Source organism: Helianthus annuus, chromosome 11 (genome assembly GCF_002127325.2).
Source record: "Helianthus annuus cultivar XRQ/B chromosome 11, HanXRQr2.0-SUNRISE, whole genome shotgun sequence".
NCBI lineage: Eukaryota > Viridiplantae > Streptophyta > Magnoliopsida > Asterales > Asteraceae > Helianthus > Helianthus annuus.
The window spans coordinates 179,757,283-179,829,371 of NC_035443.2; the positions used below are offsets into that span (position 1 = coordinate 179,757,283).

The 72,089-nt window shown below is 35.7% G+C and overlaps 2 protein-coding genes and 2 long non-coding RNA genes across 6 annotated transcripts; 1 reads left to right on the forward strand and 3 right to left on the reverse strand.

The window, feature by feature from the left end:
* Positions 1–17,107: 17,107 nt before the first annotated feature.
* LOC110891298 (alpha carbonic anhydrase 7) lies at positions 17,108–21,640 on the forward strand. The gene is made up of 7 exons (XM_022138992.2): positions 17,108–17,266; positions 17,362–17,579; positions 19,673–19,779; positions 20,354–20,468; positions 20,540–20,707; positions 20,781–20,834; positions 21,421–21,640. Exons 1-7 carry the CDS (start codon positions 17,185–17,187, stop codon positions 21,487–21,489), a joined length of 813 nt encoding a protein of 270 aa, XP_021994684.1. The 5' UTR covers positions 17,108–17,184; the 3' UTR covers positions 21,490–21,640.
* A 371-nt stretch (positions 21,641–22,011) lies between these two features.
* On the reverse strand, positions 22,012–24,636 carry LOC110891299 (aquaporin TIP1-1). Its single transcript, XM_022138993.2, has 2 exons — positions 24,198–24,636; positions 22,012–22,589 (listed from the first exon to the last, which is right to left on the reverse strand). The coding sequence occupies exons 1-2, from the start codon at positions 24,579–24,581 to the stop codon at positions 22,221–22,223; spliced, it is 753 nt and encodes a 250-aa protein (XP_021994685.2). The 5' UTR covers positions 24,582–24,636; the 3' UTR covers positions 22,012–22,220.
* A 31,428-nt stretch (positions 24,637–56,064) lies between these two features.
* On the reverse strand, positions 56,065–58,529 carry LOC110891300. The gene is made up of 2 exons (XR_002565216.2): positions 58,147–58,529; positions 56,065–56,680 (listed from the first exon to the last, which is right to left on the reverse strand). It is a non-coding gene; the product is annotated as an uncharacterized LOC110891300 (long non-coding RNA).
* Positions 58,530–59,703: 1,174 nt separating this feature from the next.
* On the reverse strand, positions 59,704–61,681 carry LOC110891301. 3 transcript variants are annotated; one of them, XR_002565218.2, is made up of 4 exons: positions 61,382–61,681; positions 60,615–60,854; positions 60,223–60,516; positions 59,704–59,960 (listed from the first exon to the last, which is right to left on the reverse strand). It is a non-coding gene; the product is annotated as an uncharacterized LOC110891301 (long non-coding RNA). The 3 variants fall into 3 exon arrangements; XR_002565217.2 differs by having other exon boundaries at positions 59,704–59,963; XR_002565219.2 differs by having other exon boundaries at positions 59,704–59,963; positions 60,736–60,854; positions 61,382–61,678.
* Between the last annotated feature and the right edge of the window lie 10,408 nt (positions 61,682–72,089).

Consider the following 72,089-nt stretch of genomic DNA (forward strand, 5'->3'; position numbering starts at 1 on the left):
CCAAATACGGTTACAGATTCTATTCATCATGTCCATAAATGCTGCGGGAGCATTTGTTAATCCGAAGGGCATGACTGTAAACTCGTAATGTCCATACCTAGTTCTGAAAGCAGTTTTAGATATGTCTTCTTCATGTACCTTTAATTGATGATATCCGGAACGCAAATCTATCTTAGAAAAATATCTAGCTCCTTGCAATTGATCAAAAAGATCATCAATCCTAGGTAATGGGTATCGATTCTTAATTGTAACCTTGTTTAATTCCCTATAGTCGATACACATTCTCATCGATCCATCTTTCTTCTTTACAAACAACACTGGGGCTCCCCATGGAGAGACACTTGGTCGTATAAATCCTTTACTTAGTAATTCATCTAACTGTGTCTTTAATTCTAACATTTCAGTTGGCGCTAACCGATAGGGTGTCTTGGCTATCGGTATCGTTCCTGGAATTAGATGAATTCTAAATTCTACCTCCCTATCAGGTGGTAATCCTGGTAAGTCTTCTGGAAAGACATCTGGGTATTCGGATACTATTGGAATATCCTCCAGTTTCTTACTTTTGGTATTAACAACTACTGAAACCATATATGCTATTCCTTGTTTTCTTGAATAACTGGCCAACTTCATTACTGAAATAAATTTCAGTGGCTTTTGTGGTTTGTCTCCGGTAATTGTTACTAATTCTCCTGTGGGTGTATGAATTTCTATCGAATTTTTATCACAGAGAATTCGAGCATGGTTGGCTACTAACCAATCCATTCCTAATATGACATCGAATTCGGCTAAGTTCATTGGTAACAAGTTTGCAGAAAATTTATGGCCTAATAGTTCTATATTTCCTTCTTGCAAAATCTTGTCTATTTTAACAGAATTTCCATCTGCCGTTTCAACTGTAAAAATTTGCCTAAGGTTGGCTAAAGGTAAGTTAAGGGCTTGGCAGAATGAAGTATTTATAAAACTTTGGTTTGCACCAGAGTCAAATAATACTTTTGCATAAACGTTGTGGACTAAAAGCGTACCAGCTATGACATCAGGAATTAGTTCGGCTTCCTGAAGAATTACCTGGGCTACCGCCTCATCGCCAGGTCGAATTCCAGATCGAGCTAGCTCCTGGAGCAGCACCCATAGCTCGAGCACCTTATCGTTTAGCTCCATCATAACTGGAAGAACTGTCCAAGCAACTACAAGAACTCTTGGAAAAGGGTTTCATTCGTCCCAGCTCTTCGCCCTGGGGAGCTCCAGTATTATTTGTGAAGAAGAAAAACGGTACCTTCAGGATGTGCATAGACTATCGTGAACTCAACAAGGTGACCGTGAAGAATCGCTATCCTCTTCCACGCATCAACGACCTGTTCGACCAATTACAAGGGTCGAGCTATTATTCGAAGATAGATATGAGGTCAGCCTACCATCAGCTGAGAGTCCGGGATGAGGACGTCTCCAAAACAGCATTCAGAACTCGCTACGGCCACTACGAGTTTCTAGTTATGCCATTCGGGTTAACAAACGCGCCTGCGGTCTTCATGGATCTTATAAACAGGGTGTGCAAACCTTACTTGGACAAGTTTGTGATTGTCTTCATCGACGACATCCTATTCTACTCTAAGAGTCAGGAGGAACACGAGCAGCATTTACGACTCATTTTGAAACTCCTTCGAACAGAACAATTATACGCCAAGTTTTTGAAATGCGACTTCTGGCTTCGTGAAGTCCACTTTCTAGGCCACGTGGTAAACAGGGACGGGATTCATGTGGATCCATCCAAGGTAGACTCGATTAAGAACTGGCCTACACCGCGTACACCAACGGAAATTCGCCAATTCTTGGGTTTGGCAGGGTACTACAGAAGGTTTGTCAAAGACTTCTCGAAGATTGCGCAGCCGCTTACACTACTGACACAGAAGGGTGTCACCTACCGTTGGGGTAGTACTCAGGAAACAGCTTTTCAGCACTTAAAGGATAGGCTCTGCAGCGCACCTATTCTTTCATTGCCAGAGGGCGCAGACGATTTCGTGGTTTATTGTGACGCATCAATACAGGGTCTTGGTTGCGTACTGATGCAACGGGATAAGGTCATTGCCTACGTTTCGCGCCAACTTAAGATCCACGAACGAAACTATACTACACACGACTTGGAGCTGGGAGCTGTTGTTTTCGCGCTTAAGATATGGCGACATTACCTGTACGGTACCAAGTGCACCATCTACACCGATCACAGGAGTCTCGAGCATATCTTCAAGCAGAAGGAATTGAACATGCGTCAACGACGATGGGTCGAACTTTTGAACGATTACGAATGTGCCATCAAGTATCATCCGGGCAAAGCCAATGTTGTGGCTGACGCCCTCAGTCGAAAAGACACTGCACCTAGACGCGTACGAGCATTACAACTTACCATCCAGTTTAGTCTTCCGGCACAGATACGAGATGCTCAGGTAGAAGCATTGAAACCAGAAAACGTCAGGGCTGAAGCCTCGCGGCTCAAGGCAACGATTAGAACAAAAGGAAGACGACGCCTACTATGTAACAGGACACATCTGGGTCCCACTTTATGGAAACTTACGCGAGCTGGTAATGGATGAAGCACATAAGTCTCGCTACTCGGTACATCCTGGTTCGGATAAAATGTACCACGACATCAGAACTACGTATTGGTGGCCTAGCATGAAAGCCCACATAGCAACTTACGTTAGCAAGTGTTTGACTTGTGCGAGAGTCAAGACGGAATACCAGAAACCATCAGGCCTACTCTAGCAACAAAAGATACCACAATGGAAATGGGAGGAAATTTCCATGGATTTTGTTACTGGCCTGCCTAGATCCCAACGTGGGAATGATACTATTTGGGTGATCGTGGATCGACTCACTAAGTCTGCACACTTCTTGGCTATCAAGGAAACAGACAAGTTCTCTACCCTAGCCGACATCTACTTAAAAGAAGTGGTTTCAAGGCACGGGGTGCCAACGTCTATTATTTCCGATCGTAATGCACGATTTACATCAGAACTGTGGCAAGCGATGCACAAATCTTTTGGCTCTCGATTAGACATGAGCACAGCTTATCACCCTTAGATGGATGGGCAGTCTGAGCGCACGATTCAAACTCTAGAAGACATGCTTAGGGCATGTGTGATTGACTTTGGCAACAGCTGGGAAAAGCATATGCCATTAGTAGAATTTTCGTATAATAACAACTACCACACCAACATTCAAGCCGCTCCATTTGAGGCATTGTACGGGCGTAAATGCCGATTACCTCTTTGTTGGGCAGAGGTGGGTGATAGTCAGATCACGGGTCCAGAAATGGTAGTAGACGCAACGGAAAGAATTGCTCAGATACGGCAACGAATGGCAGCAGCTCGCGACCGTCAGAAAAGCTACGCTGATAAGCGCAGGAAACCACTCGAGTTCCAGGTTAGGGACCGAGTGCTACTCAAAGTTTCACCTTGGAAAGGTGTAGTTCGTTTTGGCAAACGAGGCAAGCTCAATCCGCGATATGTCGGACCGTTCGAAGTCATAGAAAGAATAGGCAAAGTGGCCTACAAACTGAACCTACCAGCAGAACTCGGTGGGGTTCACAACGTCTTTTACGTGTCGAATCTAAAGAAGTGTCTGTCAGATGAGACCCTCATAGTTCCTTTGAAGGAGCTCACTATCGACGAACAGTTGCGATTCGTCGAGGAACCAGTCGAAATCACGGACCGGGATGTTAAGGTCCTCAAGCACACCAGAATACCTCTTGTTCGAGTTCGTTGGAACTCCCGTCGTGGCCCAGAGTTCACCTGGGAACGCGAAGATCAAATGAAACTAAAGTATCCCCAATTGTTCGCAAACAGTACAACCACTACTGAGGCTGAAGCTACTACCGAATTTCAGGACGAAATTCCAAACCAACGGGGGAAGGATGTGACACCCCAGGAAAACCATACAACTTAACTAGCTTCCTCAGTGAGTACGTACCAAATTTCGGGATGAAATTTCTTTCAACTTGGGGATAATGTGACAACTCTTATTTCAAACCTATCTTTGTGTTTAATGTAACGTATGTGGACCTTATGTGACTATATGAACTTGGTTGATCAATTAAATGTTATGTGATTGCATTGTAAGTTAATGGGTATAAAACTCCAATCGCACAACACCCTTGGGCTGTACACAATTAATCCGACCGCACAACATCCTCTCGGCTCATTTTGCTTGAACTCGAAACCAATGGGCAGCCCAATTAAGGGTTCGGCCCACTCACTTTTATATGCGTACAAACACCCATGTGTGGGGTTGCTTCTCATTTGTTACAAAACAAGAACACACAAAACCCTACTCGTTCTCTTTCTCTCCTCTCGAAGCCGACGGCACACATCTCCACCTCTTGAAGCTTTTGGTGTTCGGATCATCCTCATTCTATCTCTAATCGGTTAGTGTTTGGGTTTATCGATTACATGTTTGATGATGTTTTGATGTGTGTGCTATAATAATCTTGCATGATGATCTAGGGTTCCTGTTAACATGATTGATTATGATGATGAATGATAGTGTTCTTGATAATCGGCTCACATGTATGTTGACTATGATCAATATAAGATTTGATGATTTTATGATATTACCGCTAATTTAGAACCGAATAGATGATTAATCGGCTGAAATGTGTTCATGTGCGGATGATTTCGTGGTATTGTTATGATTAGATTTCATGCTAGTAATCAAGAACACGAATCGTCTAGTCGATATTGTGTTTGATCACGTCTAGGGTTCATAAGAAATTGATATTAAAAACCTTGTTTGATCGATTACTGTTTGGTTTGGAAGTTGTTAGCATTTATTGATAAATTGTAAATTTGGAAACTAATTGAATAGATGTAACTGATTGCATGAATTACTAGAAAATAGTTAATCTATCGCACAAGCCTCTCGGTCGTACCAGATCAGGTCACACGAGTCCAGATCTGATCGCACAAGACCAGTTGCACAACACAATCGCACAACAAGGGTACTAGTAGTTAAGCATCATGTACAATTAGTATATGCATGATCGCACAAGACCTTGTGGATCGCACAAGACAGTGCCGATTGCACAAGGCTTGGGCCACACACGAACATTAGACTGTTGGGCCTTAAAACCCACTATCCACTCGCACAACCCAACTGGATCGCACAAGTCATCTGGATCGCACAAGTCATCCGGATCGCACAAGTTGTCCGGATTCGCACAATTCAACTGTTGTCTATTTGTTGGGCCGTATACGTGTTGGGCTTGGACTGTTTATGTTATTTGGGCCGGGTATGATTGAATCGCATAACCCATTATGGACCGCACAAGTTATGCTGATCGCACAATAGGTTGGGCCGCCTGTTCTTTGGGCTTATCATTCGGTTCGCACAGGTATGAAAATGCTATGTTAGGACTGTTAACGTGTCGATACGTGTTTGCCATGATCATTGCGTGTATATAACCTGTTAGGCTATGTGTAAACCTATGTGCACTACTTGAACCAAAACCTGACTTGTATGGTAACCATGTTAGGACGTGGTTGACCCCTCTTTGCTCAAGTAACCTTTACGTGTCCTGCCGAGCAAACCAAGGTGAGTTCACACCCTTTCTAAGGCATGGGATTCCCAGGGGTTGGGAATGGGATTGAATAACTAGTTGAACTATCATTACTATTGAACTACTTACTACTGTCCTCGGATTGAAGGGCACGTACGTAAAACCTACGTACACGATCATAAGACCATCACTCTATCACTTTAAGTCCCTCATTTATCGACTGAATCGCCGAGGCCTATGGCGAGCGGGTCATTAGTTAATAGCGCTATTAGGTCTAACAAACCTCACACCGTGCCAGTCGGACGGGCGTGTACTAATGGACTATGGGCAAAGGGTCAATGCTGATAGACATTGACTTAGGGCACCTCTTACATTTTCGTAGCAGTCGATACGCGTGGTCTAGTAATACATGGGAAACCCCCACCAACCTTCGCAAACATGTCTGGGAGACCGCGATACTAATTAACACAATACATGGGTTACAAACGAATATACCATTTACAAAACGAATGCTATAACTAAACAACCCACTGTGAACTCGCTCAACTTTGTTGTTGATTCGTTGCTACATGCCTTGCAGGTCGTTAGGTACTCATGGAGCTTGTACAGGGAGGCGCGGTCGTTGTGGGACATGGCAGTGTGTGCCATGCTAAATACATTACTTTATTTCGTACTTAATACTTACATTGGGTTTTACAAATTATGCTTCCACTAAACACTTACTATGCTTTGTTTTGAACACCTTTCATATTCTTTGGTTGAATTACATTTATTACTTATTATGTTCAATATGATTGGTGGTTTGATCCTGGTCATGTCATGCCTCCAAGCGGTGATACTCCGCGTGTGGATTTTGGGGGTGTGACAACTGTCATCGGGATGACATTCAAAAACTGGAAATTGAATATTATAATCTCAAGATGATTGACTGAGAGATCGAGGCCTATATGAAACAATCCAATGATCTAGCAGCCATGTGCCCTAACATGTCCACCCCACCATATAAGCGTATCAAAATGTACATGAGTGGGTTGGTTCCTCAAATTCAGAGCATGGTAACTTCTGCCAACTTGCCTACTATTCAACAGATTATCAGTCTTGCGTACAAGCTTACAGATCAGGCCGTCGAGCAAAACAAACTATTGAAGCGCGGTGCTTCTGTCCCTGAAACAACACCTGATAACAAGCGTAAATGGGACGAGAACCAAGGCAAAGGTTATAGTTTCAACCAACCTCCACAGCAGCAGAGGAAGTAGGACAATAACAGGACCCTCAATCAGCAATCAACAACTAATAGAAGTCTAGGTTCATTCCAGGGAGATCGTCTAAAGTGTAATAAGTGCAACCTTCATCATTACGGGTAATGTGACCAGAACTGCTGCCAACAGTGTGGGAAAATAGGGCATGCTGCCAAGGATTGTAGAAGTCAGTTCCTAATTAGGCAACCACAACAACCATAACCAGCACAACAAAGTCAGAAACAACAGCAGCAACAACAGGGCAATGGAAAAGGGATGTTTCAAATGCGGTGCGGAAGGGCATTTCAGGAAGGACTACCCACAACTGAATCAGAATAATAACCACACTAGCAGCAACAACAACGGTAACAACGATAGTAATGGTGGTAAAGGCCAAACAATTGTGAATGGCTCAGGAGAGACTAGGAATGACCCCAACGTCGTGACGAGTAAGTTCGTTCTAAATGATTGTTTCGTTTCTATCCTTTTCAATTATGGAGCTGACCATAGTTATGTGTCCTTGAGTTTTACTAAACTGCTTAAGTCCGCCCCAGTTCTCCTTAACCCTAAGCATACTGTAGAAAAAGCCAATGGTAAACTTATCGAGCCGACTCATATTTTTAACGGTTGTAGGCTCGAATTGTCTGACCAAAACTTTGACATAGACCTTATTCCCGTTATCCTTGGTACTTTCGATGTTATCGTCATTATGGATTGGTTGTCCTGTAATCGCCCTGATATTCTCTATGAAGAGAAAATCGTCCGTATCCCCCTTTTTGATGGAGAACCCCTAATTGTTCGGGGAGAGAGGTGGTGCTATCATAGGCATCATCTCATATATGAAGGCCAGAACTGTCTACGGAAGGGTTATACAGCCATTTTGGCCCTTGTCTCTGATAAACAAACCAAGGAAATGAAGATCGAAGATATTCCTATCGTTCTTGACTTTCCTGAAGTATTTCACGAAGACTTGCTTGGCCTCCCACCGCACAAGCAAGTCGAATTCGAAATCGATCTAATCCCTGGAGCAGCACCCATAGCTCGAGCACCATATATACTGGCACCGAACGAACTGCAAGTGTTGTCCTCCCAACTATAAGAACTATTGGATAACAACTTTATCCGTCTTAGCTCATCACCTTTGGGGAGCCCCGGTTCTATTCGTCAAGAAGAAAGACGATACTTTCCGCATGTGCATTGACTACCGTGAGTTGAATAAGGTGACTGTTAAGAATCGTTATCCACTTCCCCGAATTGATGACTTGTTCGACCAACTGCAAGGATCTAGTTATTATTCAAAAATCGATCTGAGATCAGACTATCATTTGGCAAGAGTTTGAGACAAAGACGTCTCCAAGACTGCCTTCCGAACTGGGTACGGCCATTACGAGTTCCAAATTGTCTTCATGGACCTAATGAACCGAGTTTGCAAACCCTACCTCGACAAATTCGTTATCGTTTTCATTGACGACATTCTAATTTACTCTAAGAGCAAGGATGAACATTTATGTCTCATCTTAGAGCTTCTAAAAAGGGAGAAACTTTATGCTAAATTCTTGAAATGTGACTTTTGGATTCGAGAAGTCCATTTCCTTGGACATGTAGTCAACGAAGCCGGAATACACGTCGATCCAACCAAGATTGACTCCATTAAGAATTGTTCTGCATCGAAAACAGGCACCGAAATACGCCCATTCCTAGCTACTAAAGTAGAAACTCTGTAGCGTGCCTATCTTATCCTTGCCGGAGGGTATAGACGATCTCGTTGGCTTAAAGTTCACGAGAAAAACTACACTTCCCACGATATGGAATTGGGAGCTGTGGTTTTTGCTCTCAAAATCTGGAGAAATTACATGTACGGTACCAAATGTACATTTTACACCGCTCACAAGAGTCTCTAACACATCTTTGAACAAAGGAGCTAAACATGTAACAAGGTCGTTTGGTTGAATTTCTAAATGATTGTGACTGTGCTATCAGATACCATCTGGGTAAAGCTAACGTAGTAGTTGATGCCCTCAGCCGAAAAAAAACCAAACCCAAACGAGTTCGAGCATTACAACTTGCCATTGGTTATAGTGAACTTGGTTTAAATTTTTGAAAACCAGACTCGCCTTTTCTTTTTGAGAAACTACAATGACACTACCCTCTAAATTGAATGGTGCATCATTCTCATTGCATACATTACACACAGGTTCAGTTAACACTCACACATGCAATGCATTGCATTACAGATATGTCTAGTTCACAACATGCTAACGGTAAGGAGTTAGTTGTCACGGGTTCACCCCCGTTGTCCCCAAAACCCTACCCTGGGTCGAGGAAGCGTCGACTTGAGAAGCGCCAACTTGAGATTGCTATTCGTGATGAGCCTGATTTAGGTCCTAACAAGACCTGGCGTGAGCAAGGCATAACTGGAGAGACTTTGGAATGTTCAGGAACCAGAGGCTCGCATGGGACATCGTCTTCAGGGTCTTTCTTGGAGGCTGGGTACTGGGGACGAGATTCACAAAACCTGGTAGCCTACACGAAACAACTAATGACACATGTGATCAGGATAGGTATTGATCTTGCAGATGCTCATGCAAGGATCGCTGCAACTGATGGAAGGATTCTGGTCCCAATCAGCCCCCACCACAGCAGCGGAAGTTCGGCAACAATAAGACCTCTAATTAGCAACCAACAGTTAATTAAAGTCAGAGTTCTTATCAGGGAAATCACCTAAAGTGCAAAAAGTGCAACTTCTATCATCATGGGTAATATGACAAAACCGCTGTCAGATTGTAGAAGTCAACTGCCGGCTAGGCAATCACAGTAGCAACAACCACAGTAGCAGAAGGAGAATGGCAAGGGATGTTTCCAATGTGGTACAGAAGGGCATTTCAAGAAGGACTGCCCATGTTTATCAACCACAATGGAAACGATACTAACAACACTAGGAACGACAACAAGACAAATGGCAACAACAACGATGGTAATGATGCTAGAGGACGAGCGTTTGTGATTGGCTCGGGAGAGGCTAGGAATGATCCTAATGTTGTGTCTGGTAAGTTTCTATTTAGACATTTTCAATCCATTTTTCCCCGTTTTGACTTTGTCACTTAATTTTTTTTTATTTCCTTATCGTTTTTTTTGTTTTCTTCCTATTGTTTAAAGTTCTTTTTAATATAAAACTGAAATCTTTTATTATTTACTTTTTTTTAGTTTTTTAAATTAAATATATAACTAAACAGTTTTTGAAATGGTTTTATCTTTTTATTATTTATAAAACTAGTAAAGTGAACAATTGAACATGTTTTGGACATATTACGACAATATTATTTTGGATTTTCTCTTTCGTTTGCTATAGCAAGCGTATCAAAACAGACAAAGTTTTCACCCGATGCAACGTGTAGGTTTGATACCGCTATATATTTAAAAAAATATATGTTTTTATTAAACTTTATATTTTACGGCTCATTTTTTCATTTATATGTATGTTTTGTAGTACATAAATATGTACTAATTCAAATGTCTTTATCTTTTCTTTTTAAAATTGAGTTATCGACTTTGTATTATAAGGGTCCGTTTTTGTTTTGCTAGCCAAGGGCCTAAATTTTTTAGAATTTTTGGAGACGGCCCTGGCACATTGTATACATATTACCACTTTACTTTTCATTGTTTTTAGGTTAAGAGTATTTTCTATCAAAACCTTTTCGTATAACAACATACGGTTAATTCCCTTGTAACATATCGTAATATATATTCAGATTCAAATACGTAATAAAAAATGATGGAATTGCTTGTGATTTATGCATATACCTTCTCATCATGATTTATGGACAAGTTCAATACATATATAATAAAATTAAATTTAGGGGCTGTTTGGCAACTTCTGAATGATTAAGTGTTGAACCAGTAAGAAGTAAGAAGTCTGAAACATTAAGTGCTAAATCAGTAAGAGGTCTGAACCATTAAGAGGTAGTATAATGTTTAACTGTTCAGAGGCAAATTTCTGACAAATTCAGATTATAGGTCTTAACTATTCAGACTCAGTACAATGCTTAATCATTCAGAGATAAATGTCTGAGCCATTCAAAAATCTGCTTACAAAATAAACAGTATGAATCATTAATTATTAAACTAAGAGCTCTATTAAGAACTAACCAAACAACCCTTTAGATCTTATGCATCTAGATACCTTGGTTCATAAACCAAGATTAAAAAGATAATAATAAATAAGAGAACATCCACGCATCTTGTAATTCATTGTTTTGATTAGACGAAAGGTACATAATCTTTAAGTACTGCTGTCCTGAGGCGTCACATGCCAATTATTCTGATAAATTGCTTTAAAAAAACTAAATTTGAAGGATAGCTAATATTTCATAGAACGATTATATATTTTTGAAAGATTTCATAGAAGGATTATAAATTTTTGAAAGATTTTGAAAAATGTAACTTGAGCTTGACCTATAAATTAAGGAAGCCAATTATTATATCTTTCTTATTAGGATAAAGGGTGTGGGGATCATAGTTGGGAAATGATTCGCCACGTAGGAACATAAATAGAAGGCTATACCATCCCCTTCAATAATCCACCATGGTTTGGATGGATTAAACTAGGGGTGCAAATGAGCCGAGCCAATCCCGAGCTTGACCATGCTCGAGCTCGAGCTCGATTAACTTATGAGAGCTCGGGCTCGAGCTCGGCTCGATTCGAGCTTTGTTTTCAAAGCTCGAGCTCGGCTCGTTTGTTTTTTTTCAAGCTCGAGCTCGGCTCGTTTATTATCTATTAATAAATATATTAAATAAAAATAATACAAATAATAGACTTTTTAGGCTCGCGAGCTCGATAAGTGAAGCTCGGACTCGTTTATTAAATAAGCTTATTTTTAGGTTCGAGGTCGGCTTGTAAACAAGTTTGGATAAGCTCGGCTCGACTCGGCTCGTTTACACTAAGGCTCGATAAGGCTCGACGAGCCTAACGAGCTTCACATGCGAGGCTCGAGCTCGGGCTCGATAAACAAACGAGCTTTATTTCAAGCTCAAGCTCGGCTCGAGCTCGATAAGGCTCGGCTCGTTTCGAGCTTTTTCTCGAGCCGATCTCGAGTAGCTCGCGAGCCGCTCGGCTCGTTTGCACCCCTAGATTAAACCATGGTAACCATGACCCTCCTTTCCATTTTTCAAGTAATCATTTCATTTTTCTTTAGAAAAATATAAATTAAAATAAATAAGGAGATAGTGGTTTAGGTCATGACCACAATCTTAGGGTAGTGGTTTTGAATTGTGGGTGACATGACACTGACGTGGAGGGTCATTGTGGTCATAACCCTCATGGTCACCATGACCATCCACGTCAGTGCCATGTCACCCAGTTTTTATCGATCATCCAAAACCGCTACCCTAAGGGTGTGGTCATGACCTAAACCACTATTCTCTTATTTTAATTTAGTTTTATGAAAGGTAAAAGAAAATATTGAAAAAGGAAAGGAGGCCCATGGTTGCCATGATTTAATCCTTACCAACCATGTTGGATGAGACAAGAGAGTGGTATAGCAATCCATTAATGGTCCTATGTGGCACTGATAATCCAACCCATGCCCCCACACCTTTCAGCCTTATAAACATATATTAAAACAATGACTAACTAATTAATATTTATATAATAACAAATATTGAAGGTGCTTGTGAATAGTACCGGTTTCTAAGTTTCCCTAACCTACAAGTGTAGGTTATTCATATAATTATTTCATTGAATTGGTGTTATATGATTTTGTTTTTTATTATGATTTGGATTTGTTTTTCTTTTTTGCTTTAGCCTATTTAACTCATTTTTAAGTAGTATATTTTTTTTTACTAAACACAGATTTGACAAAACTATCAATATATTAAAATGTTTATAGTAAGTTAAAGTTAATTATTAATATAGTATATAGGGCGAGGTTCATTTGAGAAGAAAATTAAATTGAGAAGAAAAGAACAAAGGGTACAATTGTAAAACATTAAATAGTTTTTCTTTCATCTCATTTATTGTTATTTTTGACTAATTAATTAGTCATAAATAGTATCATCCTCCACACTAAAATTTTTGCCTAGACACATCAAAATTTATCCTACACGTTTTTGAAATTTATCCTACACATACTGAAATTTATCCTACACAACTCGTAATTCATCCAACACACCTCATAATTTATCCTACACTTTAAATTAAATTTTTTCTTCTTTGAAAAAAATATATATATATTTTTTTAAAATAAGTACAAATTTAATTTAGTTAGCTATTAAAAAGGAAGACTAACAATTAATGATCTATCTAATTTTACCAATATACCCTTACACCCATATTAAATACAAAAATTAAATGAAGTAAAATGAACCATTTTTATTGGTTGAAGTTTGTTCTTTTTTATTCTTACAAAAAATTTCTTCTCATTTGAACCCTCCACTAAGGTCTATAACCATATAATATTAAAACTAATGGATTGATGTTTGTTATTTTTATTTTTGTCAAAAGCTCAATACGAGCATATGTTTAAATTATTCAAATGTGCGGTATAAATTTTGTTGACAACGAAGTTGCATTCAAGATAGAGTATTTTTTTATCGATACACGAGTATCGGTACGTTAATGAATCGAACCGGTATTTGTTTTCAATGTTTTCGATTGATGTAAAATACGTGATGATATCCATTTGAGTGCCGGTACCGTAATGAACATAACCGTTATAGACCGAAATTCTGTCGCATAGCGCGGGAGAATCCCAGTAGTTATAGATATAGCATGCATCCATTCTTTTTATGTTTTAATGATAAATGTTACTTCTACCCTACTTTATATTAATAATTCTAAATTATACCATTTTCTAGTGGGTTAGCCTGAATTTATTCATTCTTTAAGAACTTAGGTGCTGTTTGTTTTTCTGCGGGAAAAGGTCTGCAGTCTGCGGACCACATCTGCAGGCATCTGCAAGAGAAGAGGTGGACCAAAGGTCTGCAGTCTGCAAGGAAAAGAGGGTTTGTTTTTGTTTATTTTATAAAAACATCTTCTCACTTAGAAGACACACACAAACACACTTTCACACACAAACCTCCCTCGATCTCTCTCCTCTCTGCCTTCATCACCACCACCAAGCACCACCGCTAACCCACCGCCACCACCGTCACCACCGTCACCACAAACCTCCCCCGTCGCAACCACCCACCCCAGTCACACTCTCCTCCCTCGATCTCTCTCTCTGCCTTCATCACCACCACCAAGCACCACCGCAAACCCACCGATCACCGATCTCCGATGATGATGATGGTCTCCTGCCGCTCCCTCTATCTCTCTCTTTCTCTCTAGTCTCTACGGTATCTCTCTCTCATCGATTTGGGGGTTTTGTTCGATTTAGGGTTTCGGTTCATGCACCACCACCGATCTCCGATCTGGTAGCACCACCACCACCGATCTCTCTATCTCTCTCTCTACGGTATCTCTCTCACTCTCTCTCTCTCTCTCTACGGTATCTCTCTAACCGATATTGATTTGGGGGTTTTGGTTCGATTTGGGGTTTTTGGGCAGGGATGTGGTGGTGGAGGTTTGGGTAGGGATGTGGTGGCGGAGGTGGTGGCAGGGATGTGGTGGTGGAGGTGGTGGCAGGGATGTGGTGGTGGAGGTGGTGGCAGGGATGTGGTGGTGGAGGTGGTGGAAGAAGAGGTCTGCCAAGAAGAGGTTCCAAGAAGACATGGAATCATGTCTGTGTGGTGAAGAGGTCTCGCAGACCTTTTTTAATGAAAGGTCTGCGAGAAAACAAACAAGCTGCGGACTCCAAACCTCTGCGCGCGTCTGCGCGACGCAGACATAAGTGGCCAGAAGTGCTTCTGGCCAAAAACAAACACCACCTTAGTTTGTTTTCTCTTTATTCAACACCCCAATTTATAATGCCTTGATGAAATAATTTATGATGGATAGACTTGGTGAATTAATGGTAGTATGGACTAAATAGGGAAGGGTTAGAACATCTTCCATTCATTCTTCATCGTTTTACATTACTCTAAAAGAGAGACTAGAGAGAGAAAGTGAGGAACATGCAGTTTAGGAGCTAGATCTCGACAAAGGTTAAAGGGAAGCGACGTGGAAATGATTCCACAGTGTTATTGATCGAGCTTGAGGATCAAAGGGACAAATTTGAAGATGGTATTGAATGTTTGAAGCTCGGATCTCGTTCTTCTCGGCTTTAAGGTGACATTCACTTAAAATGTTGAATGTTGATGATTTATGCATGCAATGAGGTTATACAAAGGTTTTAATGCATTTTGATGTAAAAAGTTTAGAAGTAAGCTCAAATCCGAGGAGCCACTATTGTTAGGGCTTCAACAAATATGCTCTCATAAATCCTGAATTTGCGAGTACTTGAGGTATGCGGTTATAGTTCTCGCTACCCATAATCAACGAGTATTGGAAGTACTTGTAGATGGTCTAGTAATCGGTATGCGAAGTATGCACAGATGTTACATTGCGTGAACTTATAGAATGCACAAATAGTATAATACTCATAAATAGTTGAGTGTCTGCAATTGAAATTATTGATTAGTTTAATATGCACAACCGAGCTCTCACAAACACTCCATGATGCGAGTACTGGAAGCATTCTCTAATGATTGTAAATACTTGTAGTATTCACATAATTTTAAAATACTCTTAGTTGCGTGGTTGATTCTTTTCAAATGAAAACCTTACAGAGATTTGACTTGATCGACGGAGGGTAAAAAGAAGGCCAACATTGAACGTTATAATAAACATAGTTATACTTTCCGGTTAGATGGGCTTTTTGGATGTTTGAACCCAGCTGTGATTATGATGACATTATTATTTGGATTAAGAACTATGTTTGGATGTTTGAACTCAACTATGAGGTCTCCTAGGTTTTATAGCCTTACACGTTACTAGGGATGAGATTTGTACAATACATGTACCGTACTCGTACCGTTACCGAAAATACCGGTATTAAATCTGAACAAAACTGGATATCGAATACTATACAGAATATCATGGTATGATATAGGTACAGGTATTGGTATCGATATTTCGGCAGGCTTTACCTTTTTTTTAAAAGTTTGTATGTACGTAGTTCAAGTTTTCGCCTGATTCACCAAGGGATATTTTGGTTGCTTATTTCGGTAGAATACCCATTTGTGGTGTGCACATATAATGTATATATGTGTGGGCGCTCGAGGGCAAAAGTGAAATTGCACTAATTTTAATGTTATTTTACTAATTTCTTGAAAATAACGTTAAAAGCGGCAGGCGGTTAATCATGCATCAAGTGGTGGCATTGATAGCTGAAAGACAAGGGGGTACATGCACCAATCAGTCTTTGTCCCGATTGCTAAGTGTTATGTGCCTTAGGTTCAAGGCTTGGCTTGATGCAAAAATACTATCGAGCTGTGGGTCTCATCGGAAGCAGCATCTTTATTGCTACGGGGTAGAGGTAAGGCTGTCTACATCTTATTCTCTTCAGTCCCTACGTCCCTACCTTAGTTTTGCTATTAGTGGGATTTACTGAGTATGATGATAATGATTTTGGTACAGTACCCGATTCAGTACCATTATGTTTTTTCAATTTTTAAGCACTCATACGAGTGCTAAGTTGGTAAAGTCGGTACGAGTACCAATAAAGTACGGGTACCAATAAGGTAAAATCAGTACGAGTAGTAATACAACATGAGTATCAAATAGGTAAAATCGATATGAGTACCATAATATGAAAATAAAACATAATATCAAATTCTTTAGTAATCAAATTCTGTACCAGTACCATTTTTACCCGTACCAATACCAAAATCACCTAATACCAAAATCAACAAAACTAAGTACCAATACATGTATCGAATACACAAAATCGGTATGCGTACGAGTACAGTAAGGATACGATACCAGTACGACCGTATGGGTACGGGTATTTGGGAAATCTCATCCCTACACGTTACCAATGCACACCATGAAACCCTCCATTACCACTTCTTGACTAGGGTCCAATGGGTCATCCACAACAATTGTTCAATCCCAGGGGCAAGGGTTTGTCTTTAAAAGGTTAGGGTTTGCAATTTAGAAAGAGGTTGTGACGCAGTTTGTTGCCCATCTGCTTTCTGTTTTAATGTAACTTGACAAGTCTTTTTTGGTGAAATCTAGATAGTAAGAAATGGACAAAAAAAAAAAAAAAGAAATATTGTTAAAAAAATATCACAACTTGCAGGAAAAAGAAACGGTACTAGACTACTAGTGATTTATTCTTTCCTTGTTTGTATCAACTACTAAACCACCATACCTTTTAACCTTTATAAATATAAATATACTACTCAACTCTTGATTAAATCACCACCGGCGGCACCACCACACCGACCATTGTTTCTCTTCCTCCATAACCATACACAATGTGCATTAGTTCAAGAATCAGATCTCTACTAGTTCTACTTATTGTTTTGTTTCCCATTTCGATCTATGCCCAAGAAGTTCGTAAGTTCATTTTTTCCCACTTCCATTTTATCATGACATGCATTATTTGAGTCGCTAAGATTAATTTATGATCAACACATTTTGTTTGTTTTTAGAGGATGAGAGGGAGTTTGATTACGATAAAGCGAGCGGAAAAGGACCCGAGAAATGGGGGAAAATACACAAAGAATGGTCTGCTTGTAACAATGGCAAAATGCAATCTCCAATTGACTTGTCAAATAAGAGAGTTGATGTTGTTCACAAATCAAAGAAGCTGTTGAGGAACTACAAGCCAAGCACTGCAGTAATAATTAACCGTGGCCATGATATAGAGGTGAGACATATATTCCATCACATACGACCTTCGCACAATACACATACACATGCAATTCAATATATCATATGAAATTAATGTTACCGTTTAGGATTATTATTATTCGATATATACAAATTAAGAGTGCCCGGGATTGAGTTTGTTGGCCGTTCAAAAAAAGAAGTAGAGTTAATTGCGATTTTAGTATTTGTGGTTTGGGTCATTTTTACAGTTTAGTCCAAAAGTTTTATTTTTCGTCTGTGGGTCCAAAAAGGTTTCACCGTTGCCATTTTAGTCTACTAGGTTAACTTCATCCATTATTTCTGTTAACGAGAAGGGCAATTCGGTCATTTTATATGGCTGAATTGCCCTTCTAGTTAACAGAACCGAATTGTCCTTCTCGTTAACAGAAATCATGTATGAAGTTAACCCAGTGTACCAAAATGGCGACGGTGAAACCTTTTTGAACACATGGGCGAAAAATGAAACATTTCGACTAAATTAGAAAAATGACTCAAACCACATGAACTAAAATTACATTTAGCTCAAAGAAGTATATACAAAAGGTTACCCTTTTAATTGTAGGTACTTAATTATTAGTTAATGACATAATAGTGGTCTGTGTGTATAAAAAGGGGGGCAACCCATCATGATTATTAGTTAATAATTAATCATTATCATACACCTGAACATATATAAAAACTAGCCGTTGCACATGAGAACGTGCGCAAAATTATTTTTAAACCAGCTGTTAAACAAGAGACTCCACGAAGATAGTTTTTTTTTTTTAAAAATAGAATACTATGTATTTGTCTGTGTCCTAAAGACACATGTTTTGATGCATAAGCATTCATAATCTTCTATAGTTATAGTTTGATACTAATAGATTTCCTTATATTTATACGTTGCAGATTTACCAATATGTACGTATTTCTAACATGCCCTGATTGCTTTCTGAATATTACTGTGATTAAAATATTTCCTATGTGTAAAAAAATTAATACTTCCTCCGTCCCATTAAAAGTGTCATATTTTGAATTTTCAAAGTCTTTATTTGTAAACTTTGACCTTAAATAATTTTGTTTGTATTAGATAATACTTGATGAAAGTTATATGATTTGAGTGTGTTTTACAAGTGTTTTTATCGGGTTAATTTTCATCAAGTTTTATATAACACAACAAATATATAATTAAAGTCAAAGTTTACAAATAAAGACTTTGAAAATTTAAAATAAGACACTTTTAATGGGACGGAGGTAGTAATTATATAAGACATAAAGTATCTACAAAGAGTAAGAAATCAATAATCAGATAAGACAGACACAGTATCTACAAAGAAGGCATAACACGGATCTCTGTGAAATTAAAGTGGTAAATTTGTGTCTTAAACATACCAAATAAATTTATTAATATAGGGGTTGAGCAATCACAAAGATTATGTTGAAACGTTACAACTCTACATGAAAGAGTATGATGATTATAACAACCCAGTTATAAAACTACTCATAGATAGTATTCAGCTTTATTAGTACTAAGTATCAACTGCTGAAGTAAGTTAATATAACGTACCACTAAGAATTAAGTCGCCTTTGCTTAGAATCTTAGTACTAAGCTCACTTGTCACTAATCCTCTAGGGAGTTGCCTCTTGGACCCTACTAGTGTCGAAGGCCCTTTAGAAACCTTTGAGGTTCCTTAGTGTTTGAAATTGTAACTGTGTTAGACAACAATTGTATTAATATTTATGATGATTTCTTATATTGTCTTAAGTACATCCAATTATACTAAAATGTCAATTATAACAATATAATCACCCATATGCATGATACGTAATTATGTATCTACTTATAGCTCATAGTAAGTGTAATTTTTGGTATAACATAAGAGCTCATCGGTATCGATCACTATTGTAATTACAAAAAGAAAACTACAACAATAATCGTACCTAGTAAAATCCCAGCAATAGCAAAGATATTAATAGGGTCTGGGAAAGGTGAGATGATACCTATACACTAGATGATAGAGTTGTTGCTTCTAGGGAGACCTCGAGCTCAATACAAAAAGAAAACTTTATCTACTTGAGATGTTATTTAAATTCACTGGTTGGGGATCGCAGGTTCATTGGGAGGGCCATGCAGGTTCGATCAAAATAAATGGAACGATTTACGCTCTTAAACAAGCCCATTGGCACTCGCCTTCCGAGCATACAATCAATAAAAAAAGGTAAATTTTTTCCTTGTTATGTTTCTACTATTCACTTTAATATATAGCTTTTAGAAAAGATCACAAGAATAGCTTTTAGAAAAGATCACAAGAATAGTCATTTGATCAAATCACATTAGAGCATCATCTCAAACGCCGAGATCCGGACCAAGTCCGAAAGTAAACCAGACCGCTGTGGCGTTGGAGGAGTAGGTTAAGGGTGGTCTGGTCCCTTCCAGCGGACTCATCCAGACTTTGTATGTAGGGACCACATACACACAGATTATTTTTTTATATGAAAGTGGAGCGTGAGGTGGAGGTCTGTATTGGTTTAGTGTTGGAGGAAAAAATGTAAGTTTTCAGCATTGGAGGTGTTCTTAACATAATGGTCGTTCACTTCTGTCGGTTTTTAAACTTCCTCCGCTAGAAAACCAACGCGTGTCCATCTTGCGCCACACCAATGCAGAACCTTAGAATTCATGTGCCAGAACAAAATAAAAATGATATATCATATATAAGTCACCATCTTTATCTCAATGTTGTTGACATTGGAAATTGTAGAGCAAGTTCATTGAAAAATTGCCTTAATTTGCAGGTACTCACTCGAGCTACACATGGTTCATAAGAGCGTCGATCCAACCTCCAAACACCAAATTGCAGTCATTGCTATTCTTTACAAAATTGGAAAACCAAACCGCTTCCTCTCTAAGGTAAAATCCTAAAAGTTGGTTTTACATCCACATTTGGTCAGATGGGCATTTATCACCGATCCAAATTTCAGTTGGCTCGAAACATAACATCATTGGTGAACCAAGAAAATGAACATAGACACCCGGGTGTGATCGACCCGAGAGAGATTCATATGAGTTGCCGAAGGTACTATAACTATATTGGCTCACTCACTGTGCCTCCATGTACGGAAGGGGTCATTTGGACCATTAGCAAGAAGGTACATACTAAATATACTTAATTATGTTAAGTGTTTAAATTTTTTTATAGAAGTTATGGAATGTGCTGTGCAGGTGAGGACGGTCTCGCTTGATCAAGTTAAATTACTTCGCGAGGCAGTTCATGATGTAAGTAAATATAATTTTTTTTCTCAGGACATATATTTCAGACTAGAGGTGACAAATTAGGCGTGTCAGTAACAAGTCAAATTAGACAAATACGGGTTGGGTCATGTTAGATTTTTTTAAAAGAAAAACTCACACACACACACCTACAACTACTCCTAAATTTCACCATTTGCTACAATGAGACTTGTAGCAACACCAATTTGGGAGAGGCATCATTTCAGCATTTTGATACCATTGGACTACATGACCTTTGGTGTCTTAGATTTAACAATAATTGATGTTTTAGATGAATTACAAAATTCGCAATTTAACATAGTGTTGGAATACAACTTGGCCGAGTTTTGCGGGTTTCATTTCCCTTCAATGTTTTTAAATTTTACCTGCTTAACATGGCTGAGAAGAAATTACTCAAAACAACTCAATTTTTAAACAAGTACACATATGTCGAAATAAATGAAATTTAGGATTAATGGTTGAGATATTGTGTTATAGCAAAATATATATACTAATATTCCTAATTGAAAAGGAATTTGTTCTCTAGTGGTTTGTTGAGTTTTACATGACGAAACTGGTGAAATTATTGCAGCATGCAGCGAAAAATGCAAGACCACTGCAACCTGACCATAAGAGGGGCATCCAGCTTATTGGTCCATAGCAACACAACTCAAGTGTCATTCAATCATGATGCCTACATATGGAAAGTAATAAATACTTTTAATCAACAAGAAAATGAAGAAATTAATAATCTTTGTAATTAGCTAGCAAAAACGTGTTAACATAATAAATTTATTGTCTATTTTTATGCACTGTTGTTCACTAGTTTTTTTTTTTTTTTATTTAGAAAATATGATGGTTAACCAATGAGGGAGTTGGTTGTTTGCAAAGACAAAGTCTTTAAATACCTGGATTTGAGAGTGGAAGGTCTTGCGTTCAGTCTCACAGACGATAGGGATTAAAAGAAAATTCGTGTTCAAACAAAAAAAGAAAATATGATGGCTACGCACACATATATATGGAACGTATTGGATGAAAACTCTCTTAACTTGAGTAAATTCATGAAAACCTTTGTAATAATCATATTTGAACTCACAAGATACCGAGAACTCACAATTTAAAATTATTATAAACAAATTTGAACTAACTTTATATGTACTTGGTAAACAAAAAAGAATAACACTTGCCAAACATTATTTTCACTCATTTTCTCTTGAAAAATATTAAATGCATAAACAAAAGAAACCAGAAAGACACATCAAATATTCAAACCAAACCAGGAAATTTTACAATACATCAAATGATATGGAGAATTCACAAACCAATATCGACAAATGACAATCAATCAAGACCAAGCTGACGAAATTCAAAAAACTAGAAAAACCAACAAATTTAGGCAGATGTGGGCAAATGGTCATGAGTTTGGTTAATGAAGAGGAGCTCATAGATAAGCCCAGCAAGACCACCACCAACCAAAGGCCCAACCCAGTAAATCCAGTGATTGGCCCAGGTCCAGCTCACCAAAGCGGGTCCAAAAGACACAGCTGGGTTCATTGATGCACCGGTGAATGCTCCACCAGCCAAAATGTTTGCTCCAACAATGAAACCAATTGCAATTGGTGCAATTGTTCCCAAAGTACCCTTCTTGGGGTCAACTGCGGTTGCATAGACGGTGTAGACAAGCCCGAATGTCATCACGATCTCAAAGACCAAAGCGTTTGAAACCCCAACACCCGCGGATAAGGAGAAAGCGCCAACAGCCTGTCCACACATTAACCATACCATGAGTAAAATACTTTTAACCTTCAATTTATATTTTAGAAGCTTTTGAAACATACATTTGATACAACCTTTTAGCCTGCATTTTTTGGCCTACATGTAACTAAGATCTAAGGTATCAAAATAATCAATATCTTGTTTAACTTCCTTTCCAGTTTTATAAATAAGTAATAATATACAAAATATGCTTATATGAAAGAAATAGAGTTAAATGTCATTTTAGTCCCTGTGGTTTAGGTCATTTTGCTAGTTTAGCTCAAAGCTTTCATTTTTCACCTGTGGGTCCAAAAAGGTTTTACCGTTGCCATTTTAGTCCACTGGTTACCTTCATCCATTAGTTCCGTTAATGAGAAGGGCAATTCGGTCATTTTAAATGGCTGAATTGCCTTTCTACTTAACAGAGTTACATATAAAATAACTGAATTGCCCTTCTCGTTACAGAAAAAATGGATGAAGTTAACCCAGTGGACTAAATGGCAATGGTGAAACTTTTTTTGACCCACGGACGAAAAATAAAACCTTTGGACTAAACTGGTAAAATTGTCCAAACTACATGGACTAAAATGACACTTAAGTCTAAAAAATATTATAGAAAAATGAGCATATAAAAACATTACAAGATGTGTCTAGCTAGTTGACCCGTCACTATCTTGTTTAACATTTGTTTTCAGTATCATATCATAAAGTATTAGTATACGGATATGATTGAAAAAACTATTATTAAACTTTGGTATACTTTAATGGACCCCTTTAATTCCTTTTAACAAAAAGTTAAAAATTTTACACCTGTCTAGAGTACATAATATGAATCCACCTTGGTTCAGATAAAGGATGTGATGCCTTTATCTTACAATCATGCTCAATAATAAATTTCAATGTGCCACTACAACTACACCACCCCAATCTACATACTTACTGTATAAACAGTGAAAAAAGTTATATGAGCCGTATAGCCTTCTTCAGTTACCAGTGGCGGATTCAGGAATTTTTTGCGTAGTGTTCCTTTTAGCAGATTTTCACTAATTCTTAGTAATTTTTTCCAAATCATACAAAGTTTCCACTATTTTTTCTAAACCGAGAGGGTTCCTGGGAACCCACAAAACACCCCTGGATCCGCGCCTGTCAGTGATGCACTATTTCATATTCAATCATTTGGTGTAATTCTAATAGATCATATGACACATATGATTTGTAATAACACCCCCCCCCCTATAGTTAGCCGCTATAACACTCACACACAGGGGCGGAGATATTGTAGAAGCAAGAGAAGCACGGGCTACCCTTCAACTCCTTCTCAAGAGTGTAAAAATACCCCTCAACTCTGTCACGTAGTATAAAATTTTTATTTATTTTTTTCTGTATATACAAATGATACCCCTGATTTAAAAAAAAAAAAGAAAAAAAAACTAGGAAACCCCTGAATTTTTGGCTTGATCCGCCAGTGATCATGCGAGTGGTATAACCCGTCATACCACATGTATAACTCATACAACCCGTATGATATTTCTGTGGTGGTTAGTATGTTAGTGGTGTACGTATAATCCAACCTATTTTTCCAAAAAAAATCAAAAAATAATTTCGAATTCTCACCATGTCATTAGTGACAAACTTAAGTAGCAAGCAAGCGACAGTAGATCCAAGCAACTGAGCAATAACATAAACAACACCACGAATAAAACTGATGTTCCCACCAACAAAGGCGCCAAAGGTGACAGCAGGGTTAACATGTCCACCAGAGATATTGGCACCAACCGAAACCGCAACGAACAGGGCAAGTGCGTGAGCGATCGCAGCCGCCAAGAGGCCAGTTGGGGTTGCCGCACCATCGTTAGTAAGCTTGGCGAATGCCATGCCAGAACCTGAACCGGCAAACACGAAAATGAGGGTGGAGATGAACTCAGCTAACCCGGCCTTAATAGTATCCGGGTGACTGAACTCATGGTGTTGTCCGATGGCGATTGAACGGATCGGCATGGTGGAGGTTGATCGGACGGTGGAGATAGGGAGGAGAGGGGTTGTGGTTCCACTTTGCATGTAGTGAGGTCGTTATATAGTGGTTTAGGGTTTGTATTTTACCTGCTACAGCCGGTTTACCGGTCACAAACGCTCTCCCTCGTTAGTTTTTTAAATTTAAAAACCCTTGTTTACATATAAATAAAAATAGAATAAACAAAAATTAGCTAGAGGGTTGTGTTTAGTTAGCAGTTTTAAAATGTGTACTAAAAATGTTTTTTTTTTTAAATGGTAGAGGGTTACGGTCTTATGGTGGACGTTAACGTAAATTTAGAAATTGGTTTAGAAAGTATGTGAGTTTGCGGTTAAAAAAGTTACTAATAGTGTTTTTAGATTAAATTTGTAATACAAACTGTATAAAAAAGTTGATATAAAATATAAGAAAACTATTATGGAAAACTAAACATTATATTTCATATTTATGGAAAACTAAACATTATATCTCATCTAATTAGTTTTAATAGTGTAATTTTAACTAATATAGGAAACTAAAAAAATCCATTTAATGTCAACAACTTCAGGTTTTTATTAATGTTCATTGTCATCACTGCCTTTTTTTCTTTCAAAATTATTTGTAAAATTCAGATTAGTTTTTACTATCCTAAAAAAGAAACTTGCATAAAAAGTCACTAATCTTTCAACAAAAATATCCTTTTTGTAACAAAGTTATATGTGTTTTTATAAACCGTTCTACCGTTATTTTTTTGTTTTTATATATATTAAAATAATAATTTTTATTATTTTTATTATTATAAAATGCTATTAATATTCAAAATATTGTTTATGATTCTAATAGGGGTGGAGTGGTTGAGAGTTGAAGCAGCTAGAAATAAGACGAGGCGGGTTGGGGTTGCTACATACCTAATCACTAGAAAATTTTCTTTTTCAACTCATATTTTTTTTTTGATGAAACTAAACTTCCAACCATGAATTAATCCAAAACGTAACCGAAGAACCGATTCAAACTATGAATACTTTTACAATACAAAACCTTTCGTAAGAAACTTAACTTTATGTCCCTCTATAAAAGAACCATGAAGTTATTAAAAAGTCTGGTCCGAACCTAATTATAACCTTTCTTGTTTGACCCGGTTCATTGGAATTCTCCTGTGTTAGCAGAAGTTGATTTCGGTCGTCCATTTATAGATCCCATAACCAAAACTGAAATTAATGGATCGAAAGCTTTGCATATTATATTATTTTTGTTGTTTATTGTAAAATATACATTAGATAGTTACTAAGTTTCAATATGGTTTCACTAAAGTAATCCGAAAAATAGATTTTCTTTCACATCACTGAAGTTTTCATGTTGTTTAAAAATTTTACATAGATGTTAAATGGAATAAATATAAAATTTAGTTCACATGTATTGAACTTTTCTTTGGTAAAGATTTATTACTTTTGTTAAACTTTAAAAATAAATTACTTATAAGCAGTAATCATGTTTTATAGCTATGTTATTTAAGTCACTCAATTTGATTAATTATACTACTGTTTAAAACTAAATAATATTAAAGTTTAATTAAAATTTTAAGGTATTAGAAAAGGTTAGAACAAAAGAGATGAAAAGTCAACAAAAAGTAGTTAACAATAAACAGAAATTACACGTTTCATTATTGAACCCTCTCGTGAAGTAAGGATGTGCATGCATGGTTCAGTTTGATTCGGGTTTTATCCTTAACCATAACTATGACCGCTAGCTTCGGTTATGAAGTATGGTGGTTATGGTTTGGTTTTGGTTAATTTCGGTTATTTAACCAAACAATGTTTGAAATAAATAAGGGGGTGCATTAGGAGCGTGCACGGTTTGGACTTTGCTTGAGCCTTCTTTTATAAGATAACCAAAATTGCACTTTTTATTACTAACTTACTTTTATCTTAGTAAAAAACATCTATATGGTTAGCATAAAGCATAAATCCATTATATAGAGTTAAAATGACAAGTTCGGTTTCGGTTATTTCGGTTAACCAAAACTTTATAATAACCATAATTGATTGGTCAGTTAATCAAAGTTTCATAACCATAACTATCAGTTATATCGGTTAATAGTGGTTTGGTTATATCAATTATAGCTCGGTTATCCGTTATGACGGTTAATTTACTCACCCCTATTGTAAAGTACATACCCCAAAATTTGTATTGTTTCATGATGAAATGGAATATACTGTATTTAGAATCAATTAAATGTTTTGATTTACACTCTTATAACAATTATCATTGATTATTTTAGCTTTATTTGGGTGGTACATACTTTTATCTTTTGTCTTTTAAGATGAAATTAAACGTTCAACTTTGGCATGTGTTATAATTAGAGAGATATTGATGTAGTTTAGGAGCAAAATAAGATTTATTGTTCAAAAATCCGATTATAAGTAAAATGGTTATATATTAAAAATAAAAGAATAAGTTCAATGAACAAAACTAATGTGTAACAATATTTCATAGTAGAAAAAAATAATAAATATGTGTCATGATCTTAAATAAAGTTTTAAAATTTGTTATTATACAAACTGTATAACCTTTGATTTTGTCTACAACTTGCTTTACTCTAATTAAGAAATCTTTCTATACTTATAAATGAAAATCTTTTTTTAAACACGTATCATTTTCTGATATTTTGTCACCTTATTTTTCTATTTATCTCTCAAAATAAATAATAATAATAATTTTAAACAAAATATAAGATAAGAATAAATGTTTAGATAAGGATAAATATTTGTTTTTATTATGATCATATTAAATAATAATAATAATAATTTTAAACAAAAAATTAGATAAGAATATACACGTTTATTTTTATTATACTCATATTAAATAATAATAATAATAATAATAATAATAGTTTAAACAAAAAATTAGGTAAGAATACATATTTAACATAGTAAAATGTTATAATAAATAAATATTACAATAAAGTTCATTCATAAAGATAAATTTTGACGACTGTACGTGTTAACATATGATATTATAATTTACTAAACATATGCAATATACGAGTTTTTTTAAAGTTATATTTTTTATTATTTGTTATATAAAATTATATTTATGCAAAATTAAAAAAACAAAGTAAAATGTTATAATAAGTAAATAGTACATCAATGTTTATTTTTCAAAGATAATCTTGATGACTGTTTGTATTAACATATGACATTATATTTTATTTAACACGTGCAATATACGAGTTTTTTTATAAATATATATTTTTATTATTTATTATATAAAATTATATTTATGCAACACGTATAATAAACGGGGTTTTAACATAGTATTTAATATCCAAGTATAAGTCAAGAGTTTAATATATTTTTGTTTTGGATTAACTTTGCCTTTTGAATTATTAAGCAAGTCCACTCTGTCAGTCCAGCGAATCAATGGATAAACTAAAAGAGACACATCCACGTTGTGGATATATTCAATCACTCTTACACCCACGAAAAGGCTACCTTTCTTTAAATAAACTGTTAAATATATATTTTCCAAATAAATTTTATATAGATCAAAAATCTTTCTATATCACGACTCTATCATAGATGATCTGAACTTATGGGTGTAAACTTAAACTTAACACGATTTGTGAGACTGGCCGGATTTAGTCTACCTATTCAATCAAATTTAACTGGCACGTTTAGCTAATGAAGCAACGGATCATACTTAGGTTAATGTGGTAGGTTCGTGGGTTAACCCTCCTACCCAAATATTTTTATAAGTTTTTTTAATAACTATACTTTTTATAATTACCTAGTAATGATGTTTTATGCTTAAATTTAAAAGATCAAAGAAAGATTGGAAAAGGGTTTTATAGTTTAAGCAGATTAATTTATATGCATCTGTATTTAATCTTACTTTATTTGTGAATTGAAAAGTTGGATTATTAATATACAAAATAAAATTTCCGGTTAAATGGGTTGTATTCTTAGAAATACACGAACACTCATGTTGTATTTAGGTTCATATATCTAACATGATTTTTTATGTTTATGTCGTGTTCGGGTTAGTATAAGTTTTTCAAGTTAGTGTCGAGTACTTCAACTCGTCAACCCACCAACATATTCTATGTTTACATCCCTATGAAACGATCTCTCAAATTTTAAATTAAAACTAACATTATTAATATACAAAATAAAATTTCAGGTCAAAGGGTTGTGTTCTTTAAAAGCCACAAACACTCATGTCGTGTTTGAGTTTATATATCTAAGATGATTTTATGTCTATATCGTGTTTGGGTTGTATAAAATTTTCTAAGTTGGTGTTGCTACTTCAATTCATCAACCCACAAACATAGTCTGTGTTAACATCTCTATGAAGCAAACTCTCAAAATGTAAGTTACTTTAATAAAAAAAATTAAATAACTTTTTGACAGCTTTAGTTTAGAAATAAATAAATTTAAGAATTATTAGAAAGATCTAGAAAGGAACAAAATGAAAACTTATATTAAAGCTCCATATCCAAAAATGACAACCCTTTAATTCTAAAGATGTGGAAAAAAGTATGATAGATCATATTATGAGGTCTCAATTCTGTATAATGACATTTCAATGATTCTCAAATTATAACCTAGTCTTTACTTATTTTGAGGTTCAAAATTTATCAACTAAGAAATAAGAAATCATGGATGATTCAAGAAGACCTATCCAAATACAATGCATATAAATTGACAATGAAAAAGTACACACGTGAAAGTTAGGAGGAGAGCAGAGAATTTATAAAAAAGAAGTATACTGGCCAGTGGCCATGGGATAAAGTAGATCTTTATCTATTTGTTTGTTTGTATATTTATGAGTATCTCAAACAACTATGTGTACATATATGAAAAACGTATAACCCTAATGTTAACCGTAATTCACTTAACGCTAAATTACATACGATATTTATTTATAACAAACAACTATAATCTCCTCAAATGAAGAGCAACATAACAGTAATCACCAACCAACATTTCCATCGTTGAAAGTCCTTACAGATGAGATCCTTCGGTGAAAGTTTGTCCGCAATATGGGCTTGAGAATTTTGATTACGGACGGAATACCTAGAGAACTCATTGTAGGATCTTTTAGCGAGGGACTACCGATAGATCTTCTCGGTGGCCGGCAAGTTTTTTTCGGGTGGAGCGTACACCCAAATCGACGGTTTACCAAGAGATCTTTTAAGATACTACCTATGGGCATGTCCTCGGTATTTCAATACATATTATAGAAAAATTGAAATTTATATATATTTCTTGGAAATTCAATACAAATTATGAAATATAATACAAAATTGGGAAACTAAAACAAACTATGTAAATTAATAAAAAGGTAAAATTAAAAATTTCAATGAATAATAAAAAATAAATAATCGTGACATTATCTTGATTTGGACTCGATTTTAACACATCTCTTGTGATGATCTTGTCTAAGGTATGTTTTAGCACATATCTTGTGAGAAATATGCATGTATCCAAGAGAGTGTTTAAAAAGCTTTTGTAGACATGCTAATAGTTGATTACCTGTCATTCTCTGCTGGAGACATGATAACAGCTTATGATCGGCAAGTGTTCTTAGGGTTGAGATTATGCGCAAAGTTCGTTGATGCATCTTTGTGCAAATTACATTGCCGACTTCTAATCTTTGGTCGAAATTCACCGATGGCATCATAGTACACATTAGGTTGTCGAACTTTTCATTTTTGGGCATAGGTGCAATTCGCCAGTGGCTTTTCATCTTTGGACGTTTTACTTCCAAAAATGCTTATGTGCCTCGTTTTTAGTGCTCCAGTGGTAGTAGGTGCAAATTTACTTTGGTAAAAGATTGTATTGTGTATCGTATTACAATACGGAGATTACAATGATATTAAATAGATAAAACATCTACATCAATATCCCTCTACTATAATAATATATATATATAACATTGTCTAATAGTCCCCCTCAAGCTAAGGCCGGGTGTCAACCCTTAGCTTGGACTTCAAGATGAGAAATCGTTAAGAGGGTAACGGCTTTGTGAACACATCAGCAATCTGATCTATCGAAATTAAATTAACCGAATTGATAACTTCCTTTGTGTAACCTTTTCTCTAACAAAATGGAAAACAACTTCTACATGCTTTGTATGCCCGTGAAACACCAGATTAGCGGATAAATACATAGTCCCCAATTTTTCACACATATGGTTGGGACTGATCTTTGAAGCTCGCGTAATAATGTCTCAAGCCAAGTCAATTCGACAACTGTATCAACTAAGGCGTTATACTCAGATTCTGTAGAGGATCGAAACACAATCTTCTATTTTCGTGCAGACCAAGAGACTAAGTACGTTGATCCAAAACATATTGCATATCCCCTTGTGGATCGACGGTCATCTGGGTAACCAGCCCAGTCTCCATCAAAAAAGGCAGTTTAGAAATAAAAGTTGCATCTGTATAGGCATGTAATGTGGAGGTAATGTCGAGCCGAGATAACCTGACATGCTGTAAAGCGCCAACTACCTGCTGATATTGATCGGATCCTCAAATGGGGCACTAAAACCAAGTGATAAATGAGTGTTGGTGGTACATGGAAAAGGAACCGGTTTGGAATGAGACAAGTGCGTCTGATCTAGTAACTCATTAAAGTACTTCCGTTGTGATAAAACAACATCAAACCCTTTATGTGAAACCTCAATACCCATAAAATAGGACATGGGGCCCATGTTCTAGACAGCGAAAGAATGACTTTAAGTTGTACACTACTTGTTCCATAGTTGTGCTTTTGTTACCTGTAAGAATGATGTCATTAAAATAGACAAGCATGTATAACAAGGTGCCATAGGTGAGTAAATAAATAACGAGTGATCCGTTTTAGCTCCTCTAAAACCAAGTCCTAATAAAGCTTGAGATAATCGTTGGAACCATGCCTGTGGAGCCTATTTAAGACCGTACAAGGACTTTTGAAGTAAACAAACATGATGAGGCTTAGTGGTATCAACAAAGTTAGGTGGTTGTGGTAAGTATACTGTTTCCTTCAATTCACCATGCAAAAAGGCATTTTGGACATCAAGTTTTCTAAGAGTCCATTCGTTTGTAACAGCAAGGGAGATAACAACTCTAATGATGGTAGATTTCACCACCAGACTAAAGGTCTTTGTATAATTAATACCTGTTTATTGGTGAAGACCTTTGGCAACCAGTTATGCCTTGTAACGTTTAATAGCACCTGTTTGATCCCGTTTGAGCTTGTAAACCCATTTGTAATAAACAACACTAATTTTGGGAGTACGAGGAACAAGTGTCCACGTATTGTTCTGTATAAGAGCCGAATATTCCTCTGCCATAGCCTGTCTTTTGTGGGGATCTGTGTTGGCAATAGTAAAGAGGCAGGTTGGGTGACAGAAGGAGTATGGGAAGTGTGATGTGACGTGGGTCGGAATGGTTTAGTTTTCTTAGGAATTTATCTCAGGTTTGGGGTCGGGTATGCTGATGTGCTTGTTGGACAGCCGCAGGTTGGGTAGGATTGGAGAATTGGTTATAGCGGTCAAAGGCGAAGGTAGGAGCAGTCGTGGGTTGGTTAGAGTGCATGTTATAAGTTTGGGTGGTAGGTGCAGTGGGTTGGTTAGAGGATTCAGTGGAAGTAGGAGGTTCAGTGGTGTGTTGGGGTTCAAGGGCAATATTTTTTGGGTGGGAGATGTAAGAGCGGAAACAAAAGGAGAGGATACAGATGGACATCCGTAGGGTAGATTGAATAGTAGGTAGAGAAGATGGAGAGGGATCAGTGGGTTGGATGTGGAAAGGGAAGGGGTTTCACGGAACCGTACATGTCGAGCAATATACATTCGTTTTGTATCCAGATCAAAGCATCGATATCTGTGGTGAGACGTACTATGCCCAAGAAAGATGCATGGTGTGGATCTAAAGTCCATCTTGTGAGGGTTGTATGGAGTATGTAAGGATAACAGCGGCATCCTAAAACTCCCAAGAAGGAGAAATTAGGTTTGCGTTTAAAAACAAGTTCAAAAGGAGAGATCATAGCACAGTTTGCATGTGACGACATCTGTTAATTAACTAACTGTTGTTTCAAAGGCAAAGTTCCTGAAAGGTTGTGGGACGTTGGATTGTGCCATAAGGGTAAGACTAATCTCGACAACATGTCGATGACATCTTTCGACTACTCCGTTTTGTTCACTGAAGTGGGGACAGGAAAGGTGATGGATGATACCAATAGTAGCAAAAAAGTTAGATAGGTGTCTTAACTCACCTCCACAATCACTTTGTATACGTTTTACATTTTGTGCAAATTGCCTTTCCACCATGATAATAAACCATTTTAAAAGATCGAACACATCAGATTTACACTTCAAAGGAAAAAACCACATAAATTTTGAGAAATCGTCTACACATAATAAGAAATAATTGTGACCATCAAAAGAAGCGGCTGGTGCAGGTCTCCAAACATCACAAAATTTTAAGTCTAGAATGCGAGTACTTTTAATTTTTTTTTAATAGGAATTAGTATTTATTATAAACAAACTCAATACGATTACAAACTAATGGCAGGTAGACGAGCAACAAGCTGCGCCGCTACCCAAATTAGATTATAATAAATGTAGTTTTGAAATTAGATGATAATAAATGTAGTTTTGAATATTTCTCGACAGAACAAGAATTACAATGCAAATCAAAAGTTTTACTAGAAAACAGTAAACAATACTTGGATAGCATAGTTTGAAAAAGTTGATGATGTGGATGCCCTGATCATTGATAGCATGTGGTAGTAGATGCACGAGAGGTTGAAAATGCAACTTTTGGAACTGGTTGAGCTGTAGGAATATTGATTATGTAGAGTCTATCGTCATTTGGACCTGTGAGGATGGTAATGTGTGTACACTTGTCCTTCACAATAAAAAAAAATTGGAATGAAATTCATAATAAACATTGTTATCATGATAAAAATTTTGAACAGAAAGTGGGTTCATTTGATTTGAGGAACATGAATAACATCATTTAAGGAAAAAGTTTTGTTAGGTGAGTAAAGAGGAGAGGAACTGATATGTAAGATAGGTAAACTTGTACCATTTCCAACATGCAGATTCTCCTCACCATAGTATGGTTTCGCAATGTCAAATTTATCGTTCGTGGTTACACCTTGGTTCAATTACGAATTATTAATACACATACTATTGTTCAATTTCTCAAATTCAGAGTTGTATCCGATTGAATTATTCGGGAGAACCACCGAAATAATTTGATCTGAGAGTGATTATACGCCTCTCTGATAATCCGTATTAACAAAATTCCCCAACAACAATCACTCTGGCCATGGCCAGTGATCATGGGAATTCTGGGAATATTTTGGGGGTAATTGTTTTTATGGCTTGTTTGATTAAAACAAGAGTTTAATATCAAAGCAAATGATTCTATAATTAACTTTGAATGGTGTTTAACTTATATAATCTATTTTTATTATCAGCAAAATTCACGATTAATATTTTGGCATGTTATATGAATGTGATGTAATGAATCCATAATCTTAAATGTTATGTTTTCTTAAGTGGTTAATAATGATTCACGTTATAAGATATAAAATTTCTTTGAATTATGCCGATTTATCGCCCATTAATCTCAAGTTTCAATTCTTCTTCTTGTTCTTTTTACACAATTCATTTTTGTGCATGAATTGAAGTTATTCAAAATGTGTATATTTACATATCATATTGTTTTTTTCTTTTTCACATAGACTATTGTTATAAAAAACCATGTTAGAAATTTAAAAGTTTAAAATTCTTAGGAACGAAAATATTATTTTGCAACTTGCAAGCAAGAGGTAATGTTATTGGGTAACAACTTATTGCCACTAGGACATAATGGATGTGGGGAGGATGTGGCAACATGGGAGACTCACTTATTGCCCCTTTAACGTTGTCGATTTTATGTTATTACTGATTAGGGGAGTAAATTGCCAAAATTGTCCTTGAGGTTTGGGTATATTTGTCAGTTTCATCCAAAACAACTATTTTGTACCATATTGTCTTTCACTTTTGAGACTTTTTGCCATTTTCATCCAAACGTCTAACTTTTTTGCCAAAATCGTTCTTGAGTTTTAGGATTTTTTGTCATTTCATTCAAATTTCTAACAGAAAAAATAAAGCAAAATAAATGTTTGGATGAAAATGACAAAAGGTCCCAAAAGTGAAGAACAATATGATACAAAAAGTTGTTTTGGATGGAACTGGCAAACATGCCTAAACCTCAGGGATCATTTTGATAATTTACTCTTGATTATGGCTTTCACTATTATTACACCCTTAAATCTTATTTTCCATCACTTTTCATTTTCTCTCTATATATAAATGCATGTGGTTCATGAGATCGTGGGATAGCCCGCAAAGACCATGAGCCTAGGCTCAAGAGAGGTGGGTGTCGGGGAGCTTAATGGTTCTAGGTTGTACCTCCATGACTGATGACCCTTCCATGATCGATCCCATACTGGATAGCTTACTGGGTGGGTATAAGGCTAAAGCTTGATTTTCTTTTTATTCAAGAGAGTTTAAATAATTAAGGTATAAAACTTTAATTCACTTAGGTCAATTAACAACTTAATTAAGCACCTTTTACTTCTTCTGAGATCTTTATTGTAAGACACTTTAATTCACTTAGGTCAATTAACAACATAAGTTAAATGAAAAACTTTTCGTATTTTGTTAGAAAAATAACATTAGTGGAATAATACATAATAAATAAAAACGTTATATATTTTACACAGATTTTATAAAGTACAATTTATTAACAAACAGAGACGATTACAGATTAATGCCAGGTAGACGGGCAACAAGCTGCGCCGCTACCCTTTCTGAATAGCAAACCCTAGGCTACTAAACACAAAATTCTGTCCCTTAACATGCGCGGTGTTACTACTGTCCACATGCTGAACCCGCTTGAGGAACCGCACCGTATCAGGGGCGAGAGCGCCAAAGGTATCGAAAGCGAACGGGACGAACACGTCCTGATTCTCGATGAAAATATCTATTTAAAATACGATATAAATGTATTTAAAATATGATTATATACTTGTCTTAAATTATGTTATCCTCCTTTCATTCTTTCTTGTATTATATTGTTATAATGTTATAATAATACCCTGGAGGAATGGAATATTCGCATTTTGTTTGCAACTAAAATATATTATCCAGGTTTAATTAATATTCACAAATCAATCATGATTAGTCTATCAAATATTTCCGGTTAGTGCTTGCAATGTTTTTTTTTTTTTTTTTTTTTTTTTTTTTTTTTTTTTTGAAAGGAAAAGTTCAATAAAACACAAACCCAAGCCCGAAAACCGAGCCGGGACAAAACAAAACAGACACACCTTACATATTTACAAATTTACACCAATCCACCCAAGACAAAGCGCTACGTCTACTTCTATGTTTATACCAAAGGAACCCAAGAGATTTAACGTCACTAAAAACCTTGTCGACCTTGAAATCCAAGTTAGAAAAGATAACTTTGTTGCGAGTCGACCAAATGCTCCAGCAAGAAATGTAGATAATGCCTTGAATCACGGCCCGCTCCTTAACACTAATATGGCCACCTTTGTGAATTTCGAGGAGGTCTTTAAACGAGAACGCAAAATAGGGGGAATGCGACACCACCGACTAATTTTCTGCCATAAGACCACCGCGAATAAGCACGAAGTAAAAATATGATCCACCGATTCAGGAACCGATTTGCAAAAAGGACATAATCCTTCACCAATCATAATACCCCTTCTAAGCAAAGCATCCGCAGTGGGGATCCTCTTCATTTCCGCTCTCCAAACAAGGATATTGCACTTGCTAGGAACCCAACCACACCAATCCAACACAAAATCAACACTTATATCCGAGATATCCATTAGAACTTTCCTAGCCGACTTAACCGAAAAAGCTCCAGAATTGTCAGCCAACCATCTCCACTCGTCCTTTCTGTCATTCAAAGAGACCGAGAGCAGCGCCGCGACAAGAGAATCAAGCTCCGCCACCTCCTCCTCTAAGACCGGATCATGCCTCCACAACCTTTCCCCGTTCAAACGGTCCAGAACAGAGCACGTTTTAACCACTTCCAAAGCAAAAAGTTTCGGGTAAATACACTTCAGCGGAACGTTATCAAGCCAAGGATCAAGCCAAAAGAAGATTTGATCACCTCTACCAACCAACCCCCGAAAGAAGTTACGAAGAGGAGGTTTACCTTGGAACGGTTTATTAATGGCCGAGACAATGTTTTGCCAAACGCCACGAATAGCCTTCATAACCGGAAGAAACGACCAACCCGAACCCCCGAAAGAAGTTAGTGCTTGCAATGTGATTGCTCAATCCCATTTAAATAATTGTTGTCCCGTTCAAAAAGGCCGTTCCAAAAAAAAAAAAAATTGTTGGCATCTGTTGTTCGTTTTTGTATTAATGTCATTGATTAACTTACATAATTGGAAACATTGTGGGTTAAGTTTTTTTTTTTTTGAACGGTTAACGGTTCACTCCCCTTAAGAAATTCGCCCGCACTGCGGGTTCGAATCCCAGGCCCCCCCTAAGGTCCAGCCGCACTGGAATTACCCAATATTGGTACCAGAGTGGACTCGAACCTGCACCCCTCCAGAAGAAACCCCCAAGAGGGAAAACTCCTGACCTCCTCCCAACCACTTGGGCTGGGGATCATTGGCACACACTCGTACATGATTAATAGGTGTATTAAACGCCACACACTCGCCAAACCAAATCACATCATATATACATATTTTTACATACCCATTTTTCCACTCAATACTTTTACATCTTGACCTGTTTTTAAACCACAAAAAACCTAAAGTCTTCACGTCTCTATTAATGTCTTCAATTTTTGTTTGTTTCTTCAAAGAAATAAAAAATCTTTTCATTCGCCTATTTCTTCCTTTTCAAATTCGCCAACATGAACCGCCTCTTTCTTTTTAGCCTTCCCAACCCACAAAATTGTGCATTTCTAGCAAATCTCTAACTGAGAATGCGGACATCTGAGAAACCCGCACCATCTGCTTGTTATAAGTAAAAAAATATATGATAACATAAAAAGAGGACAATCTTTGTTTATCTTATTTAGAGCATTCACATCCAATCCATCAAATTATACATACATTCCACTAAAAAACAACTCCTATATCAATATATTTCCACTAAAAACAAATACTTTTTCTCTCTCCTTTCAATTAAATAATATTATCATTACATTTTTCTCTAACTTCTACTCACAACCACTTTCAAAATATATTAAAAAATTATAACGAGTGAACAGTGTCCCCCCAAATATACAGATGAACAGTAACATTTTCTCTCTCCTCTACTCACAACCACTTTTTATACCCTTTATAATATAAAAACCCCTCCTCACATAATTTGATGGTTAGGATGTGAATGCTCTTAGATTGTAAAAATAATTAACGATCTGCAATATTTAAATTAAATTTAGTTGTTAATTGAGATGATCTCTGGAATGGTTTTTTCGTTTTCTAATGAATTTTTCGTTGATGTTTATTTCTGTCAAGATTTCAAAACGATTGTTTTTTAGTTTCGTTTTGATTATATATAAAGCCGTAAAACATGAGTTTACGTCCGATAACGATCAAAGTCACGTCACATAGGATAGGAGAAAAATGATCAAACTACACTGCGAAAAAAAAAAAACCTAGTAATTTGGAAGAGTAAATTACTATTTTGGCCCTTGTGGTGAACCAATTTAACCTTTTCAGTCCAAAAAAAATCTTTTAACATATTAAACCCTGAGATTGCATTTTATAACGGTTTTGGCCCCTAACACTAACCATGTTAATTTTTTCTAGTTAAATCTAAGAGTATTATGGTCCTTTTATAGCTTAGGGATTGTTTATGTAAGTTATAAAGTTCTTTTAATATTTTTATTTGTGTAATGACTGAATTTTTTTATTTCACGATTATTATTTAATTAATAACATACGTTTTAAATGTACAAACAAATACATATTTCTTTAACATTTTGTTTTTTTATAAATGTCGTTTTTAAAAAAAATGTTTTTAACCTTTTTTTAAAACCGTTTATCGTTTTTAAAATGTTAGTTTTTAAAATCATTTTTTTAAGTCCCTGTTTTTTTTAAAATTGAATAGTTCATTTTTTACCATTCTTTCTAAAACCATATGTTTTTAAACAATTCATTTTTAAATTCATTCATTTTAAAACCATATATTTTTAAAGCATTTCTTTTAGAACCGTTTTTTGTAAAACATTACTTTTCTTTTAAATCGTTTATCCTTTTTAAAGTCCTTCATTTTTGAACTGTTTGTTTGTTCGAAATTCGTTCATTTTTACATCTTTTTTGTACTAAAATCATTCGTTTCTTAAAACCTTATGTATAAGGTTTTAAAAAGCGAATGTTTTTAGTGTACAAAAAAGGTTTAAAAAATAAGCGAATTTCGAACAAACAAACAACCCAAAAATAGAGTATTTTAAAAAAGATAAACGTTTCAAATAACGCTTTAAAAAATAAAAGTAACGCTCTACAAAAATGCTTATAAAAGAAAGGCTTTTGAAATAAACGATTTTAAAAATGAACGACTTTTAAAAAAGTTTAAAAAACATATGATTTTAAAAATAATGGTAAAAATGAACTGTTCAATTTACGTAAAAAATGGGGTCTTAAAAAAGAATGATTTTAAAAACAAACAATTTAAAAAAAGAACGATTTTAAAAACGAGTAAACGGTTTTAAAAAAGGTTAAAAACATTTTTTTAAAACGACATTTATAAAAAAAACAAATTATTAAAGAAATATGTATTTATTTGTATATTTAAAACGTATTTTTAATAAGAATTGTTAAATAAATAAATAAAAATATTAAGTAATTACACAAATAAAAACATTAAAAGAACTTTATAACTTACATAAGCAGTCCTAAGCTATAAAAGAACCATAATATACTTAGACTTAACTAGAAAAAAAAAAGTAATATAGTTTTGGTAGGGGTCAAAATCATTATAAAATGTAATCTTAAAGTATGATATGTTAAAAGATTATTTTTTTATACCGAAAGAGTTAAACTATAAGGGTCAAAATAGTAATTTACTCAATTTGGAATAATATTGGGTATGAAGGGATTATTCTAAGCATATCCTACTTTGTCACGTGAATGATAATGATGACATGTAAGGATGATTCATTTTACATCTTACAATCTAATGCATATCCTCTAATTGATCGAACTCGTACGCAACAAAAACTCATTCTACATTTCATTATTCTTTTGTCAATCTCTTGTGCACATAATATATCATTTAATTAACAATAAGACTTTGACTTATGATCGTTACACAAAAACTTGATTAGATATGGACCAAAAGTCAATGTTAAGATATCGGTTAAAGATCAATCACAGTGGTTGATCAATCACACTTGAGCTTTTCGACTTAAACCCGCTTATTGTGAAAGGTTAAAACTAAGTGTCAACATAAAGGATTCCTTAAAACTGTCACACCCCAATTGATAGCGGAAACATCGGGATGAGACGAACAAATTGCTCAAAACTTCATAACACTATGTGACAATATAATTTAAGTTCAAATTTCGTTTCAATACTAAATTGTCATACAAAATTCAAATAAAAGAACAACATTGTCTCAAAAACATAACATTGAAATAACAAAATTAATCTAGGTGTGTATCTAAGTCCACTTAAATTGCATTTCTTCTCAACATCATCTCATCAATCAACCTGCAACATGTATTAAAATATATCAACAAAAAGTTGACGAGTATACAAGTTTTGTTACATAGCATAATATAGAATAAAATCGTTTAACGTCTCATATCCAACATGAATCATAATATGCAAGTTTACTAGCATGCTGAAACGGTGTACTATATGTTCAAACCCAAGAATGCAACGCGTTAATATAGCCTACCCCAAAGAATAACGGGAGGTTAACATGTTTAACTTAACATTACCCCAAGTTTCGTGGGCGGCGTGTTAATCCTATAGCGCTATAATTGTTAAGGTATGGTAGCAAAGTTAATGAAGCATATATCGACACAAGAAAGTTTACATAGCATACAAGTCTAACAAGCATCATATAGTTTCATGTTATAGCATGGACATAGTGTGATTAAAATAGTTTCATGTGAAGTGTATTTTGTCTAACATACATGTTGCACCCAAAAGTGATTAAAAGGAAAACGGGATCGAGTATACTCACGGTTTTGCAAACTTCCTACTTGATATCCCGCGACTGTTTGGTTGTTAGGTTGGAGCACCTTGTCCTTCTACACGAAGAAACATAGGTGGGTGAGTATGGAGAGTTTAACGGAAGATTTTAAGATTTGGAGTTTAAATCACATGGAAATAGCATATGGGAAACTAATCATCTAGCACACATGATAATTGTTCTTGACACTATGAAACTCGAAAGAGTTTGAATGTTTTCATGGAACAAAGTTCCATTAGAATCGTGACAAGTTATCAAGGTCTAAGATGATGTAGCCTACTATCTTGACAAATGACCACTAGTTCATCATCAAGAGTTTGGTTATTTGAATATATTATATAAGTTATATAGATATTAATATGTCATATAGGTCAAGCTTGAGGTAAACGGATGAATCCCCCATTTAGGAACCTCTTGTGTAATTCATACAAATCATGCATGAGGTAGGAAGAACAGGTCTTCCATTTAGGTACCTCCTGGGTGTTCACCACTATACTTGATGTCATAAACAATCAAGGAGGGTCATGAACATACAAATAAAGAATGAATAGGTACAACTAATCTAAGGAAATCATCAAGTAATGTGTGGATTTTTAAGTAAGATAGCCCAAGCTAGTCCTATAATCACACAAACATCAAGCTTGAAGCTTGTTCATTACTAGTGGGTTAAACCCTAACCAAAATAGAAATTTTATGAGGTTTTAACCTCTGATTTTATGTAATACCTCGTAAAATCACGTCTAATAATGTATTGACACGTGTAATGAACCCTAATAAAGTCAAACATTGAATTTGAGGGACTAATTTTGTGAAAAATCAAAAACTTTGATTATAGAAGGACTGAAAGTGTTAACATGCTTATTATAAGCCTCTGAATAACGTTACATGGTAATCATAATCATGAAGGGGCCACTTGTTGATAAAGAATAGCCGTTTGCGTAATTAATTGAAAGTTTGCGCAACGAAGGGTTAAAAGCGTCAACATGTTAATTCTTACCTCTGAGTGACCTTTTAACAAATCGGGAGCTTCATGATAATTGATGGCCGTTTAAGGCTTTTATGTCTTTAAGTGACGTTACGCGCAACTTCGCAAGTTAAGGGGTTAAAAGCGTCAATATGTTTAATTATACCTATGAATGACCTTTTTACGAACCTGAAGCATCGTGATGTTTAATAATACTCTCAAGAATGCCTAACATGGATTAGATAAGGCTTCGATGCTATTAAACGCTGATCTGCGCAAGTTTGCGCATTAGAGGGACCAAAAGCGTCAACTTTTGAATCTACGCCTTTTGGTGACCATTTAAGCGAATGAGAGCATAGTAATAATTAAACACATGCTTGGGAATACCCATTATGGGCCATGGAAGGCTTGGATATCATTAAATGACATTTCGCGCTACTTTGTGCGATTAAAGGACAACTTACGTCAAACTACAAAAGTATATCGAATCGGATGGTAACAAACATTCCGGAACTTGACTATAAGTTAAAATACCATAAATATCCTTTGCACAGCTTAGAAATAGGCTTTGAGGGGTCCGGCGTGCAAAAATAAACTTCTAAGTCAAGCAGGGACTAAAAGCGTCAAAAAGTGCATAAGTTTGCATTTTCGCGCATATCTTACATTCTGAATATATCCGGACATCCAAAAATTTATGTCATCACTAAAATATTTTATTTTAGTGTTTGGCATGATAAAATTCCATTCGTCGCGTAATTTGGATCGTTTTTAGCGTCCGTTCGTGTTTTGTCGTAATTAGTCGAACAACGAGACCGTACGACCAAACGAACCGACATCCGAGATATTTTTGAGCATGTTTTATGATCCCTATGTTTAGGAATCATTGTAGAGCCTTAAACATGGCTTAACGGGCCTTAAATGTGTCGGAAATAGCATTTAACACATACAGGGACTGAATATGTAATTCTGCCAAACAGTGGACTGGACCTGAAGTGTAGGCGGGCCGCATAAGCCCATATAGACATCATACGCGGGCCGTGTAAAACGGATCAGCTGCAGAAACTGGTTTTTATTGCTGGTTTTCATCAAATCTGAATTGCAAATGGTTTTTTTTATCAATCTAGGGGCTGTTTTGGGCACCCATAGCTTACCAAAACAATGGGTAATACTTGTACGTCCAGATTAAAGCACGGGTTACGAGAAACGATCCTAACGGTTCTCAAAATCCTATATAAATCCACTTATTTTGGCTTTCATTCACACTTCATTGCATTTCTGTTCTTGCTCTCTAATTTGAGAGGATCCAAACCAACTTGGGAACCTCCTTCAATCCTAAGGACCACTTGTAAGTGTTCCTTTCGTGCTTAGTTCAATTGTTTGGCTCTTAAAGCCGAAAAGTCAAGCGTTTGCGATAAACGCTTTGACTTTTAAACGGTCAAGCCATTGTTCACAACGAACATGGCTACGTGAACGTAATTAGGTAGGTATTAAACCCTCTAAAGGGCACCTCCTAATTACCACGTTTGCTTAGTTAATTGTCGGGTCAAAATAATTAAAATAAAAGTCAAGCGAGTCGGTTTTTAAACAAAATTCATAACTGATGATGTAAAGGCAATAAAATCAGTTTTATCACTTTAATAACTTGGTAAATATTAATTGAACATGTCTAGGAATGTTCAACCCGGCAATTCTAAGTATTAGGCTCGGTTCGGAATCAAAAGTCGCAAAAGTAGACTTTTGCTTTGACTTTCAGCTCTGACCCGATTTAGCTTAGTTTAGATATGCCTTAGGATTCCTTTAGGACCATGTTATAGGTTAGTATAACCCTTTGAGGTTATACAACTTGGTTCCATAGTAATCCTAGTTCATTACATGTTTACGTTATATGCTTAAAGTTGACTATCATGCCCTTTTGATGTAAAAACAAGATTTTTGAAAATGTGAGAGGACAAAAACCTTTATTACTGATTTATAAACATGTCCTCAAAATTTGACATCAGTTCATGGTCTAAAATGAGAGTTATGCACAATATCGTAAATTAAAGCGTTTTTATTAACTAAACGGCATTTTCGGCATAAAGCCTATTTAAACTCAAATTTTGACATCAAACCTTTTACCTACTGATGTAATATAATATTTAGGGATTTTTGGAAATTATTAAAAAATTTTAAACTAATCATAACATAGAGTTATCGCATAAACTCGGTAATTGACGATAATGGCCTTTTCGCTAATAAAATGAGTTTTACATATCCTTTACATACCAAACCTTTTTATACTGATTTTATATATTAAATAAGTTATTTTAAACAGTAAAGGCTGATCAAAATCTCATATTTCATTAATCAACCTGAATATCGTCAAATACCGACTTTTATGCGATTTAGGCGCATAATATGGTTTAAAATCATGTTAGGCACCTAAAGCTTGATACCTACTGATGTTATGAATAAATTTTTATACTTTAACAGTAAATAAAAGTTTTGAACTCATATTTCCAAAATTAACCCTTAAAGCATATGTGAAATGACCAAAATGCCCCTTACGGTGCATAGTTTGGCCATAAATGATAAATTTCACATATGTGAGATATCTTACTGATAACTTATTAAAATAAATATTTTTACTGGTCATTTTAGACCAAAACCTCATATTGTCATTTAAACCTCTTTTATAATCTTTAAAATGACCAAAATGCCCTTTCGGGGCTTAATTTGATTTTAAATTCGTTTTGGGCATAATGGAAGATATCCTACTGATATCACAACATATTTAAGGCATATTAACTTGTGGAACATGTTCATGACTCATTGGTTACCCGTTATGCATTTTACACGTTCGGTACGGTTTATGTAACTAGTTTACATGAATTAACCGAAACGGGTCAAACCTTATCATTTTCACTTCAAAATTCAGAATGTGTTTAGTTTACCCATATTATACAAGTCTCCATACTTGTCGGGTCTAAATCACATTCTAATCCGGTCTTCGCTTAATCTTGCGATTTGAGCCGTAAACATTTCCTTAAAACTAACCGGTCTAAGTTAAGGCTTAAATAAGACCTGTTAGAAATTTAATAGGTTATTAAAACCTTCGTTCCAGATTGAGAGCCCCAGTAGAGGTACTTGTGCTTGCTGATTTGAATATACGGCTGAGAATAAAATTACATTTTAGCTCTGGTAAATACTCTTAACTTATTTTCCCTATACAGGCTTGGGATACGGTATTATAATAATACCGCTTGGTCGGGTATTGAATGTTTAATCGGATTGTGATTAAATTATTGAGGTAACCCGTTTTAATCTGTCTTGTTTGAAATAAAAGCCTTTGGGGGTTAATGACCATGTCTTGGATATCCTTGGCATCATTATTAAGAAAATGGCCACATCTTAAGCACGGGGTGTAGGCATACACCTGACAGTTGCTTAAGAAAAATGATATCTCACTCTCTGGTGGGCCTATACTTGTGGTGTGTCTGTTAATCTTGACTCGGTTTCTACATCAGGCCCTGAATGTGTAACGAACATGTAAATCTGTATACAAGATTATTTTTATATAATTGTCCCAAGTTAAAAAGGATATTTGTGCCTTGTGCATTTAAATCAATTTTCATAAACCACTTTTCAAAAGAGTCAGTTAATTGTATTTACCAGTGTAAACTGACGTATTTTCCAAAAAGATTAAGTGACAGGTACTGTACGTAATTGGCTGGGAGCTCAAGGCGTTAATAGGGAATCTTGCAAGTTCTAGACGTCTAAAGTCTGTTGAACAGTGTTTATCTTTCTGTTTAAGATCCGCCCGTGGATCCATCTTAAAATCCATTTGTAATATTGATATTACTTTTGAATCGGTTTGTAATATATTTACTTTAGACTTCCACTGTGCATTGAACTGTGATTATTTGACTATGATGATATCAACTACGTCACGATACTCCCCACCGGGCCCGCCAGTAATATGTGGAAATATCGGGGTGTGACAGGTTGGTATCAGAGCCAACATTGAGTGAATTAAACACTAGCATTTTGTGTTTAATCTCAATGACACAGTAGCACATTCCTTAACTTCCGAGTCTAGACATGAACCAGGAATGATCTCATCCATGTTATATGTAAACATTGTTTTCGATATTTATGCATCTCAAAATCGTGTCACTGAGCAAAGCTGCCATTGGTGGAAGCTCTCAAAAATCCGAAGTTTAAGAATGTAAAGCTTCGTACTACAGCTCGAATTAGCATACGACCAGTATGGAGAAAGGACCTTTTTAACCCATTAACCATATTTTAATATTCTATACCCAAGACTTTAGAAACTTCAAATGAGAAGCCAACATCGGAGGAGTTCATACCAGTTGTCCCTGAAGCTCCCGCTCCAAAGATAAATACCTATGGACCCATAGGACTCATATTTCTTACCTCCAAGTCTTGGAATCCCAAACTTGGATTACACCTATCCTGACCTTATTCATGATTGTTATTATTCTTTAACCATAAAATCCTTGGATTCCACGTTGCAAAGATTCCTAAAAATAGAAAATTTGGATTACACACCAAAACCTTCAATATTCATACCTCACACAGAGAACCAAGGGGAAAATTTCCAGAAATAAAGTGAAGAAGAAACTCTTTTGTTGCATTTCATTTCTTTATTAGTCCTTATAAGGACATATTTGTCTTTTAGTCCCTATGTGGAAAAATTTCTTGTTTAAAAGTCCGGTTTAGGGGCATCTATGTACTTCTTTCATTTAATGATTCAAATTTATTACCCATATATATAAATGAATATATTATATAAAATGAATCATAATATCCTTCTTTTTATAATTGATCAGCCTATATATATTGAAAGGAATCTTAAAGGTATAACCTAGCCGATATGTCGTTTTAGACATGGCCATAATGGTAAAACCTATTTAAAAGATTCAAATCCTTGCTAACATCTGAAAACATGTTAGCACTCCTGACAACAGTGATACGATGAAACCACACATGTCATCTTTACACTGGATTTCTTCCAAATTCTTACCTAGCCCAATGATCTAGGAATCATGGCTTACATCATCAATTAAGACAATCATTTTACAAACATCCAATTGTGATGAGGTGCCTACGGGCCATAATCAATGTCTAATGAGACAAAAGACAGTGGTAGTCTGTGACTCCCTGTCAAGAAAAGGTAATGAACTATGTTCAAACCTTAATGCCTCGATTTTCTGAAATCATGGCTTATAAATTTAAAACTGTCCTTGTGACTAGGTCTTTTATGCCACTTTAATATCCTTAATGTTGTATAACTAGGATAAATTATAATGAAAATCCTAATTAAATATAATTAACAAATTAACCAATATGGTTTATATTACCATGGTTAATGAATCGTCAAAAATGATGATTCCATAATAACCTCTGAATAAATCATCGTCAATATTTATATAGCAATCAAGCTACATGGCTGGATCAGATGAGGTTAACAGCCACCCGAGGGAGAATAATGATACTACCAGAGTCAATATAACTGGTGCAGAACTGCAGGCATTAATAGATAATGCCGTTACACGAGCTCTCAACAGACAGTATAATGAATCAAGTGGTGCACACTCTAAGACTCTATCTGTGGCTCGTAGTAAGCCCCCTTATAAAACACACGAGTCAAAGGAGGACGATGCTCATCACTCGTCACCTTATCATTTTCACTTCAAAATTCAGAATGTGTTTAGTTTACCCATATTATACAAGTCTCCATACTTGCCGGGTCTAAATCACATTCTAATCCAGTCTTCGCTTAATCTTGCGATTTGAGCCGTAAACCTTTCCTTAAAACTAACCGGTCTAAGTTAAGGCTTAAATAAGACCCGTTAGAAATTTAATAGGTTATTAAAACCTTCGTTCCAGATTGACAGCCCCGGTAGAGGTACTTGTGCTTGCTGATTTGAATATACGGCTGAGAATAAAATTACATTTTAGCTCAGGTAAATACTCTTAACTTATTTTCCCTATACGGGCTTGGGATACGGTATTATAATAATACCGCTTGGTCGGGTATTGAATGTTTAATCGGATTGTGATTAAATTATTGAGGTAACCCATTTTAATCTGTCTTATTTGAAATAAAAGCCTTTGGGGGTTAATGACCATGTCCCGGATATCCTTGGCATCATTATTAAGAAAATGGCCATTTCTTAAGCATGGGGTGTAGGCATACACTTGACAGTTGTGTAAGAAAAATGGTATCTCACTCTCTTGTGGGCCTATAATTGTGGTGTGTCTGTTAATCTTGACTCGGTTTCTACATCGGGCCCTGAATGTATAACGAACATGTAAATCTGTATACAAGATTATTATTATTATATAATTGTCCCAAGTTAAAAAGGATATTTGTGCCTTGTGCATTTAAATCAATTTTCATAAACAACTTTACAAAAGAGTCAGTTAGTTGTATTTACCAGTGTAAACTGACGTATTTTCCAAAAAGATTAAGTGACAGGTACTGTACGTAATTGGCTGGGAGCTCAGGGCGTTAATAGGGAATCTTGCAAGTTCTAGACGTCTAAAGTCTGTTGAACAGTGTTTATCTTTCTGTTTAAGATCCGCCTGTGGATCCATCTTACAATCCGTTTGTAATATTGATATTACTTTTGAATCGGTTTGTAATATATTTACTTTAGACTTCCTCTGTGCATTGAACTGTGATTATTTGACTATGATGATATCAACTACGTCACGATACTCCCCACCAGGCCCACCGGTAATATGTGGAAATATCGGGGTGTGACATTTTAAGTTTCACAACCTTGTTTTTAAGCCCAACTAAGCATTCAATTGATTATGAGCATAAGGACATAGGAATGTCTATCAAAAACCTCAAGTTCAAGCTAGTTTAACAAAGTTTAAATCAAAACAGAAAGTTTGTTCACTTTGGAGCCTGTTTTGGTGATGTTCCAAGCCTTGATTTTCTATGGAAAACCTATGGAATCATCCCTTAGGTTGTTCCAAGTGATTGAGAAAAAGAATCAATGAAAAAGAATAAGAAATAAGTGAGTTATGCATACTTGAACAACTTGATATGAATTTGTCCAAGTTCTTGATTTCCAGCAGATTGAGGGTGATTTGAGAGTGAATTGAGAGTGTTGTAAAGTGGAAAATGTGTTCTTATAGGGAAGTGTTTAGGTTGGAGTTTAGTGAGTATTAAATGCATTAACACAAGTTTAAACTCAAAACAAACACTAAAACCCGCCAAGAAATGAATCTGATCAAGTTTCAGCGAGCTAGGCCTCTCTCGCGGGCTGCGTGAGGTTGGGCCTAGGTGGGTCACGACCGGTGACTTGCCCCCAAGGTGGTTCAAGTTTGGTTTTTTTTACAAATTACCCCCCTATGTTTTCATATTTGAAGTTTTAAGGTGTTTTCAAGGTGTTTTATGCAAAATAAACATAATCAAGGTATTTTATGTAAACTAATCATGAACCACATATAAAACAGGTATAAGTATGTATATTTGTCGAGAATAAGCGTCAAAATTGTGTAAATTTAGCATATAGATCACAAGTTTGCAAGTTTGACGCATTTTGCACAAATTGAGAACAAAGTGTCACATGTTTAATATTTTTGAACGTATGAACAAGTATGGAACATATGAAACATGAATGTAAAGAAAAATACGAATTTCATTATGATCCAAGTCTCGGATTTTACATCAATTACAACGAAGAATGATTACAAGTATACAAGACTTCCAAAAATAGAATTACAAGCAACGGTTTCTAAATACGGAAAGTATGAAAACACAGGGCGTTACAAAAACATATCACGAATCAAACTCGAGCTTTTCTACTTATATTCTCGTTTAGCTTTAATTACGGTTTCAAAGGATTTGGGTTAATTTCTTAAAACTTCTTCGAGTTCTCAAATTGAATTCAAAGAGAGATTTCTTATTTATATGATCTTTCGAGTGAATATTTTTAGTGGTCGAACTTGAATCCGGCTCGCACCTAGAGGAGTAAAAAACCGGTTTTGTGAAAAAAAAAACGAAACCAGTTTTTTAACCATTTTTTAAACCGGTTTCAACCCGAACCGAACTGGCGGTTTGTATAGTGGTTAGTATTATTGTTCTTCGAACCCGGTTTAAGAACTGAAACCAGTTTTTTTTTTAAAAGCGGATTAAACCGGTTTTTTGGCCCAAATCGCTTTTTAACTGAACCAAAACGATTAGTAACAGTTCGAGTGCCCACCATGTAAAACCGTTTTTTTTTTAAACCGATTAGGATTTGTACACCACGACTTAAGTTAAGAGATATCAAATTGAGTTTTAGTTGAGCTTACAGTTTTAAATTTTCTCCTTCATTCTCCATTTTATTTAATTTTCTGATTATGTGCTTTTGTATGACTAATGACTCTGTGGGGTGTGTAATTAGGGCTGTAAATGAACCGAACGTTCAGTGAACAGTTCGTGAACCGTTCGGCAGGAAGTTCGTTTATGTTCGTTCGTTTAATAAACGAACGAACATGAACAAGAAATTTCGTTCGATTAGTTAAATGAACGAACATGAACAGAGGTCTCGTTCGTTCGATTGTGTTCGTGAACGTTCAGTAAGGTGTTCGTGAACGTGTTCGTGAACATTCGTTGATTTGCGTTCGTTTATGTTCGCGTGTTTGTGTTTTAATTGAAGATCTTTGTACTTTCTTAAATTTTATTTGTACTTTTTATAAAATTTATATTATTAAACTTTTATTTATTTTATTTCCCTAACAGTTAAACTAGAAAACTCACTTTCACCTTGTTTATGTATCATTTCCCTTTCATTTCTCATTATTTACATCTACGAATACAATCGACCTCCGTTCCACAATAAGGGATTCAAGTTTGAATGCTACTCTCTGGGCCATCTATCTTTAACCTTCGTCGCGTTCGCCAAATTTATTTGTGTTCGTTTGTGTTCATGAACCGTTCGCGAACACGCTCATTTCCTTAATGAACGAACACGAACATAAAATCTCGTTCAGTAAGTGTTCATGAACCGTTCGTGAACACATTTATTTCCTTAACGAACGAACACGAACAAGGCCTTGTTCGTGTTCGTTCGGTTCGTTTACAACCCTAGGTGTGTTTATGGTGTTTGGGCTTTTCACACTGTGTGTGTGTATATAAGAACGGGTGGTTTCTATTTGGGCTTTTGGTTGAAAGTTAAACATCTTAAAGTATTGAAGCGAGTGGACTAGGCCTTCTATTATGTGTTGTTTCATTTCCATTATTAGATCTGGGCTGGATTATTAAGCCCGTATTTAATTTATTCTAAAATGGGCTTATTGTTAAAGCATTCTTTCTAGGAGTAAAAAAGGGACCCCTCACGTTCTGGTTTAATAACCAATCCAATTAGTGGTGCACAAAAAACCGGAACCGGAAAAAACCCGGACCCAGGTCTTAAAAAAAACTTTGTATGGTGTTTCAACTGAGTACCCAAACCTGGGTTTTTTATACCCATTTATACCCGGGTTTTTGTATACTTGGGTTTAATAATACCCATACCCGGGTTTTAGGAATACCCGTACCGGGTTTTACGACTACACGATACTGAGTTTTAGGAATGTATGCACTTTGATTATTATAATTCTTAGTAACATGTAATCTTGTTAAATTAAAGTTATATATTCTTAAGGTTCATGTTTATAAACCAGAATATGAAGTTGGAAACAAAAAACCACAAAGTTCATGTTTATACTCGTCCGGGTTTTTTCATACCGAACCCGAAAATAGGGTATTCTCGGGTAAAGAAAACCTGAACCAAGGTACACCAGGTATGGTTTTCCTGGTTAATACCCGGGCCCGAACCTGACCTGGGTATTGGAAATACCCGGAAAACCAATACCCGGTGATACCCATACCCGGATATAAACCCGAACCTGGTATTCAAAAAACCCGGTTTTGTGCACAGTGACTTAGGTTCTCCAATGGAGACCCAAGTTCAATTCCCATTAGTGCCACTTTGGTGGCCATCGACACCCGCTTTAAAGCCGGACCGAGGACACTCGAGGTCTCGGGTTTGAAACATGTTTCTTATCCCTCTTTGATGGCTATGGGTATTTGCCGCCAGGGATCCTTGTCGGGTGGTGAACTGGGAAGGGAGATCCCTTCCGCGGTCAGGGGTACCGTGCAACTACCCTTTTAGATCCAATATCAAAACCTTTTTTGGTGAATGTGTTCTCGGTTGGGATCTGATCCACGTATTTATACTTGTTTGAGATACTATCTGTTAAATACGTTTTGGGAATCCGGTTTAAAAAACTAGCCGTATTTTTTTTTCTGAATGGTAATATAGCAGTTTACAACACGTTCTTTTGTCCAATTGACCCTTTTACCCCTCATTTGTTAGTATAGATAGATATTGTATGTGTTACCTTAATAACACTACTAAAAAACACTCTCTAATGTTACAAAACTCAAAAACACTATCTAGTAATGGCATCCAAATGGTCATATCGCAATCTTCTGTTGGTGTTGAATGTTCATCAACCAAATTAACGGTTGGGCAGTTAAAAAAGTGTTTTTTCGATCCGGTTTACAATATGGTTTCATATGATTTGGTTCTTGTCCGATCCTAACGGTTTGTCTGTTTCCTTTTGGCTAAGATTACTTCATTTAAAACCGGTTGGATGCCGATTTGAGTTAAATCTAGTTTTGACTTTGTTGACTAAATACAATTCAATTTGGAAACCGATCTATTTTATTAAAAAAAATCCGGTTTGTGTCCCTCTAAATCTTCTAAGAGTATAATTTCTCTATGATGAGGCCCACATACTATCATCTTATTGGGTTCTTTGACTTTGGGCCTTCATAAACATTTGTGATCCAATAAACTGTTTACTTGATAATATATACAATGAAAAATCTTCGGTAAAGTTGTTAGAAAGGTTGTGTTGACATGTGATAATCATCTGAACAACACGTCTGCAGCAGAAAGGTGTAACACATGATAAAAGAAGATCCATTCATTTGAGTTTTTTAGTTTTCTTAACTAAAATAAGATTTCTTCATATAGTTGCCCTATATATATGTATAAAAATTTAAAATACAAATGAGTTTTATTGTGCGAATGTACGCAGCAACCAAATTGCGCCACGTGGTATTCCATATTTCAGAGGGAATCGCAAATTAGGTAAACCAGATAAAGTGTAATAACATGCGATTTTTTAACAATAACTTGTGTTTCTGATAATATAACATGCGTTATTGAACATAACATGCGTTATTAAACATAACATGCGTTTCTGAAAATATAGCGTGCGTTTCTTAAAGCATAACATGTGTTTCTTTAGTTATCTATAGTTATACAGAACATGCGTTTCTGAAATCATAACATGCGATTTTTAAAACAACCTCCATCGTCTACAACATCTGTTACATCGTAACTCATAGATTATTACTTTGTGGATCTTGTCAATTGCAATCATAAACATATTATTTAGATCGTTTTTGTGAATCATTCGGTTAATCAAATAGAGATTATGCATCTAATCGATTGAATTGGTTGAATTTGTATCTATTCTTCAATCGTAAGATTGAATTGGTTGAATTTATCTATGTTCTTCAATCGTAAGATTCGATTCGATTGAATTGTAATTGATGCTTATGCCCTTTCCACTCGATTTTGTAATTGAATTCAAAGTTAATTACGTATTATGGCACCACGTTAAATTGAGCCCTAGATTAAATCAGATGCTTGGTTCAGATAATCGTGTACGCATCACACGTTAAAGGGCTATTGTATGATAACCCCCTCCCCCCTCTATATATATATATATATATATATATAGGACAAAGATCCGTTAGGAACCACCCCTTATTGCGAGAACCGCGAGAACCAATGTGAACACGTGGCAAACTTGTAATTAATGGTATTTAATTAAAAACACGCGCTCCTCATATCTTGTTCATTGCGTCATTTTCAAAATACTCACTGTTGTCTTTTTCAAACTAGGGTTTCCTTGGAGATTTTGCATAATCGACGTCGGCAGCGGCGACTGATTTCTACAGATTCACGACGGCGATTGATTTTCTACTTTTCTCACGGCGGCGTGGATGATGGCGACTGATTTTCTACCTTTTTCACGGCGGCGTGGATGATGGTGATGGAGGATCTAAAGCAGCTGTTGCTGCTGCATCGATTTCATGCTCGATTTGCCTCGAGGTTGTGGTGGATGGCGGCGATCGGTCCATGGCAAAGCTCCAATTTGGGCATCAGTTTCATTTAGGTTAGTAGCTTGTTTTAGTTTTTTGTTTAGGTAGATTGTGAATTTAAATTGTTTTGTTTGATGTGAATTGAATAATCTGATTGATTGATTCTGATTTGTGTTATAAAGATCAGTTTCATTTAGGTTAGTAGCTTGTTTTAGTTTTTTGTTTAGGTAGATTGTGAATTTAAATTGTTTTGTTTGATGTGAATTGAATAATTCTGATTGATTCTGATTTGTGTTACAAAGGTGGTTGCTTTGTAGTTGAATGGTTGTTGGGAGGTAGTATGATGATATGATTTGGTCATCTGAAAGGATCTTTGGTGTTAGTTTTGATTTTGGTTACGTTATACATATGTTGTTATTAAATGTTTAAACCTTTGTGATGTGTGTCAATGATTCAATGTATGAAAGTTTACAACTTTTGATGGATGGTGGTATGTAACTCATAGAATGTCTAGAAGTTGAAACTTGAAAGTAGGTTGAAAAGTGGGTCGGTAACTTCTTTCGATTTTGGGAATTGTAGGTAATGGTTTTTATTTGTTATGCACATGTGCAGGTGTCGTTAAATATACCAAAAAACAACGGATCGGCCTCGGTGTTCAAAACGTTAAAGACAAACGAAAGAAAGCCGGTAAACGACAAAAAGCCACCCGCTTGTGCAACAAATGCAACAAGTATGTTTTTTGACCACGATTCCCACAATTGCGATAAAATCAAAGCTGCCAAACTTGCTGCACGAGCAGCTAAACATGCTGCTGATATCGCCGCTGTCCAACCCGACCCGTATGATTCTGATTCTGATGACACTGATGTTGATCTCGATGACACCGACGATGACACCAATGATGACATTGATGAGTATAATTCTTCTGATTACGATGCATCTGACTACCCCGCCTCCATGCAAAAACCTCCCGTACCCGAGCGAACAAACGTTAGGCGTGAATTTGAACAGTCTTTTGAGCCTGATCAAAGCCTTAGGCGTTCAACCAGACGTCGCAAACCATCCAACATAGCTCGTGATTCTTGATTGATGTTTTATATATTACAACTTATGATTACCGAATTTATCTAATTATGACTACCAGTGTTTGTTTTGTTTATTTTTTATTAGTACCCATTTAACTTACAATATTGATATTGATGATTTACTTGTCATATGCACATGTGCATATGTATTTACAAATTTGTTTTGTTTATTTTTTATTAGTACCTATTTAACTTACAGTATTGATATTGATGATTAACTTGTCATATGCACATGTGCATATGTATTTACAAGTTGATTAACTTGTCATATGCACATGTGCATATGTATTTACAAGTATTTTACGTTTTTTAAAACAACCTGTTTACCAATATAATATTGTTTAACATTATACATGTTACTAGTATGAATTTAAAACCATTTGTTAGCTATACCCAATTGTAATACATTATACAAACTCAACCTTTAATCTGTGTGTTTTATCACTTTATGCACATACTGTATGCACATGTGCATACGGGTCATTTAACTTACTAATCAACGTAACATGCCATATTTTAACAAACATATAAATTTATAACTAATAACACTATATGCACATGTGCATACGGGTTATTTAACTTGTAACATACCATATTTTAACAAACATCTACATTTATAACTAATAACACTGTATGCACATGTGCATACGGGTTATTTAACTTATTAATCAACGTAACATGCCATATTTTAACAAACATATAAATTTATAACTAATAACGTGCATTTATATTACTTTATGCACATGTGCATATTGTCATTTAACCATATTATTGCACATGTGCATAAACAACAAACATTTATATTACTTTATGCACATGTGCATATTGTCATTTAACCATATTATTGCACATGTTCATAAACAACAAACAATACGAACTTGTTACTGTAACCATATTAATTCACGTGTGCATAAACAACAAACTATATGAACTATAAATCCAAACATTGATCACCATATCACCCATCCAACATAACAATTTGTACAATACACATTACCAATTTGCTAATATTCCAACTTCTCAATATATCAATCAACAAATATTAGTAACACCATTATCTAATTCCAACCACAACTAACCAAAACTGTAACATGCATCATAACTGTACCAACTTGTTACCTTCCTAACACAACCATCTAACATGCCTAACCAAACAAAACAATCCAACATATCAGTTTAATGTTCAAATATCACTAATTAACTAGAAATACTACCTACGTGTCATGAACTTCTACCCTCAAACTTTATCCCCATTCTTCCATTTGCTAAGAGTGTTCCAGCATTTTTCTTGTTTTGCTCTCTCTTCTTTCAACAATTTCCTCATTCTTTCATCTCCCAAATTTTGTATTGCTTTTCTTGCGAGGTACATAACCGTTGTCTTGTACACGTTCGCCTCTGATAGTAACAGTTTTGTTGCAATCTTCATCCTCAGGTTTTGCAATTGCATGTCTTGAATATTTTTTTGCGTACTAAAACCGCATTCAAACTCGACATCACTCCCTTTGTACATCTCCATGTGCCTCATAGCAAATACGCCACAATCGTTGAAATTATCGCTCGTCGCCCATCCCAATTTTTTCTTCGTCAACTGCGCGGCTGTCATGCGTGTCGCGCTTAGATGTTTAACATTCTTCAAATACCCAACCATGTAATTTTCTGCAAAAAATAATAATATTGAATGTTACTACATGTCCTATTCATATATCCATAATCGCCTTTTCCCTGATGTATTGTATTTTTTATCTTCATAATTCAAAATAGCCGCCCAACAATCTATCACGTTTTTGTGAGATCCATTGCCCATGCTCCAATGTGTTTATAAAAAAATGAGCGTGTTGTCATTCCATGTGAGGTTTCAAAAATAGTTGAGCTGTAATCGTCCCAATAAATTACATCAATTATGTTCTGTATGCACATGTGCATAAAATACATTACATATACTATACACCATATTTTTATGCCAAAAATTCATCAGCCCATATCAGTTATGTTCTGTATGCACATGTGCATAAAATACATTACATATACTATACACCATGTTTTTATGCCAAAATTCATCAGCCCATATACCTACACTAAATTTTTAACTACCCTTCAAATCACAACAGCCGCTAACCTAATCAATCGCAACCAACCAGACCCTTATAACATGTGAACATTATAAACAACCCACATATTTGTTCCGAATTTAGTGATTAAATGCGCAATATACTCAAAAATCAACAATATAATCATCAATATGCAAACAAATCAACAATATGCAAACGAAATATGCAAACGAGTCAACAATATGCAAACGACGTGATATATATTTAGGTTACAATGCATATTATGCACAAGTGCATACGTATAAATGAATCAAAACTATATTATGCTACAAAAATACAAACATATTTTATTACATTATTCACATGTGCATCAACATATCTGTGCAAATATGCATGTGTGCATACATATAACTATTGCATAACACACACCAAATCAGATATGAATCCACCAAACAATGCCTTAATAACATAATCTGATAAACTTAGTACGTTAACCTATGCATATGTGCATACCACTATAGCACACAATAAAACACGAATTCCTTCACACTTTATTCATATCACACTATGCACTTTATTCATACCACACTATGCACAGGTGCATAAATATATCTATGTAATCATAAATATGCACATATGCACATGTGCATACAATCTATGCAATCATAACACTTTATTCATATCACATTATGCACATGTGCATAAATATATCTATGAAATCATAAATATGCACATGTGCATACAATCTATGCAATCATTATTATGCACATGTGCATACATATATATATATATATTACATAACACATACCATAATTATGCACAACAGTCTGCTACAACAATATATATGAATCTACCAAAATTACAGTCTGATGTATGAATCTACCAAAACTACAGTCTGCTACAACAATATATGGATCTAGCAAAACTAAAGTCTGCTTCAACAATCTACTTGAACGAACACATAACTAACACACTATCATATATTTATGAATCGACTATGATCATATACGGATTCAAAATTTTGTATGAACTCGCAAATCTCTTCGTGTAAAAAAAAAAAAAAAAAAAGCTCACCGATTTATCGATTTTCCTTGATTTCGATTCAAATGTGGCCGTTTTGCCCTAATTTCGAGTAGACGGTTGATGTCACGGTTGATGTGCCGGCCGGCGATATCGACGATGATCATGATGATCGTATGTCGAACGATGATGTTGAACGCGCCGAATTTGTGATCGTCGCTAAGAATCGATAAGAATCGATAATGAACCCCAGATCGTATTGGGGAGATTTTGTGTTTGGGAGATTTTTTGTTTGGATATAGCAGTTATCGGACACCAGATCGTATTATGTAACGTAGTTAATTTCAGTTTTCAGTTCCGCGGGAATTTTATAATTTTTTTGGTTATTTACAAATTTGCCACTCGTTCACATTGGTTCTCGCGGTTCTCGCAATAAAGGTGGTTCTCGCATGAACCCCTCCCTATATATATATATATATATATATATATATATATATATATATATATATACAACCCATATTATCCCTTGCTTAGAAAGTTCCTTACGCCAAGAATCTTCGCAACTTAATAGCCACTGTTTTGTTTCATTTTTTAATAAGTTCACACACTATTTGCATGCAACAACAGGAATACAACTCATACTAGGAGGATGAAATCTAGTTGAAGCCACCGCCAATTTATTTATTACTCTATATCTAACAAATTAATATTAGTATTTTATATACACACACACTTTGTAAAAACTGAAACGAACCTTTTGTCGATGTAAGTAATCATTTTTTTGAAGGTCCAATTATTTTGAAGCACGTTTCAATAGAATTTGAAGAATATAAATTACATTAATTAAATCTAGGTATGTTTTAGTGCTGCGAAGAAACCGTTGACAAGAATAAAAGGAAATTATAGAAAAAACACTAAAAGTTAATCGAAAGAAAATCAAACAAAAAAGTTGTATAGTAATGATATTGTTCGTATGAAACCCGTGGTCAAAGACGAGCAAATGGTACTGGGTGCCGGTACCGTATTTCCCGACCCAAAATATCTTAAGTACCAATTTGGTATCAACTTTTGGCGTTCTTGGTACCGGTTCGCTACCGGTTTTTACTTTCATATACCGGTACCGTAACCGGTATTTTTGGTATCGGTTGGCACCGAGCTCATCCCTATTCTAGAAACTAAAAAAATCATTAAATGTTGAAGAAAATCAACAAAAAAAGTTGTATGATACCGTTGTTGTACGGTACCCGTGATCAGGGATGAGCAAATGGAACCGGGTAGCAGCACCGAATTTCCCGAACTAAAAAATTTTCAATATCAATTCGGTACCGACTTTTGGCGTTTTCTGTACAGGATGATGCCGATTTTTTCCTTCATGTACCAATACCGAACAGGACCATATCGATATTTTCGATACCGGTTGACACCATGCTTATCCGATCCCGTGATACTAAAAAAATTATTAAAGTTAAAAATAAAGAGAATAATTATTATGATAATATTAAAATAATAAAAACTAGAATTTTTACCAGCCGCGCGTTGCGGCGGCGTAAAAACTTAACTAATTCGACTGCGATTTGTTTTATTATACAGCCTAAATTAAAATTCGGCATAGAAACGTAAGTAACTTGATTGCGATTTGGTTTATTATACAAAGGCATAAATAAAGATGACATTTTAAGAAATCAAATTCTACTTTTCTGAGAAAAAAAAAACCTACAGACACAGCAAGGTGTCAAGAAAAAACCTGCGGCTCGGTGCGATAGGATCAGAACTTGTGTTGCCCACCCGCGAATCAAAAAGCCCCTTCCTTTTACTCGCGATTCAAACCCATTTTCATCCAACCATTGTCTATTCCTTCTGTTCTACTTCTGCTGCAAAAAAAAGGACTTATGAAGCCTTACACGATTAACACTATTAGAGTTTATAGAGCTTACTTAAAAAAAAATTTAAAAGAGAACATGTTTCTCAAAAACATATAGTTTTAGGTTAGTTTTGTACACATTTTTCTATCATCACAAACATGTTCTCTTTAAAAATAACTTACATTCAAAGACCTCCATAGAACTCAAATGACAAGACAAACAATTCTCAATATAACATGTTGGAAAACAAATTAAGGTTCGTGGTTACCGGAGTTTGACTGAACTATCGCCGGTACTCCAATCAAATCCCCGCCATCCATATCCGAGATGAATCATTCAAACACCTCCTCAGATTATATAGCTAGTAGAAACACACTAAACATACCCTTATGCACCAAATTTGACTCAAAGTAAATTCAAGTTGACGCTCAAGTTGCTCAAGTTCTTTCACAATAACAAATCCCCGCGATATGAACATTTAAGATTCAACATATAAAGATCTTTTAATGTTATGTAAATATCCAATCTTTCTTTTGCACACGCACGCTACTTGGCAGCTTTGCTACACGAAAAAAAATACAATGTTAAAGAATGACTCTGATATAATCCATAATCTGTCAAAACCAAGAAATAAGAAAGCGAAAGGATTGCAAATCATACCTTGACGTCAATGGCAGATCGGTTTTGGGCATCCATATAGAGTGGGTTCTAAGAACCCCAAAACACTAAACCCAGAAATATCTTAACATATGTAATTAAGTTATAAAAAGGCATATGTTACCTCTGGGGTGTAGGGAAGAAAGAGTGTATCTTTGCCTTTCATAGCAAGTTTGCCAATGTTGAGAGGATGGAAGCCATCAACATCAAAACTACAACTACCCTCTCGTAACATAAATATGCCTGCATCATATGAATCAAAACTATTTTAAAATTTAATTGATAAAAGACGTTTGGATGTGTGTTCTCAAATAATCATGTGAATACACACACACACTCACCCTACTAAATTTTTATAATACGACAATTACCCTCTCATAACAGTCTTTAACACTAATAAAGTTGTTAACTACAACTACCAAACACATAGAGCATAATGAGAAGTCTATATCTGTTCACTGGTTCAAATGATCTAGAGCAGCCTAGAATAAAAGGAGGATGCAGTCCCAAATAGATCAGATAAACAACAAATTACAGCATTCCTACAAGCTAACCATTCGTAACCTAAAATTCACTTGAACACCCATCTCATCAAATCCCAAGTTATCCATACGCATCACACCAAATCCCCCCAAAAATTCAAGAAAAGATTAATAATTTTTCAAAAAATCAAAAAAAGATTTATACCACTGTCATCAAATATCCAAAAAAATTCAAGAAATAATGAACAGATTCATACATTATTCAAGAAATACAGAAAACATTCGTACCTAATTAGAAAAGCTGGACCAAAAATGCACCGAATCCCGGCGAGGAGATGCGCACATGAACCCTAAAAGTTGTCGTTGCGTCTGCTCCAATGCAACCGTTCATCTAGTTGTCACGGTTTCTCCGCTGGTGTGGGTTGGCGACGAACGATAGTGGTGGGAGACATGAGGGCGGTGGTGGACTGGTGGGTGAGGGATTAGGGTTTTGATTTGTTTATTGAAGAAGTTGATGAGTCGGCCATCTCCAAAATTTTTTTGGAAAACACCCAAAGCCAATGGTACAATTACCCTTAGCCTAAAGTTGTTGCTTATTAATAAGGTGAGGGATTAGGGTTTTGATTTGTTTGAGATGAGAAAGACATTGAAGAAGTTGATGAGTCGGCCATCTTCAAAATTTTTTTGGAAAACACCCAAAGCCAAGAGTACAATTACCCTTAGCCTAAAGTTGTTACTTATTAATAAGGTTTAAATGTTAAAAAAACTATATATAATATTAAAATAATAAAAAGATTAAAAAAAACTATATATAATATTAATATTAATACTACTATTCAACAGCTTCTATTATATATATATATATATATATATATATATATATATAATACTTAATGGAAACAACAAATTACTATATAATATAATGAGAAAATGTGTTGTACAATTGTGCTTAACGTACGTTGTGAATATATAATATGCGAATTTTGGGTATACGTACAACATGCGGTTTTTTGGATGAGAGGTAAATTCGCATGTACATGAAAAAAAATTCGCATGTTAAAAAAAATAATCGCATGTTGAAAAAAAACATATCGCATGTTGGAAAAAAAAACAAATCGCATGTTGATTAAAAAACCGTAGGTTATGAAAAAAATCCGCATGTTATATATTCACAGCATACGCATCGTACGTTAAGCCCAATTGTACGTTAACCAACCTGAAAGTGTAAAATACAATATCCCTTAACGTACAATACGTACGAGATGAAATTATAACATGCATAATTAGTTTTATAACATGCGTGATTAGGTTTTTCCCCAAAGCGTGATTTCTAATTTTGTACATGCGTGATTATGTTCATGCTTGATTATGATTTTCAACATGTGTGATGTATGGTTTTTCAACATGCGTGACCAGGGTTTTGAGTTTTATAACGTGCGTAATTTCATCTCGTACGCATCGTACGTTAAGGAATATTATACAATATTTTTAACATACAATACGTATGAGATAAAATTATAACATGCGTGATTAGGTTTTTACCCCATGCGTGATTTCTGATTTTGTATATGTATGATTATGATTTTCAACATGCATGATCTATTGTTTTTCAACATGCGTGATCAGGTTTTGTGTTTTATAACGTGCGTAATTTCATCTCGTACGCACCGTACATTAAGGAATATTGTATATTAACCCACCCCTATATTGTACGTATAATATATATATATATATATAATATATATAATGCTCAATGGAAACAACAAATTACTACATATTAAAACTACTATTCATTAGCTTCTATTATTAACTAGCAAAAACTCCCCGCGCTCTACGACGGGAACTCGTTTGGTTAACCCCGTTCCTGAGCTAAGTTGTAAGTAAACATTGACCAAAACTGGTAATAATTGTAAAACAAAAATGTGAATTTATACCGCTACGTAATGTAAAGCACAATCAAAGACGTACAATCTCGAATTTATATCAAGACGATTGATTATATATTTATACCGATAGATCATATTTATAGTTTTGAGAGTAAAATATACAACTTATTTTTAAAGTAAAAAATGCTACTTATTTAATGAACTAATATGATTTTCTTAAAGAAAAAATAATAACTATCTGATATTTTGATATTCCAAAACACGGTTATAAAGTCATGATGATATCCATCAAACCCCACCATCCCTCTATAAAAGTGAAAATCAGTAAAAACATACAATATCACTCCAATTGAAAAGTATAAAGAAATGGTAATTTTGTAATTAACTTTCAAATCATGGGTAAACATTATACTGTAGCTAAGATCCTACCATAATTGTTATATAGAATAATATATATATATATATATATAATATAATATAATGCTCAATGGAAACAACAAATTACAAGTTAAAAATCCTCAGCGTATTAATCATTAATTAATTATTTTCCGGTTTCCATTCGATTTCTTAATTAAATAATATATTTATATATAGTTAAGATTATTAAATCCAACTACAGTTTCATATATATTTAAAATCTAACAACTTCCGTAACAGGAAACTACCAAACCCAAAACGAAGGACAAAGCTAACTAAATTAATTTTATAAGAAGATAATGATTCGAAATGCCAACATATTTTTATAGTTCGCTCCATTTCTAAAAGAAATTAGTGTTTTGAAAATCAGACTGACTGGTTAAAGCTAATTTGATATTTTGATTACGAGCTAATGGACCAACAATTAGTTACTTAGGTAAATCAGTGAAGTGGTGATTAAATTTTAAGACCTGTAATTAAATCCTTGAAGATGGTTATTATTTAGTGATGTAATTGGATTACGATTTCAGGTGGGTATGTATTATCTAATAAAGCCATGTGGATTAATCATTTGAGACACCCATTACCAATGAAATACCCATGGCATTATAGCCTAGTGGTATCTTGGGGGTGGGATAAGGCTTATGACCATTAGGTCACGGGTTCGATTCCCACAAAGAGAGTTTTTCTCAGATTTATTGAGTTTCCTCCTGACTTGGTGTATAGGCATTATTGCCTAGTGGAGATGGATATGATCGGGTGGTTCTGCTGGTGACACGATGATACTCCAGTGGTCCGTCAGTGATCCAAATTTGTCGTTCAAAAAAAAATTACCAATGAAATTGGAATATGAATTTTATCTATTAATGTGTTTGGTTTGGATAATTTATTAGAACTGGATTTTCAATTATACTATATGTTAATAAGCGAAAAATATGAACACTTGAAGGTGCCGGCGACACACCCACGTGGCTGATTGTGCTTTCTCGGTAAAGTGCCACATAGTTTACTTTTGGTCTGTCCCCGACACGTGTGTTCAACTGATAGAAATTGAAAATAAATCCCCATCGCTCTTAGGTTTATCATCATCGGTATAGAACTCAGCACACAAACAAGAATGGTAGAAAAGTAATAACAAGAACTATAGATATTCAAAGGAACCCTATTTTGGTTGATGAAAATTAATTGCATGAATAACCAAACTACAATGACTCTTTAAATAAAAAAAATGCAAAATAGAAAGGAAGACCTGGAATCATTCAAAGGACAAACTAGTAGAATGACTTTAATCAAAATAAGTTGTATGAAACTCGGTTTCTTCACGTGTGCATGTAGCTGTTACCCCACGTGCTTCTAATCGTCAATTGAGTTTGACTTATCTTCAATATGCCCCCTTAATTCCAATTCTTTTACTCCAAGCTGGTGCCTAAAATACACAATATGCAAGCTAAGCATTAGTATTGTAGAACACCAAACTGATTTGCCCTTAAGTCACCTCACTTATAAAATGGTGTTTAAGTTCAATGTGCTTGGAACGACTATGCATTATGGGATTTTTGAATAAATTGATTACCGAATGATAGTCACAATAGATAACAGTATGCTCTTGTTGAACTAACCCCATGTCCGCTAAGAACCTTCTTAGCCAAATGGCTTTTCATGTTGCTGCAGTGGAAGCAACATATTCGAGTTTTGTGATGGACAAAGCAACGGTGTGTTGCTTTTTAGAGCTCCATGTATGAACACCACTACTCAATGAAAAAAATGCTAGCCGAAACACTTTTTCTATCATCCAAAATGCTAGCCCAATCACTATCTTTGTATCTGACTAGGTTGATACTTTTACCCATGTTATACGTAATACAAAAGTTGAGTGTACTAGCTACATACCTGAGAATTTTTTGTGCAACCCCAAAATAAATCTTAGACGAGTTTGCATGAACCGTGATACTAGATTGACTAAATAAGCCAAGTCGGATCTAGTGTGGGTCAAGTAAACAAAGTCACCAACCAAACTTCTATAGTTCACATCATTTGTCTTATAAGCACCTTCATCAATGTGCAACTTGTAAGTTGTAGTTATCGGAGTGTCATCAGTTTTACACGCTCCCATACCAAACTTGAGTAGCAAATTCTTGGCACACTTATCCTAGGATATGAAGATGCCTTGACTGGTTTGAATTGCTTCCAGCCCAAAATAATATTGTAGCTGCCCATACTTGTCATATCAAACTCTTCTTTCAATCCTATTTTGAACGTTGCAATCAGACTAGTGTTTGAACTTGTACAAATTATATCATCCACAAAGAGGCATACATAAATAGTATATGTACCATCCATTTGTTTCACATATAAAGTTGGTTCGATATTTCTCCGATTGTACCCATTGCTCATGATGTAACTGTTACCTGTCCAATGCCTTATTTAACTTACACACATTTTCTTCATTGCTTTTTTGAACGAACCATTCAGGGTGTTGAACATTGATTTCCTCAGTCAACTTGCCATTAAGAAGTGCTGACTTGACGTTGAGCTGGTGCATTAACCAACCTTGTTGAGCAGTACAACTATCCGTACTTGAATTTTCTCTAAGCGGGCGTGACTGTTTCTTGATAGTCAACCCCTAGCTGTTGAGAGTAACCTTTGCGACAAGCCTGCCTTTATCCTTCAAAATATCAACATTCGGTCCAACTTTGGTCTTGTATAGCCATTTTAATCTGATGATATTGTTACTAGGTGAAAGTCTCACAAGCCCCCATATTTGATTCTTTTCTATGGCTAATATTTATGTACGCATGGCCTTGTACCATTCCACTTGTTTTCTAGCTTCAACATAAGTGATAGGATACGAGATATTAAGAGAAAATTGACATGTAGAGCACTCATTAGTAGAAACATCAATTCTTGGAGCATAAAAGTATACATCGGCCAAAGGTTTAACTTTTAATGGTGCTGTATAGGAGGTACCAACTAATTGGTAACAATGGGAACATGCACCCGTCGAGGAGTACATAGGTGTAAAAAGGTGATATAGGGGTGTGCGATTGAGTGTCTGGTTGTATAGTTAGGTAAGACAAGCTAGGTGATGAGTCATCATGAACATTTGGGAAAGGAATAGTCATGTCAACAGGAAATGGATCAAGAAAGTAATATTCAAACTTGTTTTCTTTTGGCAAGCTAGATTTTTTCCAATCCTATTTTGAATTTTCAAGAAACAAGACATCCCTCCTTGTAGAGAACTTCTTAGTGTTAGGTTTATATAAAAGGTAGCCTTTGCTTTGAGTGGAATACCCAATAAAGATACACCTTTCTGACTTATTATCTAATTTCTTCCATGGCTGGGAAGGAACTATACCATAAGCTATGCAACCAAAGGTTTTCAAATGGCTAACAGATGGCTTTCGACCAGACCATGCTTGCATGGGAGTTTGCTCAGATAATGATCTCGTTGGCCAAATTAATGATGTATACCGTTGGTGCCACTGTTTCGACCCAATAATAACTTGGGAGACATCGTTTTTTAACTATACTATGGGTCATTCCCATAATTGTGTGGTTCTTTCTTTCCACTACACCATTGGGTTATGGTGCAAATGGAATTGTTAATTATCTTCTAATGCCATTTTGATCACAAAAGGTATTTAACTCTTATAAACAAAACTCGCACCTTTGTCTCATTTAAAAATTTTAATAAGTCAATCGCTTTGTTTCTCCACCATAATTTTGAAGGTTTTAAACTTCCCAAAGGCATCAAATTTATTAGCCAGAAAGTAGACGGAACACATACGTGTTAGGTCATCAATAAATAAAAGATAGTACAAGCTTTTACCTAATCTTGGAACGTGCATAGGTGTCACACCCCGACTTTCCACGTGTCACCGGTGGGCCCGGTGGGGAGTATCGTGACGTAGTTGATATCATCATAGTCAAACAACACAATATATAAATGCACAGCGGAAGCAAAAGGTAAATATATTACAATCCGAATATAAAGTAATATCAAGTATTACAACGGAAAGTAAAGGATCCACAAGAGGATCTTAAAACATAAATATAGTTCAACAGACTTTAGACGCCTAGAACTTGCAAGATTCCTTATTAACGTCCTGAGCAGCTTCCAGCCTATTACGTACTTGCACCTGTCACTTAGACTTTTGAAAATACGTCAGTTTTCACTGGTAAATACACTCAACCGACTCATTTGAAAATGTCTATGAAAATTGGTTTAGGTGCTCAAGGTACGAAGATGTTTTGACACTTTGATTAAAATGCACAAGGCAAAAATTTAATCTTTTATACTTGGGACAAACTATATTTCATGTTATCAGTTTTACATGACTTGCTCTACAAACGGGGCCCGGTTCTATGCCGGTTCATGATTAACCGACACACCACTATTCCCTTATTGGGAATCCCTTATTGGGTATAATTAATTAATAAACATATGGCATCTATCAGGTGTATGCCTACACCCCGTGCTTAGGTCGTGGCCATTGCATTTAATGACTCAAGGATATCCAGGACACGGTCGCATTAATCCCCAATGTTTCAGTCAAGCAATACGAATTAGAACAGGTTATTTGGATTTCCCGACTTATTGGTCTTTGAATCCCATACCTGACCATGCGGTATTTATATTACCGTATCTCAAGCCCGTAATAGGGAAAATAAGTTAAGAGTATTTGCCTGAGCTAGCTCCTGTCTTAAATAGCAAGAATTATAATAACTCATCCGTATTCACTTAAGTAAGCGTAGGTACAATTTACCGGAAGGCTCTAGTAAGAGTCCTATGAACGAATTATGACCACTTGAGTCTGCTTTGGAGCTCCAAGAATGATCAGAAGTGCAAGAGAAAGGTGTGAAGAATGAGTTGCAACTTAGAGGCCTTTATATAGTGGTTTAATCACCACAAAATGTTGACACACAAGTCTAACATGGACCATGAATCATTAACACATGTCCCTAAGTGTTTAGGGGGTGCCTAGGGGCCAAGAAAGATGTGGAAAAACGGATAAAAATCGAATACAAAGGCAAGGGCAGACAAGAAACAAGAAAAATCGTATCAGATAGGCCCTCGCGTGGCGCGAAGACCCCCCCCTGGGGCTTCGCGTGGCGCGACACCCTTCTGCACAGAATCTGAATTTTTAGATTTATTGCGTTTTGATCCTTGGCTCTTCAAACTTCGATTAGACTTTTGTTTCTTGCATCTTGAACCATCCAAATTGATTTATAAAGGTTTTAAAACATATACCCACTTTGTTAAGTCCCCGGTTAACTTTATTGTTACCCGAAAAGTCCTAACTTTCAACGTTGACGCTTTAACCCTTCGCACACGAATTTGATCATAACTTTCTCATACGATAACGAAACTTTATGAAATTTATATCGTGCATTCTAGTGAGCATAATTAACCGTTACAAAGCTTCGGGTTTGTCAAAAGGTCACTCAGAGGTATAACTTAAACATGTTGACACGTTTAACCCCTGCAGTTTGAAATTTCTCACTTTCTTTCATATTTAGCTTCGTATGATCCATGATTTATTCGTTTGAAGGTATGAGCATCATGTAGGGTTAATGTATAATATATTTATTCATTGTTGACATTTAGAACTCGTATATTCACATACTTTTAATGATTGTCAACTTTAGTCCTTCTATAATATTCTTTCACACGTTTAATCATATGACACGTGTCAACACATTATAGGACATGAATTTTCGAGGTGTTACATCCTCACCCCCTTAAAAGAAATCTCGACCTCGAGATTTGTTAAAGTAAAGGAAGTATTTTCTACCTTATATTGACTTAATCTTCCCCAGTACCTTTGAGCCTCTAAGGCACTCCAATTGACCTTTATAGTAGGTACCTGTAATCCTGTCGATCCTCAATCGACGTAGGTTGCTCATGCAATCATAAATCTGCATATCATTATGTGATAGTGCCTTTTCGGCTTATTGGCGAAACACATCCTTCAGTCACTATTGTGAAATGTATTGCGAGCTCCGCCAAGCTCCTTAAATAGGTTTTAGCTTATAAGCTACTTGATCTTGATACATTCGATTTCCTTCAAATGGTTCTATATATTCAGAGCTTAATTAATCTGAAATTACAATTCGGCACACCCTTCTGTAACACCTCGAAATTTTGTGTCCAATGATGTGTTAACACGTGTCATTTGTTTACACGTGGCATCTATAATGAATAAAGGACTAATTTTGACAAACCTTGAAAGTATATAAATTCGAGGGTTATAAATGTCAACAAGGGTAAATATACTGTATAGTATCCCTAAATAATGCTTAAACCTTCAAACGAATAATTTATAGATCGTACAAAAATAAAACGCGGAAGAAAGTGGGAGATTACAAACTACAGGGGTTAACTGTGTCAACATGTTTAATAATACCTCTGAGTGACCCTTTAACGTTCCAAAGACTTTGTAACGGTATTATACCCTCACAAAAATAATATATATGAATTTCGCGAAGTTTCGACATGAAACGAGAAAGTTACGATCGAATTCGTAGAAGAAGGGTTAAAAGCGTCAACAGTGAAAGTTAAGGCTTTCCAATATAATTAATAAATAAACCGGGGACTTAATAATGCGGGTAATTAACACGAGGCCCCTATCGGTAAATAACCGAGGGCCAAACCGCAAAGTTACCCCTTCAAAACCGAAAGGTCAGGCGAATCATTACGAAAGATTTCGTTATTAATGGCCAGATTCTGTAATAATTACAAAAAGATTTAAAAATTCAGAAAATATAACCTTAGGCGACCCGCGTAAGGTTTCAACATAAGTTGAGGCGGGCCGCGAGCCTCCTCTATTTCGCGTCTGATTTTTGAACTTTAGGCGACCCGCGTTAAAATGGCATGGAACTCCCATGCGGGCCGCGTAAAGTGCCCAGATGCAGAAAAATGGTAACTACTTGGCTTTTGGAACTTGTGAACGATTATGCATGTAATTATGGGGCATGGGCACCCTACAATTGACCCATACATTTAGGGGACAACTACCCATCAGCTCTGGACTGATAGTAGAGCTTGTAATGATCATAAGTGGCCTTCTTTGGCTATAAATAGCCACTTCTTGTGCATTACCAATCACACAACTCAAAAACACTTATAACTGATCATTCAAGAGCTCTCTAGCTTTCCCTTCTGTTCTCTCATCAAGAGTTAACTTCTGTAAGTCGTTCATAACCATTGTGGTGTCACATTTCCTTAGTTATAGCCTATAAACGCAACCGTCGTAACTAACGGTTGTCTTTGCAATATCTTGCAAATGATTCAGTCTTATGACGAATCAAAAATGGTTATGAGTTGGTATTTATGTGGGTATTAAACCTCTAAAATGGTTCCCCCTGATCACCACTCTAACTATGTCAATTATCGAGTCAAACGTGCGGTTAAAAAGTCAACAGAAAGCTATTTTGGCGATTTATGCATAATCTGTAATATATATGTTATGGAACCTGTTTTGATAGTCATAAGACATGATAATAAGTATATAAACATGTTTGCGCTCGTTTGAATCGATCATTTACTATATTGAACCGGTTCGGAGCCGAAAGTCGCAAAGGTTTGACTTTTGCTTTGACTTCAGTTCTGACCCGTTTTAGTGAGGTATAAATATACCTTAGGACTCTCTTAGGACCAGGTCACATGTTGGTATACGCCTCTGTGGTCGGTTCATGAGTTATCCGAGTCTTTTACGTATTTCCATCATTCGCCTAAAAGTTGACCGTAACGACCTTTTAAAATTAAAACAAGTATTTCGGACACGTGAACGGACCAAAACCTTGCTTGTTAAATTATAAGCATGTCCCTGAAGTTTCACGTCAATCCGAGGTCTAGAATGAGAGTTATGCTAAAAGGCGCACTTTTAAGAAAGTTTTGTAATTAACGGCGCAATTAGCATAACGCCCATCTAACCCAAGTTTTCGTCACCAAAACTTTTACCCACTGTGGTAAAATAATATTTTGGGAATTTTGAAGATTTTTAATAATTTTTACCTCGCTCATAACCTGCGGTTATGGCTACGGTTCGGTAAATACCGAATATGCCCTTTTTGGCCAAAACGGGAGTTCTACAAGGTCTTCTGACCCGATTCCAGTTGCCACTGATTTTAAATAATAAATAAAGTATTTTAAGCTTTATAAGCTGTTCGGGAAACTCAGATTTCCTGTAGAACTCGAAAAGCCCTTTTAAAGTCTTTAAAATGACCGAAAAGCCCCTACGGGGCATAATATTAACTTAGACTCGTTACGGGCATTACGGAAGGTATCCTACTGATACCAAAATACTTTTAAGGCATATTGACTTAGGAAATAAGCGTACGACTCTTATGGTTAACCGTTTCGCCTATTTGCGCACACGGTACGGCTCATGGAACTAGTTTTCGTGCAATAGCCGATATGGGTCAAATTATATTATTTGAACCCCAAAATCCAGAGTATGAACTATAAACCCATATAAAACAAGTCACTGAACTTGTTGGGTCCAAATCATACTCCATTCTCGGTTTTCGCCTTTTCGTGCGAATTAACCATATCTATATATCGGAATCAACCGGTTTAAGCTACGGCTAATACAAGGACCGTTAGGATTCTAAGAGGTTAATTAAAACCTTCGTTCCAGATTAGGAGCCCCAGTAAAAGCTATCGGTGACTTGATCTAAATTAAGGATTA

What these genes read in the sequence shown, in the direction of transcription:
- LOC110891298 (XM_022138992.2), top strand. Translation starts at nt 17,185, where the DNA reads ATGTGCATTAGTTCAAGAATCAGATCTCTACTAGTTCTACTTATTGTT. An exon ending in ACCGTGGCCATGATATAGAG is followed by an intron (nt 17,580 to 19,672) that starts GTGAGACATATA and finishes TGGGGATCGCAG; the next exon opens with GTTCATTGGGAGGGCCATGC. An exon ending in CATACAATCAATAAAAAAAG is followed by an intron (nt 19,780 to 20,353) that starts GTAAATTTTTTC and finishes CTTAATTTGCAG; the next exon opens with GTACTCACTCGAGCTACACA.
- LOC110891299 (XM_022138993.2), bottom strand. Translation starts at nt 24,581, where the DNA reads ATGCCGATCCGTTCAATCGCCATCGGACAACACCATGAGTTCAGTCAC. An exon ending in AGTTTGTCACTAATGACATG is followed by an intron (nt 22,590 to 24,197) that starts GTGAGAATTCGA and finishes ATGTGTGGACAG; the next exon opens with GCTGTTGGCGCTTTCTCCTT.